Source organism: Bufo bufo, chromosome 3 (genome assembly GCF_905171765.1).
Source record: "Bufo bufo chromosome 3, aBufBuf1.1, whole genome shotgun sequence".
Lineage (NCBI taxonomy): Eukaryota > Metazoa > Chordata > Amphibia > Anura > Bufonidae > Bufo > Bufo bufo.
The window spans coordinates 666,356,868-666,428,956 of record NC_053391.1 but is presented as its reverse complement, the minus strand read 5'-3'; the positions used below and the strand labels follow the sequence as shown (position 1 = coordinate 666,428,956).

Below are 72,089 nucleotides of genomic sequence, written 5' to 3'. Positions count from 1 at the left end.
CCACAGCGGCTCCTAGTGGAATCTTACGCCGTCAGGGACCTCCACTAGGTATGCTCCAAAAACCCTAGAGGCCCTGCAGCCTCCTAACAGACCCGGGAAAGATCCATCCCCCTGTCCTATGGACAGGAAACAGGAAGAAACTGAGGAATGGAGTATGGAGGACCCTTTTAAAGATCTGGAAAGTTCCTGTTTCCTGTCCGGAAGGGAGAGAATCTCTCACAAGTGCGGTCATGGGGCGTAATGGAAAAAAACGTTTCCGTTTAGTCCTCATGCATTCTGAATAGAAAGAGATCCGTTCAGGATGCATCAGTATAATCTTCCGTTCTGGCAGCATTCTGTTTTGTGACCGGACACAAAACCGCTGCAAGCTGCGGTTTTGTGTCTGGTCATAAAAACGGATCCAGCACTGAAAACAATGTAGGGGCTGAATGTATTTTGCGGTCTGCAAAAAATACACTTGACGTCCGTGTACATTCCGTATTTTGGCCCCTAATAGAACAGTCTTATCTTGTCCGCAACGCTGACAATAATAGGACATGCTCTAACAGAACTACGGATGAGGACAGCACACGGTGTCCTGTCCGGCCCCATTAAAATCCGCACCCGGATCCAGAACTATGGCCGTCTGAATGGACCCTTAGGCTCCTGATATATCTGATGTAGAAAATACTTGTATTCTGCATGAAATACTGTTTGAAGAGTCTGTGGGCTCCTCAGCTCACACCCAGCACAGTTCTGTACACTGCCTAGTGGCTGTGCTTGGTACTGCAACCTAGTACTAATACCTTAAAGGGGTTGTCTCACTAAATGGCCAGTAAATGGCCTTTATCATGTAGAGAACGTTAATACCAGGCACTTACTAATGTATTGTGATTGTCCATATTGCTTCCTTTGCTGGCTGGATTAATTTTTCCATCACATTATACACTGCTCGTTTTCATGGTTACGACCAACCTGCAATCCATCAGTGGTGGTCGTGCTTACTCACTATAGGAAAGAGCGCTGGCCTCACTGGTGGTCGGGAACATGGGAGCTCACATAGGCTAGTGCTTTTTTCTATAATGTGCAAGCACGACCACTGATGGATTTCAGGGTGGTCATAATCCCTGGAGACGACGCTGGTGGACGTCCCTTAAGGACCAGCGCAGTACATGTATGGCGGGGCTAATCGAGCGGGTGCAGGAGCTGCGCCCACCCGAACAGCGGCACAGACCCGGCAGTCACTGACAGCCGGGCCCCTGCTGCATACACGTCGGCATCGGTGAAAACACAGAAGCCGGCGTATTAACCCCTTGTATGCTGCTGTCAAAGCTGACCACAGCATGCAGAGGGTACAGATGCCCTCCGCATCTCCATCAGGCCCCCGTACTGCAGTGACGGGGAGCTGATGGCAGAGAAGGCAGCCTGATGCCTTCCATAGGCATCGGGGCTTGACTTCTACGGAAGCCTGTGAGATCCAGTCCTTAGGCTGACAGCCAATGCATTACAATACAGGTTGTATTGTAATGCATTGCAGAGGGGATCAGACCCCAGAAGTTGAAGTCCCAGAGTGGGACAAAAAAAAAGGTAAAAAAAAAAAAAGGTGTTTTTCATAATAAACAAAAAAGAAAGTTTCAAGTAAAAAAAAAAAAGTTTAATTTCCCAAAATAAAACACACAAAAAAAAAAAAAAAAAAGAACACCAGACATATTGGGTATTGCCGCTCCTGTAACGACCGGCTCTATAAAAATATCACATGATCTACCACCTCACCTGAACACGGTAGAAATTATAAAAACTGTGCTAAAACAATCATTTTTTTTGTCACCTTATATCACAAAAAGTGCAACACCAAGCGATCAAAAAGGTGTATGCCCCCAAAATAGTACCAATTAAACCGTCACCTGATCCCGCAAAAAATGAGCCCCTACATGAAACAATGGGGCAAAAAATTTAAAAAATATGGCTCTCAGAATATGGAGACACTAAAACATGATTTTTTTTGTTTTAAAAATGCTTTTAGGGTGTTAAAAGTGAAATAAATAAAAAAAGGAGACATATTAGGTATCGCCGTGTCCGTAACAACCAGGTCTATTAAAATATCACATGACCTAACCCCTCAGGTACACAACGTAAAAAAAAAAAAAACATAAAAATTGTGTCAAAAAAGCCATTTCTTGTCACCTTACATCACAAAAAGTGTAATACCAAGAGATAAAAAAGTCATATGCACCCTAAAATAGTAACAATCAAACCGTGATCTCATACTGCAAAAAACGAGCCCCTACCTAAAACAATCGCCCAAAAAAAAAAAAACTATGGCTCTCAAAATACGGAGAGACTAAAATATCTTTTTTTTTTTGTTTCAAAAATGCATTTATTGTGTAAAACATAAACAAAAAAAGTATACATATTAGGTATCACTGCGTCCGTAACAACCTGCTGTATAAAAATATCACATGATCTAACCCCTCAGGTGAACAACGTAAAAAAAAAATGTGTCAAAAAAGCCATTCTTGTCACCTTACATCGCAAAAAGTGTAATAGCAAGCGATCAAAAAGTCATATACACCCTACAATAGTACCAATAAAACTGTCATCTCATACAGAAAAAAATGAGACCCTACATAAGACAGTCACCCAAAAATAAAAATAAATATGGCTCTCAGAATATGGAGACACTAGAATTTTTTTTTTAAATGCTTTAATATGTAAAACAGAAACAAACAACCCAAAAAAGTTTTCATATTTGGTATTGTCACGTCCGTAACAACCTGCTATATAAAAATACCACATGATATAACCTGTCAGATGAACATTGTAAAAAATTTAAATTAAAAACGGTGCCAAAACAGCTATTTTTTGTTACCTTGCCTCACAAAAAGTGTAATATAGAGCAACAAATAATCATATGTTCCCCTAAAATAGTACCAATAAAACTGCCACCTTATCCCATAGTTTCCAAAATGGGGGTCACTTTTTTGGAGTTTCTACTCTATGGGTGCATCAGGGGGGCTTCAAATGTGACATGGCAACTTAAAATTATCCCAGTGAAATCTGCCCTCCAAAAACCATATGGTGTTCCTTTCCTTCTGCGCCCTGCCGTGTGCCCGTACAGCAGTTTACGACCACATATGGGGTGTTTCTGTAAACTACAGAATCAGGGAAATAAATATTGAGTTTTGTTTCCCTTTGTTAGCGGAAAAAATTGATTAAAATGGAAAATCTGCCAAAAAAAGTGAAATTCAGAAATTTCATCTCCATTTTCCTTTAATTCTTGTGGAACACCTGAAAGGTTAGGTAAAATCAGTTTTGAATACCTTGAGGGGTGTAGTTTCTAAAATGGGGCCATTTATGGGTGGTTTCTATTATGTAAGCCCCACAAAGTGACTTCAGACCTGAACTGGTGGGTTTTGGAAATTTTCCTTAAAATTTTAAGATTTGCTTCTAAACTTCTAACGTCCCAAAAAATAAAATGTCATTTACAAAATGATCCAAACATGAAGGAAATGTAAAGTAATAACTCTTTTAGGAGGTATGTATCACTGCCAGTTTTAAAAGCAGAGGAATTGAATTTTTGAAAATTGCTAATTTTTTTTAAAAATTGGTAAATTTGGTATTTTTTTTATAAATAAAAATGAAATATTTTGACTCAAATTTACCACTGTCATGAGGTACAATATGTGACGAGAAAACAGTCTCAGAATGGCCTGGATAAGTAAAAGCGTTTTTAAAGTTCTCACAACATAAAGTGACACTGGTCAGATTTGCAAAAAATGGCCTGGTCCTTAAGGTGAAAAATGGCAGGATCCTTAAGGTAAAAAAATGGCAGGGTCCTGAAGGGGTTAAAGGGCTATTCCTATCTCAGAAATGTATGGCATTATCCAAACCATAAGCCATGGAAGTCTGATCGACGCAGGTCCAACCTCTGCATCCTTCTCAAAAACAGCTGCCGGCTGTGGTGTACGGAGAGGTGACTGCGCATGCGCAACTGCACTCATCTGTTTTCAGAACTCCCATAGAAGTGAAGAGAGACGCGGATGTACGACCCCCTCGCCATACACTGCAGCCGGCAAATAGGGCCCCATTCTCCAGATAGATGCAGGTCCCAAATCTATCAGGCTGTGACGGCATATCCTGCCTCAAGACTATCCCTTTAATGGTAGATATCAGGAGGGAGTCAGCTGGACCATGATGCAGGTGGTTCGGGTCATAAGTCCCTGATGTCATCTATGCACCAAACATAATGGTGATGTAATGGATACCGTCATCCCCATGATCTGTAGAAACAGCAATGCAGGGATGACACCGATAACATCTTCCTTGCCTCTTAAAGTTAAAGTGTCAGCAGACAATGACCTATTCAATTAATATTTAAAAAAAGAAAAAAACAGGAATCATGCTGTTTTCACACTGAGCCCCACAACGGGCTGACACTTCCTGTTGTATAGAGATCACTTCTCAGCAGTCCTCTCATTATCACATGTCTGCTGTATTAAATGCTTCTACTCCCCCTGTAATAATGGTCATGTGGTGTCTTTATTAGAACTGTTGTTCCTCTGTTATTCCTCCGGAAAATGATTGCGGTTTTATCCCCTCATCAACAGGGTGTGTCCCTCATCTGTCCAATGAGTGCTGACTGTATAGGGACACGCCCTATGGACAAGCTGACTGGTTTATCTATACATTTCTAGGAGAAATAACTGAGGAACGACACACAAGAATACAAAGTCCTAAGAAAAGATGCTCCTGAGGTTTTTTTTCCCCATGAGGAACGACAGTATTTACTGAGACAGACATGTCAGGAGGGCGGACAGGCCCAGGAGATCTCACATGAGACGCCCGTATAACGCAGATTGTAGCAGCCGATGGTCTGGGACTAGAGGGGGGTCCTGAGCCGGGGATCCCCAACTTATTACCCACATGTCCTGTGAAGGGAACCGTACTTACCTACTCCCTGCCGCTGTGCGTCCACCGCTGTCATCACTGCGTTTCGGTTACCACATTGAAATTTCCAAAATGGATGGGGGTCACATGTACCGCTGCAACAAATGACTGGCCACAGCGGTCACATGACGCCAATACTTCTATAATGGAAACCCAATGGACACCATTAGGCCTCTTTCACACGAACGATACCGATTGGCTCCGGAAGAGTTCAGTGAAACTCGCACCGTTCTCCAAGCAAGTTCAGTTTTGTCTGCGATTGCGTTTAGTGTTTCAGTTTTTTCCGCCCGGGTGCAATCAGTTTTGATGCGTTTTTCACCCACGTGGAAAAAAAAAAAAAAACGGAAGAATTACAAACATCTCCTAAAAAAAAACATCAGTGAAAAACGCACTGCATCCGGATTTTATCCAGGTTACATCCGGATGCGATGCGTTTTTCACTGAGGCCCCATTCACTTCTATGAGATCAGGGCTGCGTGAAAAATGCGGAATGTACAACATGCTGAGATTTTTACGCAACGCAGAACTGATGTGTGAAAACCAACGCTCATGTGAACAGACCCATAGAAATGAATGGGTCAGGATTCAGTGCGGGTGCTGTGCGTTCACGTCTCACGAATCGCACCCGCGGGGAAAACTCGCTCGTCTGAAAGGGGCCTTAAAGAGGACCTTTCACCGGTTATTACACTATGAACTAACTATACAGATATGTAGAGCGGCGCCCGGGGATCTCACTGCACTTACTATTATCCCCGGGCGCCGCTCCGTTCTCCTGCTATGCCCTCCGGTATCTCCGCTCACTAATGCCTCGTTTCCACTGAGCGGATCGGTTCGGTACGGTTCGGTACGGTACGCTATTTTGGGTGTTTCCATTATGAAAGCGTGCCATAAAACCGAACCGTACCGCGCCATTCAGGGTCCTGCTTCTCATGTGGGTCCATAGAAAATGGAACGGTACGGTTAGGGCGGAGCTACTGGCGTCACACAGTACTTTCCACTGATTGGTGGTCAGAAAACATCAATGCTGACGTCAAAGCAAAGCGCCAAACAATCACCACGTCGCCTTATTAGTCCATATAAAGGAGAAGGATGCCAGCAAACAACAGCAGGGTCTGGTTATCTGAGGAACTATCTACGTTCTTAGCAATCATCGGCGATGGCGTTATTCAGAGTGAGCTTGATGGATCAGTGAGAAATGAAAAGGTCTATAAAGATATTTCGCAGCGGATGGCAGCCGAGGGATTTGAACGGACGTCGGGCCAGTGTAGGGCAAAGCTTAAAAAGCTTAAAGCACAATATAAAAAAATTAAGGACGCCAACAGCCGTAGTGGAAACTGTCCAACTGCTTGGAGGTGGTACGACGCCATGGACGCCATTTACGGTCATCGGCCAGCAAACCAAGGCAGGGAGGGAGGTCTGGACTCTGCAACTGTAATTCTCGAATCCATGGTAGACCCCTTTGGTAAGTTTTTTTTTTTTAAAACTTCGCTTAGAATATCGCTCTGCTTACCATTTAAAATATAATATCTAACCATATGTTTATTTTCAGAAACAGTTGATGGACTCTCCACTGATGCATCAAACTTATCAGAAGATGGACCTTCAATGTCTTTCAGCAGCAACAGCAGCAGTATTTCCTCAAGCCAACCACAGAGTAGCCAACTACAGAGTACTCCCAATGCACCAAGGCACAATGGTAAGACATGATGATAAAAAAGAAATTTTTAACTGTGCATTTTCTTAAACTAAAACAGCAGTGGGGAGATGTGCAGGAGGTACAGTGTTGGAATAGATAAGAAGGGGGAGATCAGCTGTGGGGGAGATGTGCAGGAGGTACAGTGGTGGAAGAGATAAGAAGGGGGGGGATTAGCAGGAGGTACAGTGGTGGAAGAGATGAGAAGGGGGGGATTAGCAGGAGGTATAGTGGTGGAAGAGATAAGAAGGGGGGGATTAGCAGGAGGTACAGTGGTGGAAGAGATGAGAAGGGGGGGATTAGCAGGAGGTACAGTGGTGGAAGAGATAAGAAGGGGGGATTAGCAGCAGGTACAGTGGTGGAAGAGATGAGAAGGGGGGGATTAGCAGGAGGTATAGTGGTGGAAGAGATGAGAAGGGGGGGATTAGCAGGAGGTACAGTGGTGGAAGAGATGAGAAGGGGGGGATTAGCAGGAGGTACAGTGGTGGAAGAGATAAGAAGGGGGGATTAGCAGCAGGTACAGTGGTGGAAGAGATGAGAAGGGGGGGATTAGCAGGAGGTATAGTGGTGGAAGAGATGAGAAGGGGGGGATTAGCAGGAGGTACAGTGGTGGAAGAGATGAGAAGGGGGGGATTAGCAGGAGGTACAGTGGTGGAAGAGATAAGAAGGGGGAGATCAGCTGTGGGGGAGATGTGCAGGAGGTACAGTGGTGGAAGAGATGAGAAGGGGGGGATTAGCAGGAGGTACAGTGGTGGAAGAGATGAGAAGGGGGGGATTAGCAGGAGGTACAGTGGTGGAAGAGATGAGAAGGGGGGGATTAGCAGGAGGTACAGTGGTGGAAGAGATAAGAAGGGGGGGATTAGCAGGAGGTACAGTGGTGGAAGAGATAAGAAGGGGGGGATTAGCAGGAGGTACAGTGGTGGAAGAGATGAGAAGGGGGGGATTAGCAGGAGGTACAGTGGTGGAAGAGATAAGAAGGGGGGGATTAGCAGGAGGTACAGTGGTGGAAGAGATGAGAAGGGGGGGATTAGCAGGAGGTACAGTGGTGGAAGAGATGAGAAGGGGGGGATTAGCAGGAGGTACAGTGGTGGAAGAGATGAGAAGGGGGGGATTAGCAGGAGGTACAGTGGTGGAAGAGATAAGAAGGGGGGGATTAGCAGCAGGTACAGTGGTGGAAGAGATGAGAAGGGGGGGATTAGCAGGAGGTACAGTGGTGGAAGAGATGAGAAGGGGGGGATTAGCAGGAGGTACAGTTGTGGAAGAGATGAGAAGGGGGGGATTAGCAGGAGGTACAGTGGTGGAAGAGATAAGAAGGGGGGATTAGCAGCAGGTACAGTGGTGGAAGAGATGAGAAGGGGGGGATTAGCAGGAGGTACAGTGGTGGAAGAGATAAGAAGGGGGGGATTAGCAGCAGGTACAGTGGTGGAAGAGATGAGAAGGGGGGGATTAGCAGCAGGTACAGTGGTGGAAGAGATGAGAAGGGGGGTTCAGCAGTGGGCAGATGAGCAGTGCTGTGTATTGGTGTAGCAGATGAGCAGGGGGAACAGAGGTGTGGCAGTGAATCAGTGTGGGGCAGATGAGAAAGGAGCTTACAGTATTGGTTTGGCAGATGTTACCAAAAGCAATATTTAGGTCTTTTGTATATTACAGGTGAAAGGAGAAGGTTACAGTTGGATCTGCGCACAGTCATGGAGTATATGCGGGCAGCAGAAGAAAGGCAGCTGGAAAGAATGGATAACCTTTCTGAGAGGCGGTTTCAAGCAGTACGTCAGGATGCACAGGAAGCTATGCGCCAGGAGGCAGAAATTGCCCGGCAGCAGATGGAGCAGTTGGCTACCTTCAACCAGGCCTTCCTCGGTGTCCTTGGTCAGCTTGTTCAAGTGATTGGAGCCAATCGTCAACCCAGGTCACCACCCAGACATTGGTGCCTTTCATGCAGCACAGGACCTGTACCCATGTTTACGTTTAAAAATATATAATTAGAGTGGGTTTTAAAGGTTAGATTTTTTTTTTTTTTTAATAGGCTCCTTTGAGCCATCAGCGATCACACAAGATTGGACACATTTGCTCCTTGCTGCACATGGCTTTCTTTGTGCTGCTGCTTTGATTCCCTTCTGCCTCCTTTGCGTTATCACCCCCCTTGGACGGTGGAGCCTGGATTTCAACAAAGGGCACCCCCAAACGCTTAATTTCTTCTCATTTTTGCATTGTAGATGTAATTGCGAATATACTTGGCATTTTTGGTTTCACCTTTTCCTTTAATTTCCTTTTTAGATGTTTTTTTTCTTGGTCTGAATTTCTCACTTCCTGTTCCTTCTCAGTAAACCAGACAACATCATCTGAGCTGTGTTTAGTCAGTCAGCACAGCTTATTGAACAGCTTACTGAGGAGGAACAGGAAGTTAGAAATTCATACAAAGAAAACAAAAAAAAAACATTTATTGGAAGTGAAATTGAAGAAAAAAACAACAATGCAATAGCTTAGGGATATGCAATTAGTGGATATCCAACTGTTTCAGAACTACAATTCCCATGTGGCATAGCAAGACTCTGACAGTCACAAGCATGACACCCAGAGGCAAAAGCATGATGGGACTTGTAGTTCTGCAAAACAGCTGGATTTCCGCTAATTGCATATCCCTGCACTAGCTTAATAAAAAACAAACCTTTACAAGCTCTTTATTGTAAACAATGTTTCTACATTATCAAAATTTTGCCTTTACAAAATATGTAGGAAGATGATTTTTTTTGTGGAATAAAAAACAAGAACGACTTCTCTGAGTATGTCTGATTTTATTTAGCATTTAGCAAAAAGTAATTAAAGATTTTAATTATTCACGGTAACAACGTTAACGTTAAGGTGCCTCATCAGAGCCTGACGTATTTCACTGCACTCTTCTTCCATATCCTGTGCTGCTATTACTGGTACTGGCTCTTCTGGAGATGTATTCCAATCCTGGTCAAAGTCTTCTCCATGACTTTCACAAAGATTGTGAAGAGCACAGCACGTTAGGACCATGGATTTGGTTAGTTGTATGTCACTGTCATTCCTCTTCATAAGACACCTCCATCTACCCTTAAGTCTTCCAAACGCATTTTCCACTACAACACGTGCCCTGGATGTTTTCTTGTTGTAGATTTGCTGCTCTGTTGTTAGGCGCCCATTGTCAGGAAATGGTTTCAGGAGCCAATTTTGTAAAGGATAGGCAGAGTCCCCAAGCACATAATAGCCAACATTCACCCCACAAATGTTCTTAGTGCTAACAGGGTACAGGCCTCCCTGGCCAACCCAATCCCAAAATGTTGACAATCGGAGAACCCGAGCATCATGCAAACTCCCAGGCTTTCCTACATTCACATTCCAGAATAGTCCCTTGCCATCCACTACTCCCTGGAGGATGATGGAATGCCAGCCTTTTCGGTTGAAGTAGTCAGTGTGGTATTCTTGTGGTGCTATTATTGGTATGTGTGAGCCATCAATAGCACCAACACACTGTGGAAGGCCCCACCTGTTCTCAAAGTACTCAGCCATGTCTTTGAGCTTTTCCCTGTTAGGAAAATGAACAATTTCAGGCGCTAGCAATGTGCACACAGACTTACAGAAGTCCTGCACACACCGGCACACTGATGATTTGCTGACACCAAAAAGATGACCTATACTCCTGTATTCACTGTTGGTAGCCAGCTTCCACAGTGCAATGGCAATTCTTTTCCTTACAGGCAAACAGGCTCTGAAGTTGGTGCTTTTCTTTTCCATCACTGGACGTAGCTTTGCACAAAGGAATGAGAAGGTTTCCTCTGACATCCTTAAATTCTGCACCCACTGTCTGTGGGTGAATCCTGGGACGGTCACATTCCACCACTCATTGGCACGAGGGAAAGCCCAAATCACTGGTCGGCGGCGCTGCTTTGCCAAAAGGAGAAGCATCTGTAAAAAATGCAGTGTGTCAGTGTGTATAGGTCAGTGTGTGTGTGTGTAGGTCAGTGTATGTGTGTGTATAGGTCAGTGTGAGTGTGTCAGTGTGTATAGGTCAGTGTGTGTATAGGTCAGGGTGTGTGGGTCAGTGAGTGTGTCAGTGTGTGTATAGGTCAGTGTGAGTGTGTCAGTGTGTATAGGTCAGTGTGTGTATAGGTCAGGGTGTGTGGGTCAGTGAGTGTGTCAGTGTGTGTATAGGTCAGTGTGAGTGTGTCAGTGTGTGTATAGGTCAGTGTGAGTGTGTCAGTGTGTATAGGTCAGGGTGTGTGGGTCAGTGTGTGTGTCAGTGTGTGTATAGGTCAGTGTGAGTGTGTCAGTGTGTATAGGTCAGGGTGTGTGGGTCAGTGAGTGTGTCAGTGTGTGTATAGGTCAGTGTGAGTGTGTCAGTGTGTGTATAGGTCAGTGTGAGTGTGTCAGTGTGTATAGGTCAGGGTGTGTGGGTCAGTGTGTGTGTCAGTGTGTGTATAGGTCAGGGTGTGTGGGTCAGTGAGTGTGTCTGTGTGTCAGTGTGTGTATAGGTCAGTGTGTGTCAGTGTGTGTGTGTGTGTCAGTGTGTGTATAGGTCAGTGTGTGTCAGTGTGTGTGTGTCAGTGTGTGTATAGGTCAGTGTGTGTCAGTGTGTGTGTCAGTGTGTGTATAGGTCAGGGTGTGTGGGTCAGTGAGTGTGTCTGTGTGTCAGTGTGTGTATAGGTCAGTGTGTGTCAGTGTGTGTGTGTGTGTCAGTGTGTGTATAGGTCAGTGTGTGTCAGTGTGTGTATAGGTCAGTGTGTGTCAGTGTGTGTGTCAGTGTGTGTATAGGTCAGGGTGTGTGGGTCAGTGAGTGTGTCTGTGTGTCAGTGTGTGTATAGGTCAGTGTGTGTCAGTGTGTGTATAGGTCAGTGTGTGTCAGTGTGTGTATAGGTCAGTGTGTGTATAGGTCAGTGTGTGTCAGTGTGTGTGTGTGTGTCAGTGTGTGTATAGGTCAGTGTGTGTCAGTGTGTGTATAGGTCAGTGTGTGTGTGTCAGTGTGTGTGTGTAGGTCAGTGTGTGTGTAGGTCAGTGTGTGTTTCAGTGTGTCAGTGTATGTGTGTGTGTGTGTTTCAGGTAAGTCAGTCAGTTGTGCTTACCCTATAGCGCTGCCGTCTTTGTCTTAGCAGCACAAATGTATACTTCTCCTCCCGGCTACACATCCAAGCTAAAAGTTTTCTTCTCTTTTCGGCTTTGTTTCTCATTGCCGCTCGCAACCTTCTCTCATACAGTGCGGTATGAATTTTGCCTATTACGAACCAAAAGGCTAGCAGAGAAAAGACGAGCTGCTGAATGACCTCCATTGTTGTTGTTGTTGTTTGGCTGACGCTGCATCACGTTTCTCGTCGCACTAGTGTGACATCATGAGAGGCATTTTTTCTAAAACCTGTATGGCCCCGGCGGTCCGATTTGCAGTGGAAACGCTCACCAGAATAGACCGGACCATTCAAACCCGTTCCATTCTAAACGACCCGAACCGATCCGCTCAGTGGAAACGAGGCATAAGTTATAGTAGGCGGAGATACCAGTCCCTAAGTTATGGTAGGCGGAGTCTGCCCTAGCGCTGGCCAATCGCAGCGCAGAGCTCACAGCCTGGGAGGTTATTTTCTCCCAGGCTGTGAGCTCTGCAATGCGATTGGCCAGCGCTAGGGCAGACTCCGCCTACCATAACTTAGGGAACGGAGATACCGGAGGGCATAGCAGGAGAACGGAGCGGCGCCCGGGAATAATAGTAAGTGCAGAGAGATCCCCGGGCGCCGCTCCACATGTCTGTATACTTAGTTCGAAGGGAAAGAATCGGTGAAAGGTCCTCTTTAAAGTCAGCGGGGTCGTTATGTGTCATATCTGCCATTGTCGTAATTTCATTTTCCTGTCCTCCCCTACAATCTTATGGTTTTTCCCTCCCTTTATTGGAATAACAGCCATTAGGCCTGCGCCAAATGTGCATATTGGGGGGCAGTTGTGTAAGATAGCAGGAACTTGGTGGAAATCACATCCATCATGTGACCTCTCTCGTCCACCCCTGACCTCTCCGCTCTCATCTCCTCACACTCTCTCTCCTCTCTACATCCCCAGGAATCTCTCGAGCTCTGCCGCAGGTTGTGCAGAGTGGAGGTGGGCGTGGCCTCCGCAGCCATGTCAGTTGTCCCCGCTCCCTTGCCTAATAAAGTTTTTCCCTTTTGAAGCCGCCGCTCAGCATGCCGGGAGTTGTAGTCTCGGTCCTCCGCTGTGGAGGTTCTTCTCATGGACTGCTTATTGGGACCAGGCTGAGAAGCAGGAGGTGAGAGATCCAGCGCTGCGCACACTGCGGGGGCCGGGGAGCGCACTAACAGCCCGGGGGGTGGCGGGGTGAATCAGGGGATGTCTGCTCGGGGCAGCGCTAGAAGTTACGTGGGGGCAGATCCGGGCGGGGGTCCCGCTGCTCGGACTGGGGAGGTCTGGGACAGGGGGTCGCACAGTTTGGGGAAAGTTCATTTTGTCGCACAGTTTTGTGCCTCCCCCTGTGACCTCACTGCCCGCCGACAACTTTGCCGACAAGCAGGTAGTTGCGGGGAGGTGTCGGCTCTGCTGCCTCTGAGCTCCTGTCCTGGATGTGGTGGTTCCTGATGTCCCCAGTGTCCGGATCATGTCCCCAGTCCGGGGAGAAAGTCCTAAAATGTCCTGTAAAGTCCTTTAGGGGCGGGAAAGCTGTCTGACAACCGGTGTGGGAAGAACTAGAGCTACTGCAGTGGACTGACGGGGGTTGTCGGCCACCAGGACTGACGTGGGACTGACGGGGGTCGTTGGCCACCAGGACTGACTGTGTGACTGACGGGGGTTGTCGGCCACCAGGACTGACGTGTGACTGACGGGGGTCGTTGGCCACCAGGACTGACGTGTGACTGACGGGGGTTGTCGGCCACCAGGACTGACGTGTGACTGACGGGGGTTGTCGGCCACCAGGACTGACGTGTGACTGACGGGGGTTGTCGGCCACCAGGACTGACGTGTGACTGACGGGGGTTGTCGGCCACCAGGACTGACGTGTGACTGACGGGGGTTGTCGGCCACCAGGACTGACGTGTGACTGACGGGGGTTGTCGGCCACCAGGACTGACGTGTGACTGACGGGGGTTGTCGGCCACCAGGACTGACGTGTGACTGACGGGGGTTGTCGGCCACCAGGACTGACGTGTGACTGACGGGGGTTGTCTGCCACCAGGACTGACGCGTGACTGACGGGGGTTGTCACTTAGCTTTCCCAGAATTGCCTGGTTTATGCACCAATATGTGATATGAAAGATTTGTCCTTCATAATTCTGGAAGAGCTGTCTGACAACTCCTGTCATAGAGGTGATGGTGGCCATATTGGTTGTCACTCAGCTTTCCCAGAAGCAGATACAGTGACATAATGCAGCATATGGCGGTTTTATATGCAGGACCTCAGAGCAGATACATTGGGGGAGGGGTGCGCCGGGTGTCGGTGTACACGTGATGTGGGGGCGTCCCCCGGGCCGTTATGTGTCACTGGAGTCGTGAAGTCGGCAGAGAGACGTCCGCCACGTCTTTAGTGCCACTTCCCTCATGCTGGTGCTCACTACCCCCCCCCCCCCCCCCCCCCCACAGACTTGGATTGACGTGTTCGGCTACTTTCACACCAAGGCTCAGCAAAAACGCTTCCCTTACTGATAATACAACCGTCTGCATCCGGTATGTACGGATCCGGTCGTATTATCTGTAACATTGCCAAGGCGGATCCGTCATGAACTCCACTGAAAGTCAATCCGGGACGGATCCGTTTTCTATTGCGTCAGAAAACAGATCCGTCCCCATTGACTTGCATTGTGGGTCATGACGGATCCGTCTTGCTCCGCATCCCATGCACAAGTCTACACACCCTTTAGAAATCGACTTACTTTAGTTACTTGTGCTGTTATTTGGCCTCAGGCGAAAGATTTCGGGATTCATCACTTTCTATAATTGCTGACGGCCGGATTGATGCGATCGCTCCTGTAGATGAATCACTTCTTCTCTATTTTTATCGTTGATTCATCTTTGAGTCATCAGCGCGAGCAGATCTACGGCCGGATGCATCGTGTGTGTGTCTCTTAAAGGGCACCCTGACGTTAAAGGGGTTTTCTCACTTTATGTAGAGAAAGTTAATACAAGGCACTTCCTAATGTATTGTGATTGTCCGTATTGCACCCTTTGCTGGCTGGATTCATTTTTCCATCACATTATACACTGCTCGTTTCCATGGTTACAACCACCCTGCAATCCATCAGCGGCGGCCGTGCTGTGCGGTCCTGTTCAAGTGAATAGCTGCAGTACCAGTCACAGCCACAAGCACAAGGGTGGTGCTGTGATGGGTGAATAAGTACAGCACCGCAGCCTCTTCGTTCAGCTGACTGACCGATTGCTGGGAGTTGGACTCCTAATATTATAGTTTTGGAAAAAGTATATCCATATGAAAGGTGATAATGTTGGATCAGATGGGAGAAGTCCTGAGGACTCCATTCTTATGCTCCCATTATGCATATAGAGAATGGGGGTCACTAGGTCCCTTTCTTCTGGTTGCTTGTCCCGGGGGTCAGACCCCATTAATACCAAATCTAAGATTTATTCTATAAATGAATGATAACAGGTAAAATAAAATCTACAGGGAAAACACCATTAAAGGCTGAGGACGCTCTCTAGGGCTTTTTTTTTTTTTTTAACCTTGCGTTTTACTCATTTGTCTTTATTAAAAATTATAAGCCATTTCTGAGATACAAGGGTTAAAAAAATGAGTCTGTTTGCAAGCTGATAAACTGGCATTGTAGCTAAACTCTTATCAAGGTGATAAGAATATGGCTTTAAAAATGTTTGAGATTAGAGATAAGACCTGCACATGAGCTGCCAGATGACGGGATTCACAGAAAACAGTCAGTTTGCAAACAGTGTTTTCCCTTTCATCCACCATGACGGCTACACATGAGATTGACCCCTTGACCTCTATAGGGGCAGGAACACGCAGAGAGTTTAAAAAGCCCCCATCCACTCTCACCCATCAGTGTTTCCTGTCCCTATGGGGCATCCCACAGAAAGGCAGGTTTTTTTTTATTTTTCAGGTACCTTTAAGGAACGAGGGTTGTCTTCCTTCCTCTCTGCTCTCCTGCGGTGGCTGCTTAAGCTGGGCAGAGGAAAATACAGGAGTTGCTTCTCGTCCCTGAGAGAGCGGGGGCCTGCTTTCACTCCTTGCCGCATGGTCTTCCTTCCCTTGAGTGTGGAAGCAGACCGACGAAAGAGTGCCAGTTCCCGACATAGCCGGAGGGGGCGGAGCCAGGGAGCACATGGGGAGCGCGGGCGCGCGCTTGTGACGTCAGACGCCGCTCTTGGAGCAGGCGATTTGGTCCATTGCTGTCTCCACTGAATTCTGCTCCTGGAGAAGCTACAGCATGTCCGCTCCTGAAGCCACATGGAAAGTGCAGACCCACCTCCGGCCGCTCCTGCTGTGACTTCCCCTGTGGGGAAAAAAATCTGCATTTGTCTTCATGCTTTGCTGGAAACCCGACAGAAGAACAGTTCCATCTCCTAGATGTAAGGGAGACCATTATCCAGTACCTGGAAGCCTCTAAGGAATTTAGGAAGGATGACAATCTTCTGATTCCGTTTGCAGGTCACAATAAAGGGAAGAAGGTTTCCAAAGCTTCTATAGGTCGCTGGATAAAGACCACCATATCCTAATGGGTCTTACAAGTCCTTCTAACGTCAGAGCTCATTCCACCAGGGCAATGGCCCCTTCTTGGGCGGAAAAAGCTGGTGTATCTCTCGATAAGGTTGGTAGGGCCGCTACTTGGTCAAGTATAAATGCGTTCATAAAGCATTACCGTCTAAATGTCTCTGCTTCTACAGACCTGACCTTTGGCCAGAAAGTGTTCACGGATGATGTTGCAGATAGCAGGAAGTTATGGATAAACATCCGACTGGCTTGATCCCAAACTAAGGAGCATAAAGGTGACCCCTATAAAACCCTAAGAGCTCACCCTGACTGCTAAGCACATACAAGGGTCTCAGAGGTAGACAATTGCATGCCCTCGTACCTAGACTGTGTGACACCTGAAAACCCTATAATAGTGAGGGGACACGACCACCGGCTCCCTGCACTTAATATGGACGGAGTCAGGGTCACCTAGAATCAAGCCAGCAAGGAAACACAATACATGAAGGGACTTATCTGAACAAGCATCAACATAAGACTCCAGCAGTGAACACTTCAATCCAGGAAGTAGTATAAACCGCAAAGTGAGGCAGTATGGGAGGGAATATAAAGGAAAGAGGATTAGTCTAAATAGGTGACACCTGGGAGAAGGAAAGGAGATGAGAAAGTGAAACCAAAACAAAGAACATCATACAAGAGGTAGAAAAGGACGTCTGTCAGACCTTCTCACAGAAGTGGCGGTGACAGAAAGTTCTGCAAGCAGTAGCCCCCCCCTACCGTTTAGGCTCCATTCAGACGTCCGTAGTGCATTGCGGATCCGCAATACACCCGGCCAGCACCCCCATAGAAATGCCTACAAGAATAGGACATGCTCTATATTTTTCCGGAGCTGCGGACCGGAAGATCGGGGCCGCGCTCTGGAAATGCAGATGCGGACAGCACACTGTGTGCTGTCTGCATCTCTTCCGGCCCCATAGAGAATGAATGGGTCTGCATAATTACGGAACGGATGCGGACCCATTCTACGGACGTCTGAATGGAGCCTTAATCTGTTAGTTCTCATGTGTAGTCGTCATGGTGGATGAAATGGAAAACCGTAATTAGACTTACCGGTAATTCTGTTTCCTTGAATCCACCATGACGGCTCGTATATTCCCCCCCTTAATTGTTCAAATATGGAGTATGAATGAAGTAATACTCACAAAAAAAAAAAATGATATGCCGTATAATTTTCATGCACCCACTTGGGTAATTTGTAAACACTGATGGGTGATAGTGGGTGGGGGCTTTTTAAACTCTCTGCGTGTTCCTGACCCAATAGAGGTCAAGGGGTCAATCTCATGTGTAGCCGTCATGGTGGATTCAAGGAAACAGAATTACCGGTAAGTCTAATTATTATTTTATTTTTTTTAACTGTTGTATCTCTGAAATAGCTTAATATTTTTAATAAAGACAAATTAAAAAAAAAAAAGATTTTTACCTGAAATTGAGTAAAATGCCATCTAAAAAAAACCAGCCCCTTTAACAAACGCTGAACATAGGAATTCCACTGAAGAACAGCCGTGTCCCCCCCTCCTCCTCCTCCTCACTGTCCTGTGTCTGGCTGTAAGACAGCTGGCTGCAGCAGGAGCCTCCCTGTATTGTATATATTTTGTGTATTGTGTAGTAAATTGAGCTCAGCTATTTTCGGAAGTCCCATAGTAGTGAATGGAGAGCGCACGGTCACCTCTCCATTCATCTTTGCTGGAATTAGCTAAGCCAGAGATCAACCATTTTCAGAACTCCCATACCGGTGAACAGAGGGCGGCTGCGCTTGCGCGGTCCACTCTTCTTAAGTTTGGGAAGCCCGTTCTGGAGATAGGTGTACTATCTGACATTGATGGCGTATCTCAGTGATGGCCAACCTGAGGCTCTCCTGCTGTTGCAAAACTACAACTCCCATCATGCCCGGACAGTCTCTACAGCTATCAGCCTACAGCAGGGCATGGTGGGAGTTGTAGTTTTACAACAGCTGGAGAGCCGCAGGTTGAGATGACGCTTTAATGAAGACAGTTTCTAAAGTCTCTACATATTATATTTTAGATGCATTGGATGAATAAAAAATGGTTGCACAATACAGCGTTCGCCTGTTTACGGAAGTTCCATAGAATTCAATGGAGCCGCAGCGGACATGCGTGACCGACGTTCTATTCAAACTGTAGAACACAGCGCCCAAGTTCTCATGTTTGGTTGGGGGGGGGGGGGGGATCTTAGTGGTCGCACCCTTTCTGATCAGACACTTATCCCGTGGACAAAGGATGAGGGTTTTGTGAGACAACCCCTTTAAGCACATACTTGGTAATATCTCGTTTCGATGAGTTATCCCTTTAATTCTTCCGCTTCGCCGGCGGCTCATTAAAGGATAACTGTCATATTTTTCATAAAAAAAAATCTAAGTTAGCATATGTTACTGCTGCAGCAGCATTCTGCATAAAGCAAGCTTTAGTTTCTTCACTTACCACTGTTTTCCTTGTTTCCCCCATTAGTTACGGCTGTTTTGAATGCTACATTATGAGGATCTTCTCAAGATGGCTCCTCTGCCAGTTCTCTGAGGCCAAAACTGCTTTCCCTCACTTCCAATACAAACTTGCTGTAGCCAGCAGCTTCCTGCCAGCCAATCAGTTTGGATTACTGAGAGACACGCCTCCTCGCTCTGAAGCCTAATGCAGGCATGCAGTGTGAAGGACCGCCCCTCTGTCTTCCTGGAGACAGACGAGCCATAGCAACTGTCTTTTATGAGAGCAGTGGAAAGGGACAGAGGACATTAATGAAAGCTGTTATAAGGTAATTACAGATCTTTTGGCAATCATTGACAGTCTAAGGGCTCTTTCACACTTGCGTTGTTCTGTTCCGGCATAGAGTTCCGTCGTCGGGGCTCTATGCCGGAAGAATCCTGATCAGTTTTATCCTAATGCATTCTGAATGGAGAGAAATCCGTTCAGGATGTCTTCAGTTCCGGACCGGAACGTTTTTTGGCCGGAGAAAATACCGCAGCATGCTGCGCTTTTTGCTCCGGCCAAAAATCCTGAACACTTGCCGCAAAGCCGGATCCGGAATTAATGCCCATTGAAAGGCATTAATCCGGATCCGGCCTTAAGCTAAACGTCGTTTCGGCGCATTGCCGGATCCGACGTTTAGCTTTTTCTGAATGGTTACCATGGCTGCCAGGACGCTAAAGTCCTGTTTGCCATGGTAAAGTGTAGTGGGGAGCAGTATACTTACCGTCCGTGCGGCTCCCCGGGCGCTTCAGAGTGACGTCAGGGCGCCCCACGCGCATGGATGACGTGATCACATGGACACGTCATCCATGCGCATGGGGCGCTCCGACGTCATTCTGGAGCGCCCCGGGAGCCGCACGGACTGTAAGTATACTGCTGCCCCACTACTACTATGGCAGCCAGGACTTGAATAGCGTCCTGGCTGCCATAGTAACACTGAACGCATTTTGAAGATGGATCCGCCTTCAAATGCTTTCAGTTCACTTGCGTTTTTCCGGATCCGGCGGGCACCTCCGGCAAATGGAGTGCACGCCGGATCCGGACAACGCAAGTGTGAAAGAGGCCTAACTCAGGTATACATGCCTAGCTCTAATAAACTAGCAAATAAAAAAAAATATGACAGTTACCCTTTAAAGCTTCATAATTACACCCATTATTTTACAGCATTGCCGATTCCTGAGCTTATGGCCGTGTAAATGTAATAGGATTTTATTTTGACCTTTTATAAGAAATCTATGTCCTCAATTAAAATCCTGCAGTGAGTGCCCGAACGCGCTGAAACTCTCCCGGCTGACGCATTTCGTATTAATAGACAGACCTCTGCCAAATCGGGCCCCTCTCCCAGTGTAAGATGAACGACCTGATACGTGATGTAAGTCGGACGCTCACCTCAATCAGATGCCTAATTAGCTGCGCTTTATAGTATACCGAATGCCCTGGATGTGACACTTTTCGGTTCACTGGGTTCATTTAATGACACGCTCCCTTATTAATTAAAAGAGGACTCCCCTGCATAACGGAAACGGGACGGATCCGTTTTGCAGCCCACAGACTTCTATTATGACGGGATGAGTAACGGAATGCCTCTAAAGGCATTTTGTCATAGAATTGCGTTATGGTCCGTGGTAACGGAATCCATAACGCAACTCTGCTTTTACCACCAAACGAAGCGTGAATGAATTTCAAAATATGAAATTCGCTCATCTCTACTGTGCGCGTCGGGCACCTGTGAGACACTCATATGTGCAGGACAGTAGTTACGCGGGCGGCCCGACTCGCACAGGTTGCTGTGCATACAATTGATACCGCTCCGGGACATATGGCTCGCTCACGGATAGTATGTCTCGGAGGGCATACAGTCGTGTACATGGGCCCTTATAGAGAGGGAATGTTTTTTTATTTTATTTTTCCCTTTACATAACCGTATGAGGGCTTATTTTTTGCAAGAGAATGTGCATTCTCTAAGGTCACCCGCACACGTTGTGGAATACCTGCGTTTTTTCAACTCTGATTCCTGTGCGGAAAAATTGTAGCGTATTACAGTAGCACCAGAGTGTGTGAGACTGCACAAATCTCATGTACACTTCGCGGATGTTTTCTGTGCGTAAATTGACCGGCTGTGGTGTACTTTCCTGACGAAGGGAAACAGTCTGATGCCGAAACGCGTTGTTTCTGTGACCTGTGAAGAATTTCTTCATTCAGCTCCTCAGTATCTTCTGTCCGCATTGCCGGCCACAGTCTTTCTTCTTCTTCGGCAGTTAAAGGGGTTTTCCTATCTTGGACAATGGGGGCATATCGCAAGGATATGCCCGCCTTGTCTGATAGGACGCTGACCATGGATTACATAGTCGGCAACTTAATGCTGAATTTGAGAGGCCGTGCGGTGATATCAGATGCTCATGATGGCAACCTAGGAAGGGACTGCCTTCTCGATCCTAAAACGTGGGTCCAACCTCATTAAAAGCTTCAACATTTTAGTGGGTAAATTCTGGGGATTTAAGCAACACCCCAGGGCTGGCACAAACCCGCTGGGAACACCCACTTGTAGGGGGCATTATATACCGTATTTCCAGGACGTCCCTCCATGACAGCACCCATGGAGGTTGTCCTATTGGTCTCTGTAGGGACAGGAAGCGAGAGAGATTAAAAGGCAAGAAAAAAGAGGAGAGAAATAAGAAGCCATTGCCCTTTTGTAAACCGGTCAGCAGTCTCCAAAACCCTTCCAAGAGTAAAGGGAAGATGGAGCTACCCGAAAGGGGGAAAAGGCAGGGGGTTTCTCTTTAATCCCAATCCCAAAACAGAAAGACAGTGACGCCAGGCCAGTAGGGGGCAGACTTTAATTCTTCTAGGAAAAATGGATCCAGATAAACAAAAATCTGTGGATTCTGGAATCCATCCAGAAGGGGTTCAGAATAGAGTTTCGCTTCCCTCCACCACAGATGTTTCAGATCACAAATTTCCAGTCAGTTTCTCTTCAAGATCAACTTTACGCGGATGTCCAGAAGTTATTAAAATTGGGGGCAATAGTGCAGGTCCCTCCTACACAGGAATTCAAGGGTCATTATTCAAAACAATTTTTCATAACAAAACCAGATGGATCATTAAGGACCATCATCAACCTAAAATTACTGAACAGATGGATAAAACATTATCATTTCAAGATGGAGTCTATAAGATCTACGATTCCACTGATAAATCCAGGGGCCTTCTTGTGCACCCTGGATCTAAAGGATGCCTATTACCACATCCCCATTCACCATCAGTTTCAGCAGTATTTGAGATTCACAATCAAGAAAGGAGGGAAGATAATGTATTATCAATTTCAGTGTCTACCGTTTGGGATGTCGTCAGCCCCCCACAAAGGTAGTGACAGAGATAGTGGCCTATTTAAGACAGAGGCGGGTGATTATAATACCATATCTAGACGACTTTCTTCTTGTAGCAGATTCAGAGCAGGAGTTGGAGAATCACAAGAAAAAGACTGTCTTTGCTCACAGAGCTGGGATGGAAGATAAATCACGAAAAATCAGATTTACAACCCGAAACAAGGAAAAAGTTTCTGGGAACTCTTAGACTCTGTAGTTCAACATTCTTTCCTTCCTCACGACAAACAGATCAATATAAGAGAGGAAATAGACTCTTTCAAATTAAAAGAAAAGCGGACTCTGAAAGAGGCCATGCAGATTCTGGGCCTAATGACCTCGTGCATCGCGACCCAATTCCATTCAAGAATACTCCAGGGAGAGGTCCTCTCTACCTGGGACAAAGATCACCGATCTCTAAACTCCAGGATAGCTCTCTCAAACAGAGCAGTAGACCCCCTCTCTTGGTGGTTGGTAGCAGAAAATCTGTCAAAAGGGGTCTCCTGGAATATGATGCCTCTCAGAATTATAACTACAGACGCAAGCAGCCGCGGTTGGGGGGCTCATTTAAAGGACCAGTTCTTTCAGGGCAGATGGTCCAGTACAGACGCCCTAAGATCCTCAAACTACAGGGAGCTGAAAGCAGTTTGGGAATCTTTTTGAAAGCTGCAGAACATCTCCTCAGAGGTCATCATGTCAGAGTCTTGTCAGACAATATGACGACAATCTTCTACATAAAACGGCAGGGAGGAACAAAGAACCCTCAGCTCCAGAGTCTGGTGGATCTGATCTTCGAGTGGGCAGAAGAGAGGGTCTTTTCCATTACAGCTACACACCTGAAGGGGATCCTCAAATCCACAGCAGACTTCCTCAGCCGGCACAGAGTCGAACCGGGGGAGCGGAAATTAAACAAGGAGGTGTTTCAGAAGATTTGTCAGGAATGGGGGAATCCGCAGGTGGATCTGTTTGCGTCAAGCCAAAATACCCAGCTGGACTGTTTCTTCTCGCTAGACCCAGGAGGGAAACCAATGGCGGTAGATGCTCTATCTCAAAAATGGGACATGAGTCTAGCTTATGCATTTCCTCCACTTCCCCTCATCCCGTTAATTCTGAAGAAGTTGAGATCAAGCACAACTACGCTAATTTTGGTGGCACCAGCCTGGCCCAGGCGAGCCTGGTTTTCGGTGTTGAAGATAATGTCTATCAAGGAACCGATGCCCCTTCCAAAAAGACAGGTTCTCCTATCGCAGGGGCCGCTTTTACATCCCAATCTGGACAGACTGAATTTAACAGCCTGGATCCTGAGAGGCAAACCTTAAGAAACAGAGGGCTTTCGGATAAGGTAATCTCAACGATACAGGGGTATCGCAAACCGGTCACAAGAGCAATATATAATAAGATATGGAAGAAATTTTCGGCCTGGGTATCACAAAATCACGGCACTCAGCTGTGTTTTAGATACACCCTTAGCGGAGCATAGGTGGATTAGGAGTTTCCTAAAGGCAGTATCTAGGATGAGACCCACCTTGAGACAATCTATTCCTCATTGGAGTCTAAATATAGTCTTGGAAAGCTTATGTGATTTCCCCCATTTGAGCCAATCAAACAGATTTCTGAAAAATTTCTCTCCTTCAAGGCAGTATTCCTCTTGGCTATAACCACAGCTCGCAGGATAGGAGAAATTCAGGCTTTATCTATTAAAGACCCATACTTAAGGATTTTGGATGATCGCATAATCCTGAAGTTGGATCCAGCCTTCTTACCTAAGGTGGTCTCAACTTTTCATAGGGAACAAGTGCTAACACTCCCTTCATTTTGTGCCTCTCCCAAAAATATACAGGAAAAAAGGTTCCAGTGCCTGGATGTTAGAAGAACGATTCTAGGCTATCTTGACAGAACAAGTACCTGGAGAAAATCAAATAATCTATTCATCCAGTTTGGTGGGAAGAATAAAGGCATGAAAGCTTCAAAACAGACGTTGGCACGGTGGATTAAAGAATCTATTAAAGAAGCGTATAGACGTCAGGAGAAGACCTGTCCTCTAATTTAGGCTTTGATCGGAGGTCCTGATATTGGGCTCTGATCGGAGGTCCTGATATTGGGCTCTGATCGGAGGTCCTGATATTGGGCTCTGATCGGAGGTCCTGATATTGGGCTCTGATCGGAGGTCCTGATATTGGGCTCTGATCAGAGGTCTGAGTTCTGATGAAAAATATTTTTCTTTCTTATTTTCCTCTTCTAAAACCTAGGTGCCTCTTATATACCGTATTTTCAGCTTTATAAGGCCAGCATTCTGTGCTGCTATGGATAGTACCGTACTTTTCGCCCTATAAGACGCACCGGCTCAAAAGACGCACCTAGGTTTTTGGGGAGGAAAATAAGAAAAAAAATATTTTTAACCAAAAGGTGTGCTTTTGGTGGGTTTGGAACTAATGGTGGTCTGTGGATGGCACTATTACTGGGGATCTGTAAAGGACACTGTTATGGGGGGATCTGTGGATGACGGACACTGTTATGCGGGGATCTGTGGATGACGGACACTGTTATGCGGGGATCTGTGGACGACGGACACTGTTATGGGGGATCTGTGGCTGACGGACACTGTTATGGGGGGATCTGTGGATGACGGACACTGTTATGGGGGGATCTGTGGGTGACGGACACTGTTATGGGGGGATCTGTGGATGACGGACACTGTTATGGGGGGATCTGTGGATGACGGACACTGTTATGGGGGGATATGTGGATGACGGACACTGTTATGGGGGGATCTGTGGATGACGGACACTGTTATGGGGGGATCTGTGGATGACGGACACTGTTATGGGGGGATATGTGGATGACGGACACTGTTATCGGGGGGATCTGTGGATGACGGACACTTATGGGGGGGATCTGTGGATGACGGACACTTATGGGGGGGAATCTGTGGCTGGCACTGTTATATATGTGGCATCCACAGACCCCCCACCCCATAACAGTGCCATTCATGTTATCCACAGATTCCCTCCCCCCCCCCCCCCGCCGCCGCCGCCCCCCCCAGTATATAAATATGAAATGTATTATTCAATTAAAAGTTATTAAACATGCCCCCCTCACTCCTAATAGTACCGTATATACTAATAGCTTCTGTACAATGTCGGCAGGCAGGCCAGGCGGCCGGCGCGTCACTCACTGACGTCACGTGCCTGCTTCATTCATAAAGTAGGCGGTGCAGGCACGGGACATCAGGGAGTTACGCTGCCGCCCGCCCGGCCTGCCTGCATTGTACAGAAGCTATTAGGATATACGGTACTATTAGGAGTGAGGGGGGCATGTTTAATAACTTTTAATTGAATAATACATTTTATATTAGCATACCGGAGGGGCGGGGCTATAGTACACAGACTGCACCGCCCCGCCGCAATTGCCGGCCCCCAGCTCCTCCTCCCAGTCCCTCCCCCGCTCGCACATCGCAGCCAGCGATGTTAAACTGGTCAGCATTCGCCCCATAAGACGCAGGGGCATTTCCCTCCCATTTTTTGGGGGGGGAAAAGTGCGTCTTATGGGGCGAAAAATACGGATTAGAGATGCGTGAATTAATACCAATAATTAATTGATCTTTTCCCGCAGGCTCTGGGACCTGTGATGGGGCTCCCCCAGCTGCTTTATTGACAGAGCCAGACATCTACGCCAGCCCTGCCAATCTCGTGTCTGGATCAGGGACTGTTTCTGTGCTGCTACCCAGAAGTGTAGTGACGTACGTGCAGTCGCTGCTCTAGTAACGGAAGCAAAACCTCTGCACCTGCGCCGCTATGCGGAGCAGCCGTGCAACCGCAAGGTGGGAGGGCCGGCTTCGATGTCCAACCCTGACAGCCAAGCGGCGGGGAGCTTCCTCAGCTTCAGGGACGTCCCTTTACAGGTGCCGAAGCCCTCTTGATGACATGAATAAATTCTTACTAAATGATTCGCTTATCTCTAGAAGGTATATTCGTTTTTACCCTTTGGAGCTTTTTTCTTTTTTTTTTCTTCTAATTTCTTTAAAGGCGTATTTCCATCTCAGCATTTGTGGCATATCGCTAAGACACGTCACTAATGTCAGGTACAAGCCCTATAGGACCCACTCCTATCTTCAGAAGAGGGTTCCCAACGTGAAGGGGAGTTCCGAGCGCTAGCCGTCAAATTCTGGCAGTCCCATAGCGGTAAATGGAGAGGTGGCCGCTCTTGCGTGGTTTGTTCACCATTCACTCCTATGGGACTCCAAAAATAATTGGGCACACTTACTTGGCTGTTTTCAGAAGTCCCATAGCAGTGAATGGAGAGGACGCTGCACATGCGCAGCGGGCTCTCCTTCACTTCAGGGGCACCATTCTGGAGGTGGCTCAAACATTTGTGGTGAATCCTAACAATTGATATACCACATATGTTGAGATGGAAAAACCCCTTAAAGGGGTTATCTGAGGCTGGAAATGGCCCCCCATACTGATACTGATTCTACTTACATGGCTCCCCGCGCCGCTCCTGGTTCCCGCACTGCCGCAGCTGCTTCTCCCCGTGCGCGGATAAAAACATCCGGTTTGGGGGGGGGGGGGTGGTGGATGCAGTTGGAGCAGCCAATGGGCAGGTGGTGACGGGGACGAGCCTCACTAGCGTCACCCGCGATGTTAGGGAGGCTCGTTGCTGTCTGCCATTGGCTGCTCCCCTCGACACCCGATGTTTTCATCCACGCACGGGTAGAAGCAGCAGCTGCGGCGGTGCGGGGAGCCAGGTAAGTAGAATCAGTGAGGAGCCCGGGAGTATGGGGGGTCATTTCCAGCCTTGGATAACCCCTTAACATAGGCAGATATTTTTAGACGAATACGTAACTGCAGGTTATTAAAGGGGTTGTCTGTGATTTAAAACAATTGCCAAAGTTCTGGAAACTATAAAAAAATAAAAATAATCCCAAACCTTACAATGTGGCTCCACTCTAGAGCCCAGCTTTTTGTCCGACCATTCTTCCTGCAGCAGTGATGTCATGTTCACTCTAATGTGGCTGCTGCAGTCAAGCTCTGGTCTCAGTGGTTATGTCAAGCTGTTCATGCACACGTGTTTCTGGGCTCTCTTCGATCGAGTGATTGCAGCTCAGGCTGGGAACGTGTAGACAGCGCCATAGAGAAGAACGCTGTAACATGGCGGCTGTATTGTGAGCCAAGGACAGGCGGGATGAGAGTGTAGGAGGATCTGAAAGGAGGTTTTGTCTGTAAAATAGCTTATTCTAGTGAAGTAATGGCGCACACGTATCCCCCGCCACCGCCGTGCTCCAGCTCAAGGCCGTTGCTGAAACCACAGACTGTAACTGTGAAGGGAATGCGAGACAGAAACTGCGGATTCCGTCACCGAGAAAACAGATGTTTCTGAAGACAAAAGGACTTCAGAATTTCCCTTGTAAGCCTGTACGGAGATAAATCGACATTCTGTAAAGAATAATTTCTTATAATGTCTTTTATAGTGAAAAATTATTTAAAAAAATCTGGCTTCCTTTCAAAATTCTTTTTACTTAATTTTAAAGAAGTTCTAAAGATAATGAAGCATATCAGGAACCATATTCGCAATCGCAGTATACAAAGGTTGGGATGCGGCGGCAGCGGCAACATATTTGATTCCAGGTTGGTTGATCTTTAAGGCCGGGAGTCTTAAGGAAGCCATACACATTAGTCTAAAGTTGATCAGAATGGACAATGTCAACCAAAAGCAACGTTCTTCCTGAAATTTTAAGGGGTTTTCCGAGAACTTGCAACTTATGACCTATCCTGGAGGGTCTGACACCTGCGATCCCCGCTGATCAGCTGTTTGAGAAAGCAGTGGTGCTCACAGTAGTGCCGTGGCCTTCTCATATCTTTCCCTAGGCCAAGTGATGTCGCGTTCATCGGTCAAGTGACCTAGGGCAGTGATACCAAGCACAGATGCTATTCAATGTACGGCGCTTTATCCTCCCGCTCTCGCCATCTTCTAATGCGCAGGAGGCTGGGTCTTGCATCCTCCAGGTCATGGTCACCGCTCCCAGATTCTTCCTCTTGCTCCTTGATTGATCCCCTCACCTCTCAACATCTCGTGCAGGTGCACTCCGACTCCTCCAGGGCGCCTGCGCAGTAAAACTGGGTGTACAGCTCCCGGCTTCAGCGCTTCTCTGCCAGACAAGGGGAACAGTGCATATGTGGAAAGTTTGTGAGCATTCAGGATGAACAGAGGATGGGGAGCGTGGGTGCCTCCATTATGGCAGTGGTGCTTGCAGTAGGGATGACCATCAGTTGTAAAGTCTCAGAAAACCATTTTAACAACGAACGATCTATTTAGCCGACAGATAATTGACCATTATTGTTTGAAAAGAGGTCAGCCGCGTTTTGATATTTTTGTCCAATAGTCAGCCGAAAGATGTTTTGTTCAGGCCTCGTGCACACAGTGTCCTGTCCAAAACTGTATCTCCATTCCGCGGCCACGCAAAAATAGGCAAGACAAGAATCGGCATATGTAACATATTGGGGGAAATGCGGGATGCACATGGCCGGTATCCATGTTTTTGTTATACATTGAACTCCCCAGTAACACAGTATGGACTAAAAATGAAACGAGTAAAACCTGTTCGACACATCCGCCCAATGTTGCATTGAAAAAATGATTTTTTTCCAGGGCTGGTCCTCCCAGAGTCCTTCACAAAAGCAATGGACTTCCATAATCTTGGTCTCGGGAATGGTACCCACCATGAAAGTTGTGGGTGTCCAGTGCGGACATCTTACCATAGAGATCAGTGATCTCCATGGAAGGATTGGGTCCATGCTTGTCCAGAAGATTGGTGGGAGTCAGTATATGGCTGGAAAGATCTGCGCCTTCTATTGTATCCGTCCATCCAGTGCATTTCATTGTTGGCCGTCCGTACAGAGTTTCAGAATAGACTTTATCACAGAGAATCGCATCTAGGATAATGATTAATCTCATCCCTCCGTGCACAACCAGACCACGTATACATTATTTATAGCTTAGTTATGTAGGATTACAGCTCTGAATATTTAATGCAGCTCTGCAGAGTTTCTATTACATCAATGGGAACCTGTCACTGTCAATCAGGCACAATGTCATGAAGGGCTAGCTCAGCTGAATGGAATGATACCTTACACTTAGCGCCCTCCATCCCTGTACTGGCCCAAGCCTCTCTCTTTGCGCTCTTGCTCCTCCTACTTCCTCTACCAGCCCCTTCCCCTCTCCTTGTAGATTGACAGGGCTAGGCGAGATGACAACTATGCAGGCACCTGACCCTGTGGTAACTTCTGCCCAGCTGTGAAAATTGTACTTGCACTTTCACTTTGTGCCGGTCATCTAATAACCCTTATCTATAAATTATTAAAAGTCATAAAGACTTATTAAAGCCACATTCTTATCAGTAAGATAAGAATTAAGCTATAACGAGTGTTTAGGAGGTCAGAGATAAGGAGCCGTAGGCGCTGATGGAGGCAGACGTGCAGGCTGTGAGCTCCGGCTGAAAAAAACAGAATCTATTGCCATCCGCACTCGCCTGTCCTCTTCCAGGGCACATCTTCTCATTCCGACCCTTTCCAGCCCAAGTTGGAGCTTCGGGGGCCCTTTTCTGGGCTGTGAGCTGCCTCCGTGAGGTTGCAGCCTGTGCAGCGCGAGAAGCCGCGGCCTTGAGTTCCGGGCGGCGAGTGAACCGAGGCGGCCCTTAAAACCCTCTTACCACTTGGGAACCGATCGGGTCTCTGTGGACCGGCTATCAGGCGGAGATACGATCCCCTGGGCCAAGTGCTGGAGTCTGAACGCCGCTGACCGGAGCCGTACAGAACATTTTATTTCATTGCGGCCCATCTGAGGATCGCTGGGGCCTTGCTGACAGACCTCTCCGCCTGCCCTTGATATACATCAGGGAAAATTATAAGGTGAGGGGAGATACTCGCTCCATTCCAGAGCCCCCTACAGCACCAATAACTACCTGAGTCTCTAAGAAGGGACAGACTACATCTCCCTTCCCACTGCTCTGCAGTGTTATAAGCCAAAGACTTGGCTAGTCACAATACGCCTGTTCTATTTCTCATTAATGCGATTATCTAGTCAACCAATCACATGGCAGTTGCTTCAATGCATTTAGGGGGGTGGTCCTGGTCAAGACAATCTCCTGAACTCCAAACTGAATGTTAGAATGGGAAAGAAAGGTGATTTAAGCAATTTTGAGCGTGGCATGGTTGTTGGTGCCAGACGGGCTGCTCTGAGTATTTCACAATCTGCTCAGTTACTGGGATTTTCACGCACAACCCTTCTAGGGTTTACAAAGAATGGTGTGAAAAGGGAAAAACATCCAGTATGCGGCAGTCCTGTGGGCGAAAATGCCTTGTGGATGCTAGAGGTCAGAGGAGAATGGTCCGACTGATTCAAGCTGATAGAAGAGCAACGTTGACTGAAATAACCACTCGTTACAACCGAGGTATGCAGCAAAGCATTTGTGAAGCCACAACACGCACAACCTTGAGGCGGATGGGCTACAACAGCAGAAGACCCCACCGGGTACCACTCATCTCCACTACAAATAAGAAAAAGAGGCTACAATTTGCACGAGCTCACCAAAATTAGACTGTTGAAGACTGGAAAAATGTTGCCTGGTCTGATGAGTCTCGATTTCTGTTGAGACATTCAAATGGTAGAGTCCGAATTTGGCATAAACAGAATGAGAACATGTATCCATTCTCTGATGGCTACTTCCAGCAGGATAATGCACCATGTCACAAAGCTCGAATCATTTCAAATTGGTTTCTTGAAAAGAGCAGCACGAAATGCCAGCAGAATGCTTGGATGTATAGGGAGAGGTATAAGCAGTAGAAAGAGTGAAGTGCTTATGCCGCTGTACAGAACACTAGTGAGACCTCACTTGGAGTATTGTGCGCAGTACTGGAGGCCATATCTCCAGAAGGATATAGATACTCTAGAGAGAGTTCAGAGAAGAGCTACTAAACTAGTACATGGATTGCAGGATAAAACTTACCAGGAAAGGTTAAAGGACCTTAATATGTATAGCTTGGAAGAAAGAAGAGACAGAGGGGATATGATAGAAACTTTTAAATACATAAAGGGAATCAACTCGGTAAAGGAGGAGAGCATATTTAAAAGAAGAAAAACTACCACAAGAGGACACAGTTTTAAATTAGAGGGGCAAAGGTTTAAAAGTAATATAAGGAAGTATTACTTTACTGAGAGAGTAGTGGATGCATGCAATAGCCTTCCTGCAGAAGTGGTAGCTGCAATACAGTGAAGGGGTTTAAGCATGCATGGGATAGGCATAAGGCCATCCTTCATATAAGATAGGGCCAGGGACTATTCATAGGATTCAGATATATTGGGCAGACTAGATGGGCCAAATGGTTCTTATCTGCCGACACATTCTATGTTTCTATGTTTGAACATGACAATGAGTTCACTGTACTAAAATGGCCCCCACAGTCACCAGATCTCAACCCAATAGAGCATCTTTGGGATGTGGTGGAACGGGAGCTTGGTGCCCTGGATGTGCATCCCTCAAATCTCCATCAACTGCAAGATGCTATCCTATCAATATGGGCCAACATTTCTAAAGAATGCTATCAGCGTAGAATTAAGGCAGTTCTGAAGGGGGTCCAACACCGTATTAGTATGGTGTTCCTAATAATTCTTTAGGTGAGTGTATAATTAATGTGAACCCAGAGGCATTATATTTTTCTCAGTAGGCTTATCATCCTCACTACCTCTATTTTATAGGCCAAGCCTAAATTTTTATTGCTGGACTCCCTCTTATGTGTTAGGGGAGGTCCGAAGACCTCAGCAGCTATTTCATTATAAACTGCTTAAAGAGTCTCCGGCTCAATGTTTGTGGATCCCTAACCCGGATCTTCTGGATATGGGTTCTTCTCCATGTAATACTGCTGCTATCTAAAAAATAATAATAATAATATACAATACAGACCAAAAGTTTGGACACACCTTCTCATTCCAAGAGTTTTCTTTATTTTCATGACTATGAAGGCATCAAAACTATGAAGTAACACATGTGGAATTATATACATAACAAACAAGTGTGAAACAACTGAAAATATGTCATATTCTAGGTTCTTCAAAGTAGCCACCTTTTGCTTTGATTACTGCTTTGCACACTCTTGATGAGCTTCAAGAGGTAGTCCCCTGAAATGGTCTTCCAACAGTCTTGAAGGAGTTCCCAGAGATGCTTAGCACTTGTTGGCCCTTTTGCCTTCACTCTGCGGTCCAGCTCACCCCAAACCATCTCGATTTGGGTTCAGGTCCGGTGACTGTGGAGGCCAGGTCATCTGGCGCAGCACCCCATCACTCTCCTTCATGGTCGAATAGCCCTTACTTTCAAAGTTTTCCCAATTTTTCGGCTGACTGACTGACCTTCATTTCTTAAAGTAATGATGGCCACTCGTTTTTCTTTACTTAGCTGCTTTTTTCTTGCCATAATACAAATTCTAACAGTCTATTCAGTAGGACTATCAGCTGTGTATCCACCTGACTTCTCCTCAACGCAACTGATGGTCCCAACCCCATTTATAAGGCAAGAAATCCCACTTATTAAACCTGACAGGGCACACCTGTGAAGTGAAAACCATTTCAGGGGACTACCAGTTGAAGCTCATCAAGAGAATGCCAAGAGTGTGCAAAGCAGTAATCAAAGCAAAAGGTGGCTACTTTGAAGAACCTAGAATGACATATTTTTGGTTGTTTCACACTTGTTTGTTATGTATATAATTCCACATGTGTTAATTCATAGTTTTGATGCCTTCAGTGTGAATCTACAATTTTCATAGTCATGAAAATAAAGAAAACTCTTTGAATGAGAAGGTGTGTCCAAACTTTTGGTCTGTACTGTATATATATTATGTGTGTGACACGGCAACCTGCTATAATCATTCCTTCACTCAGTGTATGCACATCGCCTCCCGCAATGGTGAAATACGGGCAACCTACAGCTAAGGACTCTGTCTCAACTTCTAAAATCTCTCAAACTAAGCGAAATATGGAAAAGTTTATCACTAAGTCACAAATAAAATTAATTATATCACCACACTGGATAAATCTGTGGCGATATCTGATTACACCCAAATAATTATCAGATTCGTTTTGTAAACTGGGATTACTTTAAAACATAACATTTACTAAATCATTTAAAATAATGGTTTCTGTAAGGTGATGGACAACAACAATATCTCCAATATACCACTTCAAATGCATGAAAAAAGGATGGATCTTACCCCATTCTGTGGGATCCACATTCAATGGAGAAATTTCCTGGTCTTGGATAGTACCAGGAACCGGTGTGACCAGGGTGCTTGCGTCCGTATTGGCACTGCAGATAACTCCTAATAGGCCCTATTCTGCCTTTCCTGCCTCATTAGGGGTCAGGGGCTACAAGCAGCGCCTACCTATCACACATGGAGCACCCGCCCCGACAGGGGCGACCCCACACCGAACCTTTCCCTCAGTATGGGTCTAGTGTTCTATATGGCCCTAATTACAAAGCCCTACATGCCATGTTTCTGTCTTTCCTTTGAGACATCATCAGGGGACTTCACACATGTATTCAAGGGCAGCTGGAAATAAAATCTCAAACATACACTAAATACAGGTCACATATATTACCGAGTACCGCATATGAGATGATCATCAGCAGGCTCAGGTTACTTACTAAAGATCAAGGTGGTTTTGGCCTCGTGTCTTCACTCAGGATATTCAGTTGTTCCTATCCATGCTGTACAATGGGAAGTGTCCCATGACAGCCAGTGTCTCACCACAAACAGCAATGATTTGGGTGAGCACTCAACAGTTGTTATCCTCATCCTTATATACCTCACCTTCCGGTTAATGTACGCCCCCCCTAATTACCTACCTCACCTGTCCGTATCCATTGTGGTGCATGTTGCTGCAAATGGAACGCACGCCGCTCGCATGCGTTCCACCGGACCGGAAGTTGTAATCACATGGGTCGGGCTGACCGGAAGTGACGTAAAGACCTGCATCTAAGCGTCGCTGGTAACATAGCAACCTCCAGACGCACGGCCAGTTCCCAGGCATATGATAATTTGCCTGCTCTTTTCTATATGCACAATCGCAAACCAGATTTATTAGGCAGGATTGCCAAACTCGATCTCCCACTCTTCACAGCCATTACCAAATAGGCCTGGGGGACATACGATATCAGAATTCCATCTGGAAGGGGAGCAAGTGGATCCATATTCATACCGAATCGGCCATCACATCTCACATTTTTATTATGAGCGATGATGTTTCCACTCTATCCCAGTAGATCTTCAGTATTCTGGTCAGATCATCCATTACATCTCACATGCCCATCACTATGGATGAGCTACTGTGAGTGGGAGGGAGATTTGAACCAGAACGAGATAGGCCTCCATTTTACATCAGAATGCGATCCATCTAAACTCCGCTTTCTGGATATTTGCGTCAGTATAAACGGGATGGGCTGCCTGGAGACATCTATCGGAAACCAACCTCCACAAATTCACTCCTGAGATGGGAAAGTAGCCATCCATATCCCCTCAGGAAGGGAATACAGAGAGGGCAATACCTACGTCTAAGGAGGAATTGCTCCAGGCGCTCTGAGTTCATTAAACAGGCTGATGACCTCAAAACCCGCTTTTTAGATCGTGGATACCCAGGAGGTGTACTCACCCCAGCGTACCAAATGGCCCTAAACAAGGACAGGGGGTCTTTATTGGCCCCAAAAATTGATATCCCCAGGAGTAGTGGGGCCAGTGAAAACAGTGAAATCCGACTCATTAGCACATACAATGGCTGTTCCTCGGCAATAAGAGATATTATATCAAGACATTGGCATGTGCTCCAGATGGACCCGGACATTTGCAAGGTCATAAAGGGGCACCCCAGCATCACGTACAGACGTGGTAAAAGCATCCGTGATATGATGGTGCATAGCCACTATACACCAGTGCCTCATAAAAAAACATGGCTTGAGAGAGGCATCAGTGGTAATTTCAGGTGCGGAGGATGTGTGGCGTGCCCCTTTATGGCCAAGGCAAAGTCATTTAGGAGCAATAACACTGGCAAAATGTATACAGTTAATGATATGATTAACTGTAAAAGCATGGGATTGGTGTATAAAATTACATGCAAATGTGGAAAGGAATATGTGGGGAAGACAGGGAGAGAACTGAGGAGAAGGATAGGGGAACACGTGAGCGACATCAGAAATGGCAGAGATACGTCGGTGGCACGACACGTGAATACTGAACATGGTAGGCCTGATTGTCTCTCCTTTATGGGGATCGAAAAAATCAAGCCAGGAATAAGAAGGGGCGACTTTGATAGAAGGATCCTTCAATGTGAAGCAAAATGGATCTTCTATTTGAAGACAGTTCACCCTTTTGGCCTAAACGAACAACAAAATTACTGCTGCTTTATATGAATAATCCTGACTCCCAGGAGCGGTTTAGTGTTGTAAAATGGCCAGATCTCCCTCCCACTCACAGTAGCTCATCCATAGTGATGGGCATGTGAGATGTAATGGATGATCTGACCAGAATACTGAAGATCTACTGGGATAGAGTGGAAACATCATCGCTCATAATAAAAATGTGAGATGTGATGGCCGATTCGGTATGAATATGGATCCACTTGCTCCCCTTCCAGATGGAATTCTGATATCGTATGTCCCCCAGGCCTATTTGGTAATGGCTGTGAAGAGTGGGAGATCGAGTTTGGCAATCCTGCCTAATAAATCTGGTTTGCGATTGTGCATATAGAAAAGAGCAGGCAAATTATCATATGCCTGGGAACTGGCCGTGCGTCTGGAGGTTGCTATGTTACCAGCGACGCTTAGATGCTGGTCTTTACGTCACTTCCGGTCAGCCCGACCCATGTGATTACAACTTCCGGTCCGGTGGAACGCATGCGAGCGGCGTGCGTTCCATTTGCAGCAACATGCACCACAATGGATACGGACAGGTGAGGTAGGTAATTAGGGGGGGCGTACATTAACCGGAAGGTGAGGTATATAAGGATGAGGATAACAACTGTTGAGTGCTCACCCAAATCATTGCTGTTTGTGGTGAGACACTGGCTGTCATGGGACACTTCCCATTGTACAGCATGGATAGGAACAACTGAATATCCTGAGTGAAGACACGAGGCCAAAACCACCTTGATCTTTAGTAAGTAACCTGAGCCTGCTGATGATCATCTCATATGCGGTACTCGGTAATATATGTGACCTGTATTTAGTGTATGTTTGAGATTTTATTTCCAGCTGCCCTTGAATACATGTGTGAAGTCCCCTGATGATGTCTCAAAGGAAAGACAGAAACATGGCATGTAGGGCTTTGTAATTAGGGCCATATAGAACACTAGACCCATACTGAGGGAAAGGTTCGGTGTGGGGTCGCCCCTGTCGGGGCGGGTGCTCCATGTGTGATAGGTAGGCGCTGCTTGTAGCCCCTGACCCCTAATGAGGCAGGAAAGGCAGAATAGGGCCTATTAGGAGTTATCTGCAGTGCCAATACGGACGCAAGCACCCTGGTCACACCGGTTCCTGGTACTATTCAAGACCAGGAAATTTCTCCATTGAATGTGGATCCCACAGAATGGGGTAAGATCCATCCTTTTTTTCATGCATTTGAAGTGGTATATTGGAGATATTGTTGTTGTCCATCACCTTACAGAAACCATTATTTTAAATGATTTAGTAAATGTTATGTTTTAAAGTAATCCCAGTTTACAAAACGAATCTGATTATCACTAAGTCACCTAGGGGTTTTGACACCCCTTCATCAGGGACTTCACAAGCAGACAAAGATACAGTACTTCCTGTAGAAGATCATATATCCTCCCAATCTGATCAACCTCTGTCCAGGACTTTCTTTCAACAAACACTCACTAAAGCATTATCTTCTTTGGCGCAAGACCTTCAGGAGATCAAACAAGACCTCAGACAAATAGGCCATCGGGTAGACACACTACTAAAGAAGTGGCTACTCCTTTCCATTCTTGCCAAGACCAACTAAATCTGCTCTACACTCATGTGGAAGATCTGGATAATCGTAACCGTCGTAAAAATCTAAGACTCCATGGTCTTCCTAAAACTTATGCCTCAGAATCATTGCTAGAACCGTTAAACAACTGGCTATTAATCTACTAGGGGATCACTACCCCCTTTCTATTTAAATTGAGAGAGCACACAGGGCCTTACGCCCACGTCCAGAACCCTCAAATCCTCCAAGAGACGTAATTTGCTGATTCCTTGATTTCAGAGTCAAAGAAGACCTTTTGAAGAAGGCCAGGGATACACTACAATGGGACTTTGAAGGTCACAAACTGACTTTCTTCCAGGATTTAGCTCCCATTACCCTTTATAAAAGAAGACGACTAAATCCTCTGACGGATCTTCTACGCTCAAAGAAAATCCTTTATCGTTGGCTATTTCCTTTTGGACTTGCTACTACAATAGACTGAAAATGGTTCCTAATACGCAGACATGAAGATCTAATGGAGCTCCGGACAGCACTTGGGGACCCTATGATTTCAATTGAGGACTGGGCAACGGTTCAGGATCTAGCTGCTTTAACAGTATTACCATCCCTGTCCCTTTGGTCTGTAGTGCAAACGAGTAGGAACGGGAGAACTAAGAGAAGAGTTAGACAGAGCTCTTCAAAGAATCTAAATGCTGACAGTACCTGAATAAGTATCCTTACTAATGCACCGTCCGATCTGTCTCTCTCCACGGTTCTCTTTTTAGAGAGTTATAACTACAATGTGTATTTTTGGGCTTTTCTTTTATTGTTAAATGCCTGTCGTTTCATCTTTTATGAAAACTGTGAAGGTAGGGCTGTGACCCTATATATATACCTGTGTATACTTGATACACTAGTGTCTTACACTATAATTATTTAGATTTTCAACTAATTTCACATTTGCTGGAGATGTGTATCCTTCCCTCCTATATTACTAGCGTCCTTTAAAAGTTTGGACGCATGTCGATCTACAGGAAAACTACTGAAGAGTGTTTGGAGGGGAGTTGGATGGGCAGCTCTGGCATATCGCGGTCACTGGTATTGTTCTTTAGTTATCGTGCTTCTACGCACGTTACAATGTTTATTACAGTCAGGTCCATAAATATTGGGACATCGACACAATTCTAACATTTTTGGCTCTATACACCACCACAATGGATTTGAAATGAAATGAAACAAACAAGATGTGCTTTACCTGCAGACTGTCAGCTTTAATTTGAGGGTATTTACATCCAAATCAGGTGAACGGTGTAAGAGTTACAACAGTTTGCATATGTGCCTCCCACTTGTTAAGAGACCAAAAGTAATGGGACATAAAAATAATAATCATAAATCAAACTTTCACTTTTTAATACTTGGTTGCAAATCCTTTGCAGTGAATTACAGCCTGAAGTCTGGAAGGCATAGACATCACCAGACGCTGGGTTTCATCCCTGGTGATGCTCTGCCAGGCCTCTACTGCGACTGTCTTCAGTTCCTGCTTGTTCTGGGGCATTTTCCCTTCAGTTTTGTCTTCAGCAAGTGAAATACATGCTTAATCGGATTCAGGTGAGGTGATTGACTTAGCCATTGCATAAAATTCCACTTCTTTCCCTTAAAAAACTCTTTGGTTGCTTTTGCAGTATGCTTTGGGTCATTGTCCATCTGCACTGTGAAGCGCCGTCCAATGAGTTCTGAAGCATTTGGCTGAATATGAGCAGATAATGTTGCCCAAAACACTTCAGAATTCATCCTGCTGCTTTTGTCAGCAGTCACATCATCAATAAATACAAGAGAACCAGTTCCATTGGCAGCCATACATGCCCACGCCATGACACTACCACCACCATGCTTCACTTATGAGGTGGTATGCTTAGGGTCATGAGCAGTTCCTTTCCTTCTCCATACTCTTCTCTTCCCATCTCTCTGGTACAAGTTGATCTTGGTCTCATCTGTCCATAGGATGTTGTTCCAGAACTGTGAAGGCTTTTTTAGATGTCGTTTGGCAAACTCTAATCTGGCCTTCCTGTTTTTGAGGCTCACCAATGGTTTACATCTTGTAGTGAACCCCCTTCACTCTGGTGAAGTCTTCTCTTGATTGTTGACTTTGACACACATACACCTATCTCCTGGAGAGTGTTCTTGATCTGGCCAACTGTTGTGAAGGGTGTTTTCTTCACCAGGGAAATAATTCTTCGGTCATCCACCATAGTTGTTTTCCGTGGTCTTCCGGGTCTTTTGGTGTTGCTGAGCTCACCGGTGCGTTCCTTCTTTTTAAGAATGTTCCATACAGTTGTTTTGGCCACGTCTAATATTTTTGCTATCTCTCTGATGGGTTTGTTTTGTTTTTTTCAGCCTAATGATGGCTTGCTTCACTGATAGTGACAGCTCTTTGGATCTCATGTTGAGAGGTGATAGCAACAGATTCCAAATGCAAATAGCAGACTGGAAATGAACTCTGGACCTTTTTATTTGCTCATTGTAATTGGGATAATGAGGGAATAACACACACCTGGCCATGGAGCAGCTAAGAAGCCAATTGTCCCATTATTTTTGGTCCCTTAACAAGTGGGAGGCACATATGGAAACTGTTGTAATTCCTACACCGTTCACCTGATTTGGATGTAAATACCCTCAAATTAAAGCTGACAGTCTGCAGTTAAAGCACATCTTCTTTGTTTCACTTCAAATCCATTGTGGTGGTGTATAGAGCCAAAAATTTTAGAATTGTGTCGATGTTTACTATTGTCTTAAGGATCACATTGTTCTATTAACCAGTAACAGTATTGTTTATTATCGCATCATTATAGATTGTACAAACCACAAGAGCGCTGAATGTTCTCTTTTATATTCAATGTAATGTTCGAACAGCATCTCATTGATTGTTATTTTGACATTGATTTGTATTGAAAAACCGAATAAAAATCTGAAAGTAAAAAAAAACAAAACACAAATGCTACTAGAGAATCTCAAGGCTGTACAGAGAAAGGGGCTATTTTTTTTTAATAAAGACCAAATGAAAAAGGTATTTTAGCACAAAACTAATACAATGCAAAAATTTAAGTAAAAAAACAATTTCCCCCGAAGGTGTGCATACCCTTTAAAGTTCTCATTCTGTCCCAGAATGCAAATACAAACTTAAAGGGTTTCTGTCACCCCACTTAAGTGATTTTTTTTTTTTTTGGGCTAGTTAAATTAGTTATATAGCGATATATTAAAATATAATAGTGTTCCTTACTTTGATCCAGCAGTTTAGTCAAAAAACGAAGTTTTATCATATGCAAATCCGGTCTCTACCAGCAAGTAGGGCGTCTACTTGCTGGTAGCTGCTGCAGAAATCCACCCCCTCCTCTTGTTGATTGACAGGGCCAGCCGGGATCTCCTCCTCCGGCCAGCCCTGTCGGCATTTCAAATAGAAGACGTCATCGCATTGCATATGATAAAACTTCGTTTTTTGACTAAACTGCTGGATCAAAGTAAGGAACACTATTATATTTTAATATATCGCTATATAACTAATTTAACTAGCCCAAAAAAAAAAAAATCACTTTAGTGGGGTGACAGAAACCCTTTAACTCCTATCCACAAGAGATGCCTGGCCGTGGTTTTCACCCCAGCAAGATCACATATCCATTCAGCTGAGCATGCATGTGTATGGTGGGACTGAGAGGAATAACTGTCAGTGTATAGCCATCTGAAGTGTATGACGGGTAACGGAGCACTCCCATCATCCTCCTGCTAGCAGTCCTTATTATGGATGACAAATGTTAGAAAGTAAACAGACTGACATGGTGTGACTGCTGTTCCTCTTATAAAACCCTCAGGCACCGGGTGGCGTCTCATTATCCAGACTACATACAGATATTTGCATCTTTTATGACTGCAGCAGCCATATCAGAGCACCAGAGACCACTGTCGTTCATGTTAATGTGATAAACAAAATTTTTTCAAAAATAGGACAGACTGCATCCACCTGTAGAGCCCCAACAGGTAGACACATTAAGGCCCCTTTCACACGAGTCCCATGCATCCGACTCGCAGCGTGTGTCATAGAAAGCACCCGTCCTGACCTCCCAGCACGGCCGGGGTCGCTTAGCACAGTATTGATTTATGATGCTATGTAACCCTTACAGTTCTGGAATGTATTGGATTACACTGACAGCATTATGTCAGTGTTATCCAATACACTCCATAACTCTAAGGTTTATATAGAATTATAAATCAATATAATGCTATGGACCCCGACCGTGTTGGGAGTTCAGGACGGGAGCTGCCTCATACTCGCGCTGTGAGTCCGGAGCTTGACACTCACTCGTGTGAAAAGGGCCTAATAGGGTATTTCAGTAATATTTTATCATTTATATCCCGATTGGGAAAAACTGTTAGATTAGGGGGATCCGCAATAGATCATGAGAACGGGTGTCCTGTGTCCACTGTTTAAATGGAATGGTGGTCGAGCATTCTCACAGCCATTCCATTCAAACTGTATGAGACTGCGGGAGTGAGCTGAATGGTGTACTCCGTTATCTTCAGCAGTCCCATAGAGATGAATGGAAAAGAATGCATGCTCAACTGTGGCACCGTTTATACTGTTCGCCCCTGTCGTGATCATTATACACTGCTCAAAAAAATAAAGGGAACACAAAAATAACACATCCTAGATCTGAATTAATTAAATATTCTTCTGAAATACTTTGTTCTTTACATAGTTGAATGTGCTGACAACAAAATCACACAAAAATAAAAAAATGGAAATCAAATTTTTCAACCCATGGAGGTCTGGATTTGGAGTCACACTCAAGCATTAGGAGGAACCCAGGGCCAACCGCACCAGCATATGGTCTCACAAGGGGTCTGAGGATCTCATCTCGGTACCTAATGGCAGTCAGGCTACCTCAGGCGAGCACATGGAGGGCTGTGCGGCCCTCCAAAGAAATGCCACCCCACACCATTACTGACCCAATGCCAAACCGGTCATGCTGGAGGATGTTGCAGGCAGCAGAACGTTCTCCACAGCGTCTCCAGACTCTGTCTCGTCTGTCACATGTGCTCAGTGTGAACCTGCTTTCATCTGTGAAGAGCACAGGGCGCCAGTGGCAAATTTGCCAATCTTGGTGTTCTCTGGCAAATGCCAAACGTCCTGCACGGTGTTGGGCTGTAAGCACAACCCCCACCTGTGGAGGTCGGGCCCTCATATCACCCTCATGGAGTCTGTTTTTGACCGTTTGAGCAGACACATGCACATTTGTGGCCTGCTGGAGGTCATTTTGCAGGGCTCTGGCAGTGTTCCTCCTTGCACAAAGGAGGTAGCGGTCCTGCTGCTGGGTTGTTGCCCTCCTACGGCCTCCTTCACGTCTCCTGATGTACTGGCCTGTCTCCTGGTAGCGCCGCCATGCTCTGGACATTACGCTGACAGACACAGCAAACCTTCTTGCCACAGCTCGCATTGATGTGCCATCCTGGATGAGCTGCACTACCTGAGCCACTTGTGTGGGTTGTAGACTCTGTCTCATGCTACCACTAGAGTGAAAGCACCGCCAGCATTCAAAAGTGACCAAAACATCAGCCAGGAAGCATAGGAACTGAGAAGTGGTCTGTGGTCCCCACCTGCAGAACCACTCTTTTATTGGGGGTGTCTTGCTAATTGCCTATAATTTCCACCTGTTGTCTATCCCATTTGCACAAAAGCATGTGAAATTGATTGTCACTCAGTGTTGCTTCCTAAGTGTACAGTTTGATTTCACAGAAGTGTGATTGACTTGGAGTGTCACGAATGGTGCAACAGAAAACTAGAAGACACAAATGAAGATCCGACTGACTTGATCCAAAACTAAGGAACCAACGGGTAAGCCCTGTAACAACGCTAGCTCTCTCCCTAACTGCTCAGCCTATGCAAAAATCTCAATGGTAGAAATTTGCATACCCTCGTTCCTCGACTGTATAACACCTGAACACCCTATAATAGTGAGGGGACACGACCACCGTCTCCCTACACTTAATACGGAGGGAGTCAAGCAAACAGGAAAACACAGATAAATGAACAGACTTATCTGTAGAAGCATCAGTTGTAGCATCCAGCATGCACACACTCCAGGAAGTTGTATAAACCGCAAAGTGATGCAGTATGGGAGGGGATTTAAAGGGATGCAATCAGTGCAACTAGATGACAGCTGAGAGAGGGAAACGAGATGACAAAACAAAAGAACCTCAAGCAGGAGGTTCTAAAGAACGTCTGTCAGAGCTTCACAGATGTCTGGTGGTGACATGGAGTTACATTGTGTTGTTTAAGTGTTCCCTTTATTTTTTTGAGCAGTGTATTATTGCTACAGGAATGCCTCTTTAAAGTGCAGTGTATATCTAGCCATAAAGGGAAAGTTAAGTTTCTGTCACGGCTGAGGGTGGGGGAAACCCTCAGCCGTGCGGTGTTAAAGATAAGGGTCGCTGCTAGGCCAGGACGACAGGATCAGGGAGCAGGTCACCTCCTAACGCGTCCCTAATTCTGACCCTGACTCCTAACTGTATGAGCCGACCCTGATGGTAGGAGGGCTCATACTCCGGAACTTAGGGTCCCTACTAGCCCTCAGGATAGCCCTGTACTAGGAGCAGGGTAAGACGACCTGTTCCTCCTAGATGCGGACGAACAGAAGTCTCGCTGGCCAAGCTGCACAGGAAAGGGGAAACATAAACAGCATATGGTAATTACAGGTAGTCAAACCAGTACCACAGCTACCTGCCACAGACACACAGCCTGGAACCCATGCATAAGTGCTGCAGTCCACAACAACATAAACGGACACAGCACACACCACACATCACACAGGAAGCCAGGACCATAAGCTGCAAACAACATAAAGACACCACAAGACATAGCATAACATCAGAACATCTATGCGTAGACATACTTATGACCACAAGGGTGGCCCTCACTGGACAGGTGGAATAATACCAGGTGGATGACTCCAGCAAACAGCATGGCTGGAGTACCCCCCAGCTACTGGCATCCAGCAGGAGCTAAATAGCCCCAAGTAGCCACACCCAGTGTTCTCACGACACTAGGAAGGGAGTTAACCCTTCCTACACCAGGCAAGGAACGGAAACCACTTAAAGGGAAAAACACCCATAAACCACACAGACAAAAGGCACACCTACATAGACAGGTTGCCAGGAGCAACCGCATGCACTTCACAGCAAGCTGCCTAGCAACAGCTCAGGCTGCTATGCTGGGAACCAAATCATGTTGCCAGCGGCAACCACAAGTGAGGCAAGATACTAGCAGCCCTCACCATGTGGTTGACAAGAAAACCAAAACCGCAGGCAACTGCATGTGGGTCCAGGAGTCACAACCATGACCATGGTCGTTACAGTTTCTCCTCCAACCACAGAAGGGACAAGATGGGCATGGATTTTATATCTCCTAACACACTTGGCCACACAACGTTCCGAACCATCCTCCAGCATTCTAATTCATAATGCTTACTCCCCATTTTTTTCAGCCTCCCCTCCTCTCTTGCACATTTAGTTCCCAATGGGAACCTGCATGCTACTCAACCATGTATAATTAAATATATATCTTATAGAAGCAGTTCCATTCGGCTTCTCCAGCTCCCCTATCAGCTCAGTCTTGTCCTGCTTTCGCTGGCACCCAAACTGCAACCCACCCACTCTTCTGTCTACCTCTCTTCCTTCTACCTACAACAACAAAAAATAAAAACTTAATTAGTTTTCTATCTAAACCCTTTTTTTTGTTATATTGGCTTGTAATCAAGCGTGGCCACCATTAAAACCCATGTCGGTTGTCATCTGGATTTTTAAAAGCCTAAAATGATAAATTGAGCAGTTTATGCAATGAAGTCTACTTATTTCCAATACTGCTCTTTAGATTGGTCATTCATAGAACCTGGATGGTCACCCACGAGGGAACTGTAATGGTGCCTTTTTGTTTGTCACCCAGCTGCAGATGTAACTTGAGGGAGGAGGACAGCTCAATCACATCTATGTGCTGGTATATTTTTTTCTATTACATGGATATACCCAGATTAGGGCAGGTTCACATCAGCATTATGGATTTCGTTATTGTTTTCCGTTATAACATGGTTGAAACTGAAAATAATGGAATCCATAAGACGCCTTTAAGAGGCATTCCGTTTTGATCCCCCCCCTCTATGGGCAGCATTATTCAAGAGTCCAGTCCTGCATAACATAAACCAGGACGGATCCGTTATGCTGCCCATAGACTTGTATTACGACGGAATGCAAAACGGAAGCCTTTAAAAGGCATTTCGTTTTGCTTTCCGTCATAATAGAAGTCTATGGGACTGCCGACGGTACTTTTGTTTTCGTCTTGCATAACGGGAACCAGACGGATCTGTTATGATTCTCATAGACTTCTATTATGACAGATCAAAATGGAATGCCTCTTAAAGGCTTCCGTTTTGACTTCCGTCTTATGGATTCCTTTTATTTTCCGGAAAACAACAACGGAATCCATAACGCTGATGTGAACTTACCCTTACTTAGGTTACGTTCTTGTGGAGGTATCTATGATGTCTCTCCACAACCCTGGACACCTCCGTCTGGTTGGCTCGATGACTGGGGCAAAAAATAAAAAGTGTGGAATTGAGACTTCAGCCCTATTCCATTTAGATGAGGTGGGTCATCAGAAATGGGGAATCGGTCTTTTTATATGAATGGTGGGGCAAGATGTGGCCACCTGTAAGCGTTCATGTAACACCTATCTGTTCAGTATCCTGGTGATCTGATTACACACTTTCCTTCTGGGATTCGCATCCCCACCTATCCCTTGGTTGAACTTGATGGACTTATGTCTTTTTTCAACCGTATTAACTATGCATCGCACTTTCCTACTGCGTACTGAACAAGTACAGTTATCGGTGACCGTTCCTGCGCTCATCTGATGGCACATATGGGACTTGTTGACCACATCCATTATTAATTCTATGCTTCTTCTCCCTTTCCAGATCTCCGGCTCGTCTGCCGAATATTACGGCTGATACACCTTACTGGTCTACAGCGAGACATCCTCGAGGATCCCACCACTAAAATGAGACAATTGAAAGGCAAGCCGAAGAAGGAGTCTTCCAGGGATAAGAAGGAGAGAAAACAAGCCATGCAGGAGGCCCGTCAGCAGATCACCACCATAGTGCTTCCCACACTCGCCGTTGTGGTGGCATTAATTGTGGTGTTTGTCTACGTGGCGACCCGTCCAAACACAATCGAGTGATGCAGATTCCCATCGGTGTGGGTACAAAACGCTTTGTGCCAATAGAACCAAATGCAACTTTTTCTACGTTGACCGTTTATAAGGAGGAACCGCTCGTCATCCAGTGTTTTTACCTGTCCTCTTTTTGAATGTAAAAACAAAAACATTTGGGAAACAGAAAAAAGTGCCATAATTTTTATGTAAAAAAAAATCCCTTGTGCCTTTCTACAAATGATTCTTAAATATACCAGCTGAAAAAATTGGTGTAGTTAATAAATCGGGGGGTCGGGCTTTCTTCATTCAGATTATCAGCAATGTTGCTATATTCTGTATCCGCTGCCAAAGGACTCGATATGTGACGTCTGTGTAATATATTGTACCCTATATCTCTATTTATTTTTGGAATGAAGGATGGAACGTCTCTTGCCTCCGCTTGTGCATTTTATATAATGTATAAAAGTTTTAAGCTTTTTGCTGTTGTAACTGTTTCCATGTGCCAAGATGGCACCAGCTGTATTATAGACTGTTGTATTGTCAGCAGGTACTTTACTGTATTTTATGTGCATCATATAGCAGAAGGCTTCGAGGTTCAGGCAGGAGGAGTCTTCCAGGGATAAGAAGGAGAGAAAACAAGCCATGCAGGAGGCCCGTCAGCAGATCACCACCATAGTGCTTCCCACACTCGCCGTTGTGGTGGCATTAATTGTGGTGTTTGTCTACGTGGCGACCCGTCCAAACACAATCGAGTGATGCAGGTCTCCTCTACTACCACAAGTTAATAGGCACAAGGCAGAAAACTGCATAATCGAACAAAAGGTCAGCCATGATGGCTGGACTGGGCTGATAAAGGCGCCCAGACAGAGCTCTCTCTCCTCGCTGATGGGCTCACAGACTTTCTATTGAGCAGTGAGGAGAGACAGCGATCTGCGTGAGCACTCCTCTTTGTTTTAGCGATCAGCTGGGTCTCTGCTCTCTGACCCCCACCAAACAAAACCTTTGATAAAACTTTTGCTATGTTATAGAATAGGGTTGAGTGAATCGGGTTTGCATTGCTGTATCCGAGCCCGATTCTTTTTAAAAACTACGTTAAGAACATCAGCTCCGTCCTACTGTAAAAATGTATTGCCTCCGCCCGGGTCTTTCCGAAGTTTAACCAAATATCACAAGACTTATTTCGTGTCGCCTCTATCACATGTCCCTTTGTTTATTGGCATAAATTACTGTATCAAAATACAAAGCTGGACTCGGCTTCTTTAATGAGGAATAACGCAGAGTTCGGCTTAGTATTTTGATACAGTAATTTATGCGAATAAACAAATCACACATGATAGAGGCGAGACTTATTTCGTCTTGCGATATTTGTTGAAAGTTCAGAAAGACCTCTGCAAAGGCAAACCATTTTACCGTAGGACGGAGAAGATATTCTTAATGAAGTTTTGCGGATAAGAACAGGCATTTCTATAATGGGCCTCCTGTTCCGTTCTACAAATTGCGGAAGGCACACGGGCGGCATCCGTGTTTTGCGGATCCGCAATTTGTGGACCGCAAAAAAATGGCACGGTCGTGTGAAAGAGCCCTAACAGAAACAATGTTTCAATTTCTGTGTATCACAGATTTGTATAGAGCTTGCACATCTATGGGAATTATTAATAAGGCTGAGTTCACATTAGCGTTCAGCCTTTCCATTCCTCTGCTCCATTTTAGGAGGAGAAAAACGGAAAGGACAGATTCGGCACATAACTGAGCCTACGGAACCCATAGACTATAACGGGGTCCGTTGGGTTTCCGCTCAAAAATGTTCCTCTGAGCAGAAACCCAACGGATGCTATTATAGTCTATGGGGTCTGTAGGCTCCATTCGGCTCAGTTCCTATAATGGAGCAGAAGAACAGAAAGGCTGATCGCTGATGTGAACTCGGCCTAAGCATTTTTCAGATATAAACAAATCTTCAGATATAAACAACAGAGCTAAACCAGACAGTCAGAAGGTCAGTGTGTCTTTTTGTTTTTACCTCCAAAGCTTTGCATAGGTGGGAAATCGCAGTCTCTCAGTATTAGGCCTCTTTCAAACGACCGTATGGCTTTTTCAGTGTTTTGTGGTTCGTTTTTCACGGATCCGTTGTTCCGTTTTTTGTTTCTGTTCTGTTTCTCTGTTCTATTTTTCCGTATGGCATATACAGTATACAGTAATTACATATAAAAAATTGGGCTGGGCATAAAATTTTCAATAGATTGTTCCGCAAAAACGGAACGGATACGGAAGACATACGGATGCATTTCCGTATGTGTTCCGGTTTTTTTGCGGACCCATTGACTTGAATGGAGCCACGGAACGTGATTTGCGGGCAATAATAGGACATGTTCTATCTTTCAAAGGAACGGAAATACGGAAATGGAATGCATACGGAGTACATTCCGTTTTTTTTTGCGGACCCATTGAAATGAATAGTTCTGTATACGGAACGCAAAAAACGGCCTGTAAACGGGGGGAAAAAACGGTCGCGTGAAAGAGGCCTTAGCGGACTGTGCATTAACCCTTTCCACAGTGTAATAACAGTGCAAATAAACAGGATATATTACAATAAACATATACTGTTTCATATTGTTGAAGTGCATTTATAAGTGCACAAAACAGCATAAATCACAGTGCAAGCTAACCCTTCAAAGAGCAATAAAATAGGGAGTTGATGGCTTTGCGTAATAGTAATAAGGGTAAGGCCTCTTGCACACAAATGTGTGCTGCGGTCCGCAATGCACGGGCGCTGGCCGTGGGCCAGCCGCATGCGGATCGCGACCCTATTCATTTGAAGATAGGACAAGTTCTATCTTTTTGCGGAACGCAAGCACTCCGTAGTGCTTCTGTTCCGTGGTTCCATTCCACACCGTCCAAGTGAACTGGTACGCATCTGTGATGCGGAATGCACACGGCCGGTGTCCTGTGTATTGTGGGCCGCAGTATGGCGACGGGGGACACAGTCGTGTGCAAGAGGCCTAAATGTCCATAGTGCAAAGTACACTTGCTCCAGAGCAGGGGCGTAGCTAAAGGCCCTGGTGCAACAGTTCAGCTTGGCCCCCCTTCTCTCTGTGCTTTGTGGCAAGAGGCAGCACCCTCCAAAACATACAGAGTAATACAGCGCCACATACCCCTTACATCCAGTGACGTGTTCTCTTTCCTCATCCATTCAGACCGCCATGATGATTTATTTCAGCCATCTCTTGTCTCTGCAGAGTTTGACAGAGATCTTAGCTTTGTATTTTTTCCGCAATCCTTCCCACCTTCTCAACACCCCATCCTACGACCCCGCTGTTCTCCCAAATACTATACTGCAGACAGATAATCCCCCTGAAAATACTAGTACCACCCAGATAGTGCCCCTAAAATAATTTGCACACAGTGCCTGAAAAAGTAACTGCACCCTGCAAATAGTGCTGCCCAAAGTCCCACCAATAGTAATTATTAGCGCCAGATTGTCCTTGGTCTTAACAGTGCCGAATAGTAATAATGCCCATTGTGCCCGTAATCATGTTCTCCATAGTCCCCCAGTAGTAATAATTCTACTAATAATGTGTGCCAGTACCCCTTTATAATGTGCAATACAAAAAATACCTTTATAATGTGCGCCAATACAAAAAATACCCCCTTAGGACTCATGCACATGACCGTATGTATTTTACGGATCCACAACCGTATGTATTTTACGGATTCTCGCGATCGGTGGGGGTCCCAGTGATTGGACCCCCAACAATTTAATAGTTATCCCCTGTCCTGTGGATAGGGGATAACTCAACATAACTGGAATACCCCTTTAAAAAAGAAAAGCCCTAGAAAAACAAAACTAGATACTTTTGTGCAAAAGTGATTACACCATGCACACATAAATATGGAAAAAAAATCAACATGATTGATCAACTTTTGGCAAATTTCAACCAGTCATTGGCCATAAGAAACGACTGCTTGCATAAAATGTTATCCACTTTCATTAATGCATAAGGGTGCTTGGAATCTGCTGCGAGGGGGGAGGAGGAGCTGCAGGGCAGATTTGAGCTCAGTGAACTCATTTAGCTCACATCTCCCCTGCAGCTCCTCCTCCCCTCTCGCAGCAGATTCTAGTCCATGCACATGCTGCAGAAGTCATTCAGACGCATGTAACAGGTTTCAACTACAGAAATTTCTGCCCAAAATCTGCAGCGTGTATACTGGAAGAGGATGTGTCATCAGAAAATGACCTATTGTTTAAATCATGTTTTTTGTTAAACTTATTTTTATAGAATTTTTGATGATGTTATTTTTAATTTTCCATGTCAATATCTACATCTAAAACATAAAATTCTGCAGTTTTTGCCCTGGCCATTAAGTCTAATGATAGGCACCGATTCTTGTTCGGTACAGATCACTTTCCTGCAGTGATTTCCTTATCATTACAGACAGGATTAGAATGACAGATATCACCTCTGTATAGATAACACAGGATCCACTATTCACAATAGGTGAGATCACAACTTTCAGCTCCCTCCTGACCTCTGCACAGGTCACAGAGCATGCCTGCAAAACTCTCCCGTAGAAGTCAATGAGTCAGACTCCTCAACAGACATTCCTGGTCCAGTAGCAGGCGGTCACAGGGCCGGCAGCAGCTTAGATTATTATTTGTGTCATTATCCGCCATCTTCAGGGTCTGCTCGTCTACCTCGTTTGATCAGAAATAAAAGAATATAAAAACTAGATGACATTTATGGTCCATGGATGGGACTGAGTGGGGCATCGGTCCCGGGTTCTGCTGGAGAAGCAGCTGCACAGTCACTGTCCGTTAGGATACAAATTCTGATCACGTTAAAGTTGCAGGTTACCACATCTGTCACATGACCTCAATGAAAAAGTTGCAGGTGATTTACAAGAGTTGTAATATCTTCCTCCCATAGGGAAACATTGTGGTAGCCTGCAATTTTAATGTGGCCAAAAACTGCTGTAGAGGCCTGACCTTCAACCAGGGTGGATGGGGGAACAACCCACGCTAAGAGGACGTCAGTGGTCTGCTGAGTATCGTACTTAGGATTTCCCAGAACTGCAATGTCAGTATCTCAGGAGGCCAAGAAGGCACATGGCACCCTCCAGACACCTACACACTCTTCCTCCAGGGTGGTGGTCTCCAACTTGTGGCTCCCCAGTTCTAGTGGAAGTAGCTGCACAACAGCTGGAGATCCACCGGTTGGAGACCACTGATCGGCATCATCTACCGAACCTCAGTGCCCTATCAGGAGAGGTTGTAGTGCACCTTCAGAGATGCACTTCTTCTGCTGCGCTGAGCTATAATTACTCAGAAGAACAAAGCAAAGTTCCATCAAAGATGGTAAAAGCTAATTCACCCCGGGATCCTGCCGAGATCTGCATTCTGCACATCTTAAGTGCTCCGAATAAATAATGTGGAAATCGAGGGCAGGCTGCGTCAGCGCTGGAAGCCTGGAGACCCATCGCGCTGCGTGTAGTTGTGGACGCCCGTGTGATGCATTAGCATACAGATCTGTGTACGGACAGAAGACGTCCCTCAGTAACCATGGAGAGCGCTCCTCATGTAATGCCACCGGCCTCCTTTAATGCAGATGTTTGCATATAGATAGTGCAGCGTGATTTCCAGCACAGTCTTACAGGAGTTTTAACCCCTTAAGGACGCAGCTATTTTCATCACTGCACTCCAAGTAACATCTCTTTCATCTTTCTGTTGCAGCAGCTCTGTGAGGGCTTGATTTTTGCAGAACAAGGTAGGGGTGGGGGGGGTAATGGGAAAAAAACAAAACTGAAGTTCCCACTAAGACGTTCACCAGTATAGATGTCAAGTTGAAGAGCATCTCTCAGCAGGATCAACCCTATTAAACAAGACATAAAGCCTTTTTTATGTTCCTCTGTTGCGCCGTTGCTGAGCAAACTCACTTTTTACTAATATGGAAATTAGATGTTCGGTGCACCTAGGCGCGATCCCGAGCCCCTAGGACCACCAGAGCTCATCTGCTCTGCACTTATTACCCCCTTGATTGAAAGGTCCAGACATCTCGCCTGGCCTTGTAATCTCACGCCTGCGCCATAGATTACACTATCACTGCATGCTCAGTACTTCAATCTCTGTTTCTCCAGCAGCAGAGGGAACTACTGCACATGAGCTGAGGACATCATCCTTCACCCAGAAGAGGAGAACTTGCTCAGGAACAGTGAAACAGAGGAACATAAATGATGTCTCGTTTTATTCATCAAGATCAACCCTACCAGGCATTACGCCTGGGTTAATAGGGTTGATCCTACTGACATGTGCTCCTCAACTTTATTCTGTGGTTTAGCATGATTACGGCATGGCTTAAAACTGGCCTGAAAAAATTCTCCAGTAGAAAATACATGGCCTACATGTTAGATAGCTGTGGACTGAATGCTTGTTTGGCAGGCAGCTATCTCACCTCAACCTCCTCCATCTGTCCAACCACCTAGATGCTTTTCCAGCAGATCTCTAATGTGAAGACCCCACCAAAGATCTGCCATAATACATAATACTTTAGGACCATGTAGTGTGACATTGGATCTCTTGTGTATCGGGCACCAAAATATCTAGAGATCCTGTCCCCTGCCGGATGCCGATAAGAACGGGAGCCCCAGAAGTAAAAAGAGGCTAGACTGCTGAATAAAGACAATATCGGCCTCTTTAAGGACCTATAAGGAAGTACTGAGTGATGAGGGTTGATTCCTGAGGACACTTTAGCTCACGTAGGTGTCTTGGAATTATATTTTGAAGCCCGCTACAGAGTAAATATGAATGTACCTTTATCTGTTTTCCTTGGCTCCGTTTCCCGGTAATCTCTTTATGCCAGAAAACAGGTTTCATCATCTCTGGCTGCAGAACCTCCAGGTTGTGCCCTGGAGAAGTGCTGTTGGAGAAGTGCTTCTCTGGTCTCTCTATCTCTGGTTCCTGTGTCAGGTCATGTAAGGGATAGGGCTCTTCTGCTGATCTCAAGACCTACAAGATTTCACAAAATGTGACAAAAATGAGAATGTCTAGAATTTCACAATCTGTATAGAAATTATCTGTCGGCAAAGATAATTAATAATACAAAGATCTCAATATAATACTGCCTTCTACAAATCCCTTGTGAGACAACATCTCAAATCAGTTTTGGGCTCTACATCTTAAAAAGGAAGATCTGGAGAGAATTCACGGATGGTTGACTAGACTATTAGGATCACAGGTCTCTCTTAAGGTGGCCATACACATTAGATTGAAGTTGGTTGATGTTTGGATATCAGTTAAACAATCATCTAGTGAACGTTCGTATCTCAGATGCCGCCATACACACTTTAAAGAGGACCTTTCACATCTCCTGACATGTCTGTTTTAATAGCTGCATGCATTCCCCATGTAATTACAATTCTGGGTCATCTATTCTTATGGATCTGTGTTGTGCCATTCCTTTATTATTTCTACTAGAAGTTATGAATGAATTGCTATTAGCCTTCAGTAAGGGTACAGAGGGGAGGTAACCAGTTGGGAGGGGGGGGGGGGGGGTGTAACTGTACAGACTCCAATCAGTGCTGCCATTTTCAGACTGTGAAAGTACACCCCCCAACTGGTTACCTCCCCTCCGTACCCTTACTGTAGACTGCTAGCAATTCATTCATAACTTCTAGTAGAAAAAATAAAGGAATGGCACAACAAAGAGCCATAAGAATAGATGTTCCAGAATTGTTATTACACGGCGAATGCATGTAGCTATTAACCACCTCCGGACCGCCTAACGCAGGATCGCGTTCCGGAGGTGGCAGCGCTGCGCACAGTCACGCATATACGCGTCATCTCGCGAGACGCGAGATTTCCTGTGAACGCGCGCACACAGGCGCGCGCGCTCACAGGAACGGAAGGTAAGAGAGTTGATCTCCAGCCTGCCAGCGGCGATCGTTCGCTGGCAGGCTGGAGATGTGTTTTTTTTAACCCCTAACAGGTATATTAGACGCTGTTTTGATAACAGCGTCTAATATACCTGCTACCTGGTCCTCTGGTGGTCCCATTTGTTTGGATCGACCACCAGAGGACACAGGTAGCTCAGTAAAGTAGCACAAGCACCACTACACTACACCCCCCCCCCATCACTTATTAACCCCTTATTAGCCCCTGATCACCCCTAATCACCCCTGATCACCCCATATAGACTCCCTGATCACCCCCCTGTCATTGATCAACCCCCTGTAAAGCTCCATTCAGACGTCCGCATGATTTTTACGGATCCACTGATAGATGGATCGGATCCGCAAAACGCATCCGGACGTCTGAATGAAGCCTTACAGGGGCATGATCAATGACTGTGGTGATCACCCCATATAGACTCCCTGATCACCCCCCTGTCATTGATTACCCCCCTGTCATTGATTACCCCCCTGTAAAGCTCCATTCAGATGTCCGCATGATTTTTACGGATGCACTGATACATGGATCGGATCCGCAAAACGCATCCGGTCGTCTGAATGAAGCCTTACAGGGGCATGATCAATGACTGTGGTGATCACCCCCCTGTCATTGATTACCCCCCTGTAAAGCTCCATTCAGATGTCCGCATGATTTTTACGGATGCACTGATAGATGGATCGGATCCGCAAAACGCATCCGGACGTCTGAATGAAGCCTTACAGGGGCATGATCAATGACTGTGGTGATCACCCCATATAGACTCCCTGATCACCCCCCTGTCATTGATCACCCCCATGTCATTGATTACCCCCCTGTAAAGCTCCATTCAGATGTCCGCATGATTTTTACGGATGCACTGATAGATGGATCGGATCCGCAAAACGCATCCGGACGTCTGAATGAAGCCTTACAGGGGCATGATCAATGACTGTGGTGATCACCCCATATAGACTCCCTGATCACCCCCCTGTCATTGATCACCCCCCTGTCATTGATTACCCCCCTGTAAAGCTCCATTCAGATGTCCGCATGATTTTTACGGATGCACTGATAGATGGATCGGATCCGCAAAACGCATCCGGACGTCTGAATGAAGCCTTACACGGGCGTGATCAATGACTGTGGTTATCACCCCATATAGACTCCCTGATCACCCCCCTGTCATTGATCAACCCCCCTGTCATTGATCACCCCCCTGTCATTGATCAACCCCCCTGTCATTGATCACCCCCCTGTCATTGATCACCCCTCTGTAAGGCTCCATTCAGATATTTTTTTGGCCCAAGTTAGCAGAATTTTTTTTTTTTTTTCTTACAAAGTCTCATATTCCACTAACTTGTGTCAAAAAATAAAATCTCACATGAACTCACCATACCCCTCACGGAATCCAAATGCGTAAAATTTTTTAGACATTTATATTCCAGACTTCTTCTCACGCTTTAGGGCCCCTAGAATGCCAGGGCAGTATAAATACCCCACATGTGACCCCATTTCGGAAAGAAGACACCCCCAGGTATTCCGTGAGGGGCATATTGAGTCCATGAAAGATTGAAATTTTTGTCCCAAGTTAGCGGAACGGGAGACTTTGTGAGAAAAAAATTAAAAATATCAATTTCCGCTAACTTGTGCCAAAAAAAAAAAATTTCTATGAACTCGCCATGCCCCTCATTGAATACCTTGGGGTGTCTTCTTTCCAAAATGGGGTCACATGTGGGGTATTTATACTGCCCTGGCATTCTAGGGGCCCCAAAGCGTGAGAAGAAGTCTGGTATCCAAATGTCTAAAAATGCCCTCCTAAAAGGAATTTGGGCACCTTTGCGCATCTAGGCTGCAAAAAAGTGTCACACATCTGGTATCGCCGTACTCAGGAGAAGTTGGGGAATGTGTTTTGGGGTGTCATTTTACATATACCCATGCTGGGTGAGAGAAATATCTTGGTCAAATGCCAACTTTGTATAAAAAAATGGGAAAAGTTGTCTTTTGCCAAGATATTTCTCTCACCCAGCATGGGTATATGTAAAATGACACCCCAAAACACATTCCCCAACTTCTCCTGAATACGGCGATACCACATGTGTGACACTTTTTTGCAGCCTAGGTGGGCAAAGGGGCCCATATTCCAAAGAGCACCTTTAGGATTTCACAGGTCATTTACCTACTTACCACACATTAGGGCCCCTGGAAAATGCCAGGGCAGTATAACTACCCCACAAGTGACCCCATTTTGGAAAGAAGACACCCCAAGGTATTCCGTGAGGGGCATGGCGAGTTCCTAGAATTTTTTATTTTTTGTCACAAGTTAGTGGAAAATGCTTATTTTTTTATTTTTTATTTTTTTTCATACAAAGTCTCATATTCCACTAACTTGTGACAAAAAATAAAAACTTCCATGAACTCACTTTGCCCATCAGCGAATACCTTGGGGTCTCTTCTTTCCAAAATGGGGTCACTTGTGGGGTAGTTATACTGCCCTGGCATTCTAGGGGCCCAAATGTGTGGTAAGGAGTTTGAAATCAAATTCTGTAAAAAATGACCTGTGAAATCCGAAAGGTGCTCTTTTGAATATGGGCCCCTTTGCCCACCTCGGCTGCAAAAAAGTGTCACACATCTGGTATCTCCGTAATCGGGAGAAGTTGGGGAATGTGTTTTGGGGTGTCATTTTACATATACCCATGCTGGGTGAGAGAAATATCTTGGCAAAAGACAACTTTTCCCATTTTTTTTATACAAAGTTGGCATTTGACCAAGATATTTATCTCACCCAGCATGGGTATATGTAAAAAGACACCCCAAAACACATTCCTCAACTTCTCCTGAATACAGAGATACCAGATGTGTGACACTTTTTTGCAGCCTAGGTGGGCAAAGGGGCCCACATTCCAAAGAGCACCTTTCGGATTTCACAGGTCATTTACCTACTTACCACACATTTGGGCCCCTAGAATGCCAGGGCAGTATAACTACCCCACAAGTGACCCCATTTTGGAAAGAAGAGACCCCAAGGTATTCGCTGATGGGCATAGTGAGTTCATGGAAGTTTTTATTTTTTGTCACAAGTTTGTGGAATATGAGACTTTGTATGAAAAAAAAAAAAAAAAAAAAAAATCATCATTTTCCACTAACTTGTGACAAAAAATTAAAAATTCTAGGAACTCGCCATGCCCCTCACGGAATACCTTGGGGTGTCTTCTTTCCAAAATGGGGTCACTTGTGGGGTAGTTATACTGCCCTGGTATTCTAGGGGCCCAAATGTGTGGTAAGGAGTTTGAAATCAAATTCAGGAAAAAATGAGGAGTGAAATCCGAAAGGTGCTCTTTGGAATATGGGCCCCTTTGCCCACCTAGGCTGCAAAAAAGTGTCACACATCTGGTATCCCCGTACTCAGGAGAAGTTGAGGAATGTGTTTTGGGGTGTCTTTTTACATATACCCATGCTGGGTGAGATAAATATCTTGGTCAAATGACAACTTTGTATAAAAAAATGGGAAAAGTTGTCTTTTGCCAAGATATTTCTCTCACCCAGCATGGGTATATATAAAATGACACCCCAAAACACATTCCCCACCTTCTCCTGAGTACGGAGATACCAGATGTGTGACACTTTTTTGCAGCCTAGGTGGGCAAAGGGGCCCATATTCCAAAGAGCACCTTTCGGATTTCACAGGTCATTTTTTACAGAATTTGATTTCAAACTCCTTACCACACATTTGGGCCCCTAGAATGCCAGGGCAGTATAACTACCCCACAAGTGACCCCATTTTGGAAAGAAGAGACCCCAAGGTATTCGCTGATGGGCATAGTGAGTTCATAGAAGTTTTTATTTTTTGTCACAAGTTAGTGGAATATGAGACTTTGTAAGGAAAAAAAAAAAAAAAGAAAAAATCATCATTTTCCGCTAACTTGTGACAAAAAATAAAAAGTTCTATGAACTCACTATGCCCATCAGCGAATACCTTAGGGTGTGTACTTTCAGAAATGGGGTCATTTGTGGGGTGTTTGTACTGTCTGGGCATTGTAGAACCTCAGGAAACATGACAGGTGCTCAGAAAGTCAGAGCTGCTTCAAAAAGCGGAAATTCACATTTTTGTACCATAGTTTGTAAACGCTATAACTTTTACCCAAACCATTTTTTTTTTACCCAAACATTTTTTTTTTATCAAAGACATGTAGAACTATAAATTTAGAGCAAAATTTCTATATGGATGTCGTTTTTTTTTGCAAAATTTTACAACTGAAAGTGAAAAATGTCATTTTTTTGCAAAAAAATCGTTAAATTTCGATTAATAACAAAAAAAGTAAAAATGTCAGCAGCAATGAAATACCACCAAATGAAAGCTCTATTAGTGAGAAGAAAAGGAGGTAAAATTCATTTGGGTGGTAAGTTGCATGACCGAGCAATAAACGGTGAAAGTAGTGTAGGTCAGAAGTGTAAAAAGTGGCCTGGTCTTTCAGGGTGTTTAAGCACTGGGGGCTGAGGTGGTTAAAACAGACATGTCAGGAGATGTGAAAGGTCCTCTTTAATCCATATTGGCTGTCACACTTGTTCAAACTGCCCTTACATGTTCAATGAAATCAGGCGATGGACGAAAGTTCTTTCTGGGAATATTCTTTCAAAGAAAGATCTTTCGTTCACATCTAGACGTTGTTTACGTCTGAAAACTGCTTATGTCATTCCAATTAACTTGTATTGAGGCTCAATACAAGTCTATGGCAGACTAAAATTGCAACAATGTATCTGTTAGGCCTATTGCACACGACCGTATGGCTTTTTCAGTGTTTTGCGATCCGTTTTTCACGGATCCGTTGTTCCGTTTTTTGTTTCCGTTGTGTTTCCGTTTCTGTTCCGTTTTTCCGTATGGCATATACAGTATACAGTAATTACATAGATAAAATTGGGCTGGGCATAACATTTTCAATAGATGGTTCAGCAAAAAACGGAACGGAAACGGAAGACATACGGATGCATTTCCGTATGTGTTCCGTTTTTTTGCGGACCCATTGACTTGAATGGAGCCACGGACTGTGATTTGCGGGCAATAATAGGACATGTTCTATGTTAAAACGGAACGGAAATACGGAAACGGAATGCATACGGAGTACATTCCGTTTTTTTTTGCGGACCCATTAAAAATGAATGGTTCCGTCTACGGACCGTAGACGGAACGCAAAAAACGGGAAAAAAAAAAACGTCCGTGTGCAATAGGCCTTAGGCTGTGTTTCTCCAGCTTCACCCCTCCTACTAAAAGGTTCTAATTCAGCTAGAAACTGTATGTAAGGAGAGCAGTCAGAGCACCTCGTTGTCTGCAGATAGGGGCCAGTGCTTAGTAGAAGATACTCTGCCAGACTGCATGAGTGATCAGAAGAAGACAATAAGATGGGGATACTTAGCCACAGACTGGGTCACCAGCCCTTTGACTAGGGAGCCATCCGGACGACCAACCCACAGACCCTGGGCCATTAACCCTTTGGCCAGGGTACCAGCCTTCTGAGAGAGGGACAGCTAGTTCAAGATTTTCCTAAGTCTCGTCAATGTCTTATTCCCAAAACCAGAACACAAGGTCTGTCTAAACAAAACCAGGGGACCAGAACAACTCCACTATATTACCCATTATAAAACCCTATCTTAGCATTTTAGATGTTCTCTCAGCCCCTAGACCTGGTGGAGCCATTTGAAGGGTCAGCTAGAAGATGCCATGTCCTGCAGAAGGGGTCATGTATCAAAAACCATACAGATGAATATTCATCAAAGAAATACTGGACCTAATCCATAACTTGGGTGTGTGCTGCTCATGATTGGAATTAGGCCATCCACCGGCATCAGCCATGGTAACGTCACCTCAATCAGGGCTCTGCAAGATATGGTAAGTAAAGAACGCACCCTGTACTGTCTCTAACCCCTCCATGTTTGATATGCACGTGCAGAACATTATGACGGGTTGAATGAAAGTGGTATGAAGTCGCTATGATGCCCAAAATATATTGTAGAGTATAGATTCTTCATAGCATACACACTAGCCTCTCCCTGACATCAGAGGCAATGGTGCTAGTGGGGGAATCTGCAGACTTTCTTATGGTCCTGCTACCCCCAGGCAACTGTTTCATAACGCTCTGTTTACGTTCCTCATTAAGTTCAGTTTCTTTTATCCTTTTTATTTTCAAACTGTTATTTGTTGCATTGTATTTGTATGTCGAGACTCAGACATCTATATAACTGAGGAAAGGAAACTCAGATATCTATATATTGGAGGGAAGGTGACTCACATCTATATACTGCAGGAAAGGTGACTCAGACATTTATATACTGGAGGAATGGGTTCAGAAAGATCAAGCCTTAGCTCCCAGTACCATCTGGACCACCTCTGTCCATTGCCCCCATCTATGAATCAAAGTGAAGAGCCACCAACAAGCAAATCCAATTCCATTCAAATATTTGTGTTGCCTGAGCCTGCTCACTCAGCAAAAAATGCTGCCGATATCCCGCGCCGGCGCACTCATTCCTTTGACCGGCGCATGCGCACTGCGATGCCCATTCCTTGTACGGCATCACAGTAACTATTGCGCATGCGCCGGCTAACGACGCGAAAATCGGCGTTACTGTGATGGCGTACAAGGAATGGGCATCGCAATGCGCATGCGCCGGCCAAAGGAATGAGTGCGCCGGCGCGGGATATCGGCAGCATATCAAGTTAGTACAAAGGCGGTCAGAGGGAAAGGATATGCAATGAGAAGGCTGAGCAAGCAGGGCACCTAAGAGAGTAACGCCGCCCTGGGCACTTGCGAGCCCTCATTTGCATATCTTATAAAGATCGTTTTTGAGGGTTCTATAAGTCCAGGATTGATGCCAGAGGTAACGTTTTTATTAACTGTAAGCATGCTAGGGAGCTGTGGGAAGGGTTAAAAATGTGAAATGCTGGTGACAGACTCCCTTTAAAGGAGTTGGACTGTGAACAACTAGTATCACTTATCCACATAATAGGCAATAAATGTATGACTGCTGGGACCCTCTGCCTTTACAAGAACGGGGTTCCCGAGTCCTGTGTGAATGGTGCAGTTGTGCGCGGGTGTGACCACCACCCCATTCACTTCTATGGGACTGCTGGAGATAGCCGAGCACTGGTCCCACCAGTCCCATAGACCGTGACTGTGCTCACACCTGTGCACTACTGCACTATTCTCATAGGGAACTCGGGGGTCCCTGTCCTCGTGATCTGCACTATTCTCACAGGGAACTCAGAGGTCCCTGTCCTTGTGATAGGGGGGTGTCACTATCATATATTTATCCTTCACACAATGGCGGACAATACGTATGGTAAGAAGATGAGGCTCTCGCTCCATGTGACACGACTGGTGCCGTCCATACAAGACAGTCCGTCCTTTCTTCTACATTTATCAGCAATGAAAAAAAAACAAAAAAACTTTTGGACATATTCCTCATCCCTTGTGCTTCACACGGAAAAGAAAGCCTCCATCCCGGCACCTGCCAGTGAGACTTCTGAAGACGCCGCCATTCAGAGGCACAAGTGACGCTCGGACATTTATCACGGCTGTCTGATTTTATAGCCACATAAATAACACTGGTATTTGTAGGCTTTCCAGCCGTTCTGTGTCCTGATGAATGTGGAAGCACGCAGGAGGCGAGCGAGCGCAGGGCGGGGGTGCACCCAGCTCAGTCACACAAAGCCCATAGCTTCCTGTTGGCACGACGGCCGCTCGATTACTTTCCCACCATAACTGACAGCTCCGTCTTTCCTGCTTCAGAATAGGACTGGAGCAGCAGGACGGAGATGGATGGTCTTGGGACACAGTGACAACAGATAAGAGTTTGTAAAACTCGTCATTACCCATCGCAGTTTATTACATAACTGTCCCTGAAGTTGTTATTTCGCAGTGAGTTGCTATGAAAAGCTCGGCTTCACGGTTCAGTGCAGCGCGGTACAGAACAGTGAAGACGCTCCTCACTCACTGCTGTCACCCTCACTGCCTCCCTCATATATCGCTCAAACTGGCCATATATAATATACTATATATATATTCTGCCCTGTCTGGCTGACATTGATACTGTCAGTCTTCAGTACATTCGACCTGTATGCCGGCACGTTGACTAACGAGCCATCGGGAGCTGAAGGGGATCGTTGGCAGCTCTCATGGCGAGTAACTAGTTACTCAGCGTGTCTCATAGCCCACCTCTTGGACCCACACCTACTGTATGTGGAGGACAGAGGTGCTTGGAGTGAACAAAGAGCAGTGCACACCACTCCACTTATTCTACTTTCGGAAGTGGCGGTCGTTGGACACCCCAGGTGGGTCAGGAGAGCCCCGGTTCTTTAAATTGTGTGCGGTTTCAGCACATATGAGACATATCCTATGGACATGCAATAAATAACCATGTTGGGAATACCCAATAGCTCTCCCAGGAGGAATAATTTATGACAGAGTTATAAGAAAAGACGTTCCAGTGTGTTATTTAATGGGGAATACAATACAGACATGTCAGGAGAGCTGAGATGTCCTCTGTAAGTGCGGTAAATGTATTTATACCAATGCAATGTGATCGAAACCCTCTTATTACTCCCATTTGTACTCAGGTAGAGGAGAAGCCAGGTGGCTCTCATGGACATGGTGGCAGTTACCAATGGACATCAGTCACCCTTAGGAAATGGTAGAGAAGTCCTCCTACCTGTTGGTGCACATCTCCATGCTCTTTCATGTCCAGCTCTCCCTCCAGTCTGTATGGAAAATGTGTATACAATGAAGGGAACACATGATGGCATGGTTCCATTCATTGTATAGGCGTATGTGGTGTATAATAAAGTAATTGATTTCTTACCTGGAAACAGGATTTGATTGGTGAAGTCATCAGCAAAAGACATCTGGGAAAAGTTGCAGGTGCCCTTGGAGAATGGTGATTGGTCCTTCACTTCAACGGATGTTCCAGGTACCTGTAAAAAAAAGGAGATAACAGTCAGTGCGCATTCACGGCCGGCACTGGACAACAAACAGTTAGGACCTACGCCATACTTACCCATGGAAGAACTTCTCAAGTAACTCATCTATAAAGCTGAATCCAAAGGAGGTGTCACCTGGCTTCCAAAATGCTTGTCTGAGGAACTTACATGTTCGGATGAAGTGCCAGGATCTTCTTCTCATGTCTTCTGCGCAGCCCCGTGCGCAAGCCCGGAGAGGATCGATCTCACCTTCGTCACTGGCGCGCGCGCGCGCAGTGACAGTTCAAAGGTCAACCTACCTTCAAAACGGAATCGCCGGGAACCAAGGACCTTTTCTCCTCCTGCTCCTCCAGAAAAAAGGAAGCTACTCACCTCCGGTTAAAAAAGTCTGCGATCCAGAGCTGCCGTTACCTTCCCTCGAGCCACCGACAGTTGGACCTGGTAACAAGAGTGAGATTAACGGTGATAATAGTCAGGATGGCACCCAGACGCTGCGCAATTTTTATAATCAATCACATCAATTTAGTGAAGATAAAATACATTTATTTAATGAGTTTTTGAAGTTCATATCTAACACAAATAAGGAGGATTCACACTCCTTAGCTCAGGTCTGGGTGGATAAGACATCTGTCAATCCACAATTAGTCAATGACAGATTTTCGGGCACAAATAAAGATTCAGTCTCTGTTTTTAACCCTCAAACGAACAATTATGAGGGTATAAAACAATCCTGCCTTAAAGAAGCTTTGGTCATATTTCCCCACTTGAATACCACCTCTCAGCTTCAGTAAAAAAAAATATATATATATATATGGAACAGGGAATTTATTGATTTATATTCCCTACTCCCATCATCCATTAATAAATCAGAATTCAGAGATATTAAGGATTCCGACTCAAAAAACATAAAAACCAAATCAATTTTTAATTGGTTACAGGCTTTCTCTATTTATGCAGCAGTCATGGGAGAACGCAAACCCGAGCTATGCTATGGTTTATTTTATCTCATGGATTCAATTTTGGAAGCTTATTGCAGTTTCGGTGGAATGGTTTGGAATTCATATGACAAGTCTTTCAGACAGAAACTGTCTGTATATCCTAAAAGGCAATGGGGAAACAAGGATGTTGGCCTATGGTTAAACCTTATGTTACCAGAAAAGAATACAAATTTTTGTCAGCAAAGTAACTACAAAAGAGGCCTATGCTTCAAATTGAACAAAAATATATGCAAATGGTACTCAAATTGCCAATATAGACATGAGTGCTCCTTTTGTAGTGGAAGCCACAGCCTTTTAAGGCCCGAGTTTCTATTCTCTTTTATGGTGGAATCTTTTTCACTCTTTAAGATTTTGACATTTTTTGGTCCCTTTTAAAGGCATATTGCAGAAATATAGTAATTTGCACATATTTTAGTTTTGTATTGGTCAGCCATGCTAGTAATAGTGGCCTATACAGTGCTCTTCTCCTGGACTACAGATCATGCTCCATCCCCTTGTCTATGAGGCGTTGTACATAACCTCCTCCTCCCTCATCATGTTGTCCTGGCCGGGACCTGTTCAGCATCTGCAGGACCTATATCCTGCCTTCCTCGGGCAGGGCTTCACACGCTCGCTGATAAATCCTATTCATGGTCCACAAGGTGGGGAGGTGATGATCTGAGAAGATCCCGTGCACAACATTACAGATGGTACAGACTCCTCCTGGGTTGGACACAGGAAGACAAGATTGTTGACCCTCTGACCGGAAGAGAAAGGCGGCTACAACTTTCTGCATGGAAAGATTCTGCTGAAGAACTGATCTCCACATTACTAGTGATGAGAGGCTGGACTGAGCCAGGCTCTGGAATGGGGAGAGGTCCAGAATGTCTACTGTCTGAAGTCATTCACCACCCAGCACAACATCACCAGGTTTAAGAAAACAAGGATCAAAGGAGGCACTTGGTCATAATCTTTCCCCCATTGGTATGAGATGGTGCCACCTCTTAGTAATTATAGCTCAAGGGAGCTGTGGTATATTTCCGGTATAATCTACATCGATCTCCTGGTGTACATTATAATAAATGTGTCAGGCCGACAATGGCTGCCTCTGCCTGCTTTCAGGAAAAGTGGCATAAGGGCTCTAAGCTCCCAAAAAGCTGCAAACTTTTGCACGGGTTGTTATGTGTTTGTATGTTTTTCTCCTACTCTTTAACCCCTTCCCGCATTAACACGTACATGTACGTGAGCGAATGCTGCTCCTTGCCGCATCCTCACGTGCATGTACGTGATGGGATCGGGCGGGTGCAGGAGCTGCACCCGCCTGATCAACTGCCGGGCCCCTGCTGCATCCGCGGGCATCGGTGTGTGCGGTGATGCCAGCGGATCAACCCTTTTTCGTTCAGCGCTGACTACATCGACCCCTGTGCGGGTCGATGGTTGCCATGGCAGCCCCGAAACCTTACACAGACATTGGAGCTGCCAGCCTACGGAAGCCCAGGAGATCCAGCCTAAGTGCTGGGTCTCCTAGGCAACTGTCAGTGTCTCACTGTGTGAGACGCTGACAGTTCAATTCAGTACAATACAGAATGTATTGTACTGAATTGAAACAGGGATCAAACCCTGAAAAGATGAAGTCCCACAGTGGGACAAATATAAAAAGTAAAATAAAGTTTAAATAAAAAGTGTTTTTTTTTTATAATAAAAAGATTTAAGTTTCAAGTAAAAAAAAAATTAAGTAAAAAAACGAATTGTAAAAAAATAGGAAAAAAAGAAAAGTAGACATATTAGGTATCGCCACGTCCGTCCGTATAGACCGGCTCTATAAAAATATCACATGACCTAACCCCTCAGATGAACACTGTCAAAAATGTAAAATAAAAACTGTGCTAAAAAAACATATTTTTGTCACCTTACATCACTAAAAGTGCAACACCGTTTCAAAAATAAGTGTATAAAACTTTAATAAATAAGTAAAAAGCATATTAGGTATTTCCACATCCGTAACGACCTGCTCTATAAAAATCTTACATGATTTAACCCCTCAGGTGAACACAGAAAAGAAAAAAAACGGTGTAAAAAAAAAAGAAATTTTTTGTCACCTTACATCACAAGAAGTGTAATACCAAGCAATCAAAAAGTCATACACACCCAGAATTCAATCATACCAATCAAACTGTCATCTCATCCCACAAGAAATGAGACCCTACCTAAGACAATAGCCCAAAAAATAAAAAAAAACTATGACTCTCAGAATATGGAGACACTAAAACATGATTTTTTTGGTTTCAAAAATGCTGTTATTGTGTTAAACTTTAATAAATAAAAAAAGTATACATATTAATTATCTCCGCATGCGTAATCACCTGCTGTATAAATGAACACCGTAAAAAAAACAAAAAAACTGGTGTCAAAAAAGCTATTTTTTGTCACCTTACATCACAAAAAGTGTAATACAAAGCGATCAAAAAGTCATACACACTCCAAAATTGTGCCAATAAAACCGTCATCTCATCCCGCAAAAAATTAGACCCTACATAAGACAGTCACCCAAAAATAAAAAATAAAAATGGCTTTCAGAATATGGAGACACTAAAAAAATCATTTTTTTCAAAAATGCTTTATTATGTAAAACTGAAACAAACACCCATAGTCATAGTTGGTATTTTCGCATCCATAACAACCTGCTCTATAAAAATAGCACATGATCTACCCTGTCAGAAGAACATTGTAAAATGCAAATAATAAAAACAGTGCCAAAACAGCTATTTTTTGTTCCCTTGCCTCACAAAAAGTGTAATATAGAGCAACCATAAATCATATGTACTCTAAAATACAGTAGTACCAACAAAACTGCCACCTTATCCCGTAGTTTCCAAAATGGGGTCATTTTTTGGAGTTTCTACTCTAGGGGTGCATCAAGGGGTCTTTAAATGTGACATGGCCCTCCAAAAACCTTCTTTCCTTCTGTGCCCTGCCGTGTGCCCGTACAGTAGTTTACGATCACAAATGGGGTGTTTCTGTAATCTACAGAATCAGGGTAATAAATATTGAGTTTTGTTTGGCTGTTAACCCTTGCCTTGTTACTGGAAAAAAATGTATTAAAATGGAAAATCTGCCCAAAAAGTGAAATTCTGAAATTTCATCTCCATTTTCCTTTAATTTAACAAAGTTTGTAAAATCTGTTTTGAATACATTGAGGGGTGTAGTTTCTAAAATGGGGTAATTTTTGAGAAAGTTTCTATTATTTAAGCCCCACAAAGTGACTTCAGACCTGAACTGTTCCTTAAAAAGTGGGTTTTGAAAATTTTCTGAAAAACTTCAAGATTTGCTTCTAAACTTCAAAGCCTTCTAATGTCCCCAAAAAATAAAATGGCATTCACAAAATTATCCAAACATGAAGTAGACATATGGGGAATGTAAAGTAATAACTATTTTTGGAGGTATTACTGTCTATTATAAAAGTAGAGAAATTGACATTTTTTAATTTGCAAGTTTTTCAATATTTTTGGTAAATTTGGTATTTTTTTATAAATAAAAATTTAAATTTTTAACTCAATTTTACCACTGTCATGAAGTACAATATGTGACGAGAAAACAATCTCAGAATGGCCTGGATAAGTAAAAGCATTTTAAAGTTATTACCACATAAAGTGACACTGGTCAGATTTGCTAAAAATGGCCTGGTCCTGAAGGTAAAAACTAGCTTGGTCTTGAAGGGGTTTTACAGAATAAAAAAAAATGGCTACTTTCTTCCAGAAACAGCGTGACATCCGTCTGCACGTTGTGAGTGGTATTGCAGCACAGTCTGATTCACTTTAATAATGGACAAAACCCCCATGGACAGGTGTGGTCCTGTCTTTGGAGGCAGCCATGTTTTTCTAACCCTGGACAACCCCTATAATTTCTTATTATGAAGAAAGCTGAAGAACAGTAATGACCAATATGGCCACCAGAGAATACTTGTGGCGCATTGTGTTAGGGTTACACTGGCCAGTCACTTTTCACTTTACTATGTCGCTCCGATTATTTGGAGGCTTTGATCATCTGCAAACCTGTTGGATTCCGGAGGCAAACAGCCTGCGACCCTCGGCCATTATTTATCTCGCACTTTCTAATCTCCTGGGGCGAGCAGTTTTTTAGCCATATTACATAGCGTGTTATTTCAGCCAGGACAGGCCTGGTGATGTAAGACTTTACCTCTAACAATCTGCAGGAGGCAGACACAGCTCCAAGTGACATCAACATCCTTATCATTTATCGCCATATGTACGACCCTGATCCCCGCTAAATCATGTCACGGATAATACTTCCAGCGTTACATTCAGTGTAAGCTTGACTAACAGTATTAGTATTATGCTTTAATCAGAACCTAAGCGATTCTCAATTCAAGAGCTTAAAGGGGTTGTCCAGGTTTTTATTATTGGTGGTATGTCCATAGAATAGTTCATCAATATCTGGTTGGTGGAGGTCCGACACCCTGCACCCCCGCCGATCAGCTGTTTTGGGGTATCCCAAACTACATAGTTCTGTCCAATGTGCAGTGGATAGCGGTGGTAACTGCAGCACTGCTGACATTCTCTTCAACAGAAGCAGTGCTGCAGTAACCAGCTCATGGACAGAGCTTTGTAGTTCTTGAGCTTCCCCAAAAAAGATGATTAGTGGGGATGCGGGGTGTCAGACCCGTGCCAGTCCTGAGTATAAGCCACTGATAACAAAAACCTGGAATTCCCTTTTAACTTGAGACGTTCGAAAAATAAGATCAAGGAAAACCAAGATTGGGTCTTCAAAGTCCCAGGATTCTTAGAATAATGGGATTCTGATGTATGTAAGTCTCCTTTAGAGATCTGGAGAGCTGTGGTTCCCATCATCATGGTGTCTGGTGAGAGTCCCTGTTCATTGCTTATGTACATGTTATTCAACTATATTGACTGCCCATGGATACCCACTTCGGTTAGGAGACAGGGAGAGCAGCCAAAAAGAAGGTGGACTGCAATCTACTGTTCTCAGCCACTTTAGGCTGTGGAAGACCAACTACAGTGATTCTTAGACCACATTCACATAAAAATGGACGTGTGACAGATGTTTTTTTAACGGCCTACCTGGGATGACCAACTTGAAAGCAGAAGAAAAAATGTCTGCCCTATGATCACTAAATCTTTCTCTCATATCTCCAGGTCTGAGAACCTCCAGAATATATAAATATGATATTAGCACTTTGTCTTCTTTGCTGATCTTTAGAAGATGCCGGGATAAAGGGGTTGTCTGCTGGGGTAGAGAAGAATTGGGCCAACAGAATTTTTTTTTGTGAAATTCTTATGATCTCCCAGGAGAAAAGCCACCGCCTGAGGTGTTCAACAGCTGCTTTCTCTTCCACTCCTATTGAAAACTTACAAATACTCAGCTGAACACAGCTTATGTGTAAGGGGAAGTCTGGAGAAACAGATGTCGGCCTAACTAGATACTGAAGCTGTATGGGTACCGTCACACCCATGACATGTGGGTGGACTGAAATAGAAGAAAAAAAACATGGCACTCCAACTTCTCAATGTAGTTTATGTGTTTATTTCTCACCCAGCATGCAACGTTTCGACTCCAGTGAGTCTTTATCAAGCACAGTGCAATACAAGAAATTAACCAAATATATACACATATCACCTAAAGCTGATTGGGTGGGTGGTCCATCCCTAAGGTGCCAACCCCTCCCCCCATTGCTGATTTGCCATCTTATCAAAAAAGGGGTGTAACATAATAAACAAACATGTTCATACTTATTAATACAGTGATGTAATCCTCCACTTACATGAAACTGAAGGGAACCACACAGTGACCTGCTAATGTGCAGCTCATAGCCGCGTCTGGCATGCTGACCGGTGTCTGCGCTCCACGTGGTTACAGTTTCCGGCAACAGCGCTGAGGATACTTCGGGGTAACAACGCTGAAGAGCTTCCAGTCGCATGGTACACACTGCGTACCATTGCCTGGCAACAGTGATGGCCAGTTCGCAGTGTTCGCCGACGAACACATGCCATCTGCCATCTTTATTCCCAAGCCCGGCGATGCAGAGGTAAGTCCTTACCTGTGCCTGCGCCGCGAGACGCTCTGAAACACATGCGGTCAACGGGAGCAGGCAGTTCCGAGAACAGCCCGATGAAGGCGAACACTGCAAACTGGCCATCACTACCTTGCAATTCAATCCTCCTATGCAAGAATGTACTGGCTATCGGGAGGTATAGCAAGATAGCAAGAACCGTCCAGACATCGACTTGTATCGACTATATATCATCAAGGTGCTTTTGTATTCGCCTCCCACTATATAAGGAGGAAGCCATTTACTCAAAAGAAATACGTGGAGGCTTTATCACTGATGACTGATCAATCGCTGCACAACAGAGATGTGGCAAAACTAAACTCGCCACTGGGTTTTGGAGGGGCCTGTTTGCCAGCCTCTTGCCCCAGGATTATGGGCCCTCTCATCAGCCCATGCTAAACTTTTGAACCCCTGGTCTAATTCGTGCCATTTTGGGATATGTTAAATGTCTATGTGTACTGTAAAGGGTGGGACATTGTATATTTGAGTAGTGATGTCTGTCCTATTGTCTCCACGTGTGTATTGGCTATTTCCCTTTGTCCTGAGAGATAATTGAATTACTCCTCGGTTGTCTCCAGGACAGAAGACATTGTGTATTCTCCTGCCTGTGATGATTACATTAACCCGTGTAAGGTAATTGTATCACAGGCAGAGGGGAGGATTTTGTGTGGGAGTGTTTTACTGTATTGTACGTGTTTATTGGTTGTTTTTACAAAACCCTGTGGGTGGTAACCTTGTTGGAAAATGTGTATAAGTCAATACTTGTGTGTTCAGTAAAGAGTTCCTGTTTTTACCCTTCATCATGTTGACGCTGGTGTTTGGGTAACTGATCGACACTGGGGATTGCTATACGCTGAAGATTTGCTATACTCCCCTGGCTATACTATTAGCTCTTGTAAGAGCTGTTCCTGTGGTGGTTTTGGTGTAGAGCGGAGTGCTTGGAGTCCTCGGGAAGCACTAGGAGCATCCATCAACGGAGGTACCCGGTCGGGGTGCTAGGAGATCCGTTACAAGAGAAAATAGCTATTGTTCCATAGATGAAGTGAGAGTGGTATTCTGTGAAAAACTTAAAAATAACGTAATTCTTTGTAGGTAGGACTGGAGACTGCTGAGGTGTACCAATTAGAAAGTGGGATGTTTTTAGTGGTAGGCATGAGTGTCATAAACATAACCTTAAACAAACTCCCACCAGAAGATGTCCAAAGTGACTCCTCAGCAGAATCTAAAGTCCTAAATACTTTGGCAAAATAAGGGGGCCCTTAATATGCTTAATCAAAATATCCAATCATCACTACATGTTGGTAACTATACTAAATAGTCTCAAACCTTATGCTGCACTTGTCCAGTCGTCAAAGAGTGACAGTCAATTGTAGGTTTCTACGTTGGTGTGAGTATCCATGTGTGGTAAAAAGTAGGTCCTTGTATGTATCTCCTTCAGCCCCTGTGCCCCCCTTTTGTGTGAACTGTGAAAAAAATACAATGGAATTAAAATCACGACAATTGTCGGGTACTATCATCAAAGGGTACAGTGTATCCAAGCATATCCTGCATGGGGCAGAAATGTTTTAAAAGAGGGAACCCACTTTAAATTCCCGGTTCAGTCCCCTGGATTCCAAAGTGTCTAATTCAAAGATCCAATTCTAATCTCTTTAGGGCTCGTTCCCGGTTTCCACCTCTCTTCAAAGGAGGGACACCATCTATGACCCTAAAACTTAGTTG

At 45.0% G+C, this 72,089-nt stretch overlaps 1 protein-coding gene and 1 long non-coding RNA gene across 2 annotated transcripts; both read left to right on the top strand.

Annotated features, from left to right (window-relative positions):
• The first annotated feature begins 5,789 nt into the window (after window positions 1-5,789).
• LOC120994032 lies at window positions 5,790-8,652 on the top strand. Its single transcript, XM_040422494.1, has 4 exons — window positions 5,790-6,388; window positions 6,476-6,622; window positions 8,270-8,525; window positions 8,643-8,652. Exons 1-4 carry the CDS (start codon window positions 6,016-6,018, stop codon window positions 8,650-8,652), a joined length of 786 nt encoding a protein of 261 aa, XP_040278428.1. The 5' UTR covers window positions 5,790-6,015.
• Window positions 8,653-12,793: 4,141 nt separating this feature from the next.
• Window positions 12,794-46,265, top strand: LOC120996439. The gene is made up of 2 exons (XR_005777779.1): window positions 12,794-12,881; window positions 46,187-46,265. It is a non-coding gene; the product is annotated as an uncharacterized LOC120996439 (long non-coding RNA).
• The last annotated feature ends 25,824 nt before the right edge of the window (window positions 46,266-72,089 follow it).

Coding starts and splice junctions, on each gene's coding strand:
- LOC120994032 (XM_040422494.1), top strand. CDS start 6,016: ATGCCAGCAAACAACAGCAGGGTCTGGTTATCTGAGGAACTATCTACG. Junction 6,389..6,475: donor ATCCATGGTAGACCCCTTTG/GTAAGTTTTTTT, acceptor GTTTATTTTCAG/AAACAGTTGATGGACTCTCC. Junction 6,623..8,269: donor CAATGCACCAAGGCACAATG/GTAAGACATGAT, acceptor TGTATATTACAG/GTGAAAGGAGAAGGTTACAG.